This window comes from Anabrus simplex, chromosome 3, assembly GCF_040414725.1.
Source record: "Anabrus simplex isolate iqAnaSimp1 chromosome 3, ASM4041472v1, whole genome shotgun sequence".
Taxonomy (NCBI): Eukaryota; Metazoa; Arthropoda; class Insecta; order Orthoptera; family Tettigoniidae; genus Anabrus; species Anabrus simplex.
In genome coordinates this window covers 220,693,476-220,765,564 of record NC_090267.1, presented here as the reverse complement: position 1 = coordinate 220,765,564, position 72,089 = coordinate 220,693,476, and positions in this window count along the sequence as shown.

Genomic DNA, 72,089 nt, shown 5'->3' with positions numbered 1-72,089 from the left:
ACCAAAAACTGCAACATTGTAGAATTTATATGTGAGTGTCCAAATTATCCATATTTTATTTCTTAGTTTCAGTAACCAGATCAGTTGTATTTTCTAATGGATATTTATATATGATCCAGTTATATGAGGATAGAGTTGAAACAACACAAAGTAGAGGCTAAAGCATGGCAGAATGACTGATGGTATGAAGATGAGGAGGTTATGTTCACATGAATCTGGGCCTGACTGAATGTAAAAGACTTGAGTGCTTCAAAACCATATCTGAAGTGGAAAGAAAACGTGTAATTAAAGAGTTTAATGAAATGGCGTCCTATGATGAATAAAACGCCTATTTTTTGGACTAATAACATTTCAGCCAGTTAAGAATCGCAGGTCCAGGAAAGACGAAAAGATGCGAAATTTCATGATTTGTCGTATTATTACAATGTATGAGCAGCTCCTGTAAATAGTGATACTTCTGTTGTTGATGTTCCCATCTGTACAAAGGCATTTCTTGCAATATATGGTGTAACTGGTAGGAGATTGCAAACATTGCAGAATTCATTCAAATGTCACCGTCAGGCAACAAAGGATAAGCGTGAAAATATATACACGAACACAATAAGAAATCTGTACATGTTGTACAAGCTGCAGAAGATCATGTAGCATCTTTGAAGGGACGGCCTAGTCACTATAGCAAGGATAAAATTAACAAAATGTACCTTCCAGAATATTTGAACGTGCATAAGATGTACAAAGATAAAAATTTACATGAAGAATCTTTACGAATTTTATAGGAAGATATTTAACGAGAAATTTAAGATATCATTTGGATACACTTGTAGTGATACCTGTAGCACTTGCGACAAATATCTTGCTGTTAAAAAGGCAATATAAGAAAGCGTATTGGTGAGTTCATTGAATCATGATGAAAAAGCTGATTTCGAATCACAACTACGAAAGATTGAAATAGATCAGAATGTTCACAAACTAACAGCTGACATAATCTATGCAAGGAAAAGAGATACGAGAAAATCAAGCATGAAAATGAAGATTATTATTCAATCACAATGGATTTTCAGAAAAACCAACACATGCTAAATATCTCTACTAATGATGTTTATTAGAGGAGAGGGCTGTCATTGTATTCCTTCAACATCCACGTTTTTTCAACATCTGAATCGTTTTCTACTGCTACCCTGAGACTGTAGGAGGGAAGGGTTCTGATGAGGTCATGTCAATGTTCCATAACTTCATTTTTACAAAACTTGATACTAATGTTAAACACCTGGAAATTTTTGTGACTCATGCGGTGGGCAGAATAAGAGCTACACAGTGTTCAGATTTTTACATTATGTGGTACCAGTTGCATACATGTAAATTATATGCTGGAAACAATCAAAGTCACTTTCCCAGTACGGGTACATTCTTACCTTGAATGTGATCGTAACATGGCTCTAATAAACACAAAATCATACGCAGAATTGCCAGAAGACTGGATTCACGTGTTTCAATCTGACCGAGTGAAGCCATCGCCTTTTCAAGTTATCGATGTAGACCAGTCACTCCTGCGAAAATGGACCTTATTTTTGCAGCATATGTTCAAAAAGGAATGTCCCTTTCCCTCAAGACCTGTCAGACAGATACTGTTTGAAGCAGGTCACACTCGTCTAGTATGGCACAGATCTACCTTCAACGCTGCCTGGGAATCACGTGTCATAAGGTCTGTTTCTCCTTCCAGGTCTCCATTAGAACAGCGACAAATTTATCAGGAGAAATACGGAGACCTGTTACATTTAGCTCAGTTCTGTGGTCCAAAAGGCAGAGATTTCCTCATCTCGCTTCCGCATAACTCAGTTCAAAAATAATTTATACCTTGTGATTTTTATTTTCATTGTACAGGAATAGAACATAGCCTATAAAAGCTAATTCATTTATTGTTAAATTGACAACTACTATAACACCTTTAAATTACTCGTGAAAATGTGATCAGAGTGCGAATGGACATACTTCTTTAATGAGATGTGGCACATAGCGTTTTTGTGCTTTTCATTCTGCACTTAATCTAAAAATATCACTCTAGGTAAGGTTCATTTTACTGGATTCATTGTGCACTCTGTTTATATACTCAGTATTAGTTTATGAATAAGATGGGTTAAGTAGTTAACCATTAAAATACCTATGATTGGAATTATGAGTCTTTGCTTTTACATTTTCATTTTCTGGGTAAGTGCATCCAAATGATATCCATCATTTTTCAGTGGGCTGTTCATATGCTTTATCCGTGGGGGCGTAATGTCGGAAGGTTATTTCAGAGGTTTAGAGCTGATCTAGGAACAAGAAGGTGGCTGCACATGGGGCTAGGGAGATTGTGTAAGGCTTAATACACGTAATTTATTCATAGGGGGCGTAAACTTTGGGAAGCATCTACGGGGCTCGAAGCTGAACCTAACCGCCTAGGCTAACCGCAAAAGACTGTAAGCTTAACTTAACAGAGTTTAAGTTCGATACCCAGACTGACCGCATAAAAATACAGGCTTAACCGTACGCTGATCATGCGTTAACCTAACCGGGTGCCCTTCCCTACACTAGCTTAGCGGCTACGCGTTGTATTGATAGGACGAGGGAGATGGTGTAAGGCATAATACATGTGCTTTATTCATAGGGAACGTAACGTTGGAAGGCACCCTCTTGGGGTTTGGGCTGAGCTTGGAACATGATAGCGGCCACACATGGGACTAGGGAGATGGTGTAAGGCTTAATAGATGTGCTTTATTCATAGGGGCGGAACGTTGCAAGGTACCTTCAGGGACTTAGAGCTGAACTTGGAAAATGATGGCGGCTACACATGAGACCAGGAAGATGGCGTAAGGCTTAATACGCGTGCTTTGTTCATAGCGGCGTAACGCTGAAAGGCGACCTTTGACCTTGGAGCTGAGTGGCCACATAAAGGCAAAAGTGCTAAATGCAAAAAGGGCAAAGGGACAAAATGTCAAAAGAACAAAAGGGTAAAAGGGATAAATAACTAAAGGGCAAAAGGGCTAATAGCTACAGGGCAAAAGGGATGAAGGGCGAAAAGGGCTAAATGGTCACAGGTTTAAAGGCCAAAAGGGCAAAATGACAAAAGGCTGAATTGGTAAAAGGGCAAAGAGTAAAAGAATTATCTATAGCTAGGGCTCAGAAAGGGACAAATTGCTAAGGGGCAAAAGAGCTAAAGGGCAAAATATTTAAATGGCTAAATGGCTAAAAAGCGAAAGTGGAAAAGGGCCAAATGGCTTAAGGGCAATAGAGGTAAAGGGAATGACCTACGGTCTAGCGCTCAGAGCTGAACTTGTAACAAGATGGGGGTACGGGACTAGGAAGGTAGTGTAAGACTTAATGCACGTGCTTTATTAATAGGGATATACCTTTAGAAAGCTGCTTCAAGGTCTTGAAGCAGTGTGGCTGCAGAGGTAAAGACGCTAGCGAGTGGGCTGATGCGTAATGCGCTGTTGGTTTTTAGTGTTTGGAGCACTGTATTTTTCATTTTAAAATTTCGAGCTTATATATTTGAACTTCAGAAACTTATAGTAGCTAACAGTATTTTTACGTCACTTAGAGATTAATACTTTGTGTTCAGAGCCTAAAACAGTTCGCACTACTCAGTAGCGGAGTTGAGACGCAATAATTTAGTTTTGAGAACAATGTTTGTGGGCTCGGTTCACTCAGAAGTACATGGGTTCCAGTACTTGTCAGGAAGTCGGATAGCGAAATTTGCTAGATGCACTAAAATAATGATATATGAACTTGTATTGGAATTTGGATGTATCCCCTCCCTTATCCAGGCTTTAGACTGACTCTACAGCTAGAGGCTGAGTTAAAACCCAGAATGGGTTACTAAATTGTTTGTAAGATTATAGCATGGTATGTTACAGAAGGAAGGCTTAGATTAGGGGAAATACGAGTAATATATAGGGAGGTGTTTAGGCGTTGTACTGTAAAGAGAGATAACTTACAGGTGACGTCATCGCTTTGAAGGTCTTTGATCCTTCATTAGCAGATCGCAGATAAGCTAGTTGCTTCTTTTAGTCGGAATCAGCGCACTTTTCTCTTTATAGAGAGCGAGTTAGCTACTTACATTCTAGATCCTGTGGTCCGTGAATGTGTACAAGAAATACAGTAAGTGCTAACCCCCAGTCTGAGGATTGTTTTACGTGAGTTCACATTTTCACATCGTGTCGTCATATATATACAACTCTAGCACGAAAAGTATATTCTGTTCAAAAAAATTCGCAATTCAGCAAAAGTCTAAATTTATTATTATCTCTCTTTTTATATCATTTTCAGACAAAATGATTTGAAATGTAACTGTATACAGCATTTTTGTGTATTTTCCGACAGAACAGCCACTAACGCTATTATACGAAATGTATTATCGAGTGGTGCCCTGGAAATATGCATATCTCAGTAAAAAACTGACTTTACGAGCTCTAAGCCCGGTTGTTTTAATTAAACGCAAGCTTTAAATGCACAATCATTTAGTTCGTATGATAGTCTGCAGTCCAATAGAAGGAGCCCCAGGCGGAGGATCATCTTTTGACTAATGTGAGAGTTGTGTTATTAGAAATTTATCTATCATGGAACAACCGATTCCTATCTACAGTTGCAAAGAGTGTGGAAAAAACGATTCTCCGGAGCTATCACAAGAGACGTCATGAGATGTTGTGTAAGACTATATTTAAGTGCGAACACTGTAGAAGACAATTCGACAACGCTTACAACGGGCAACGTCATGGAAACGCGTGGTGTGTACTTACATCAAGAAACAAAGTTATAGAGTTCAAACGTATTCATGCAGATACCGGTTTATTTAAAAAAAGTATACCTCTGCGAGAGATTTTTAATTCTTCCTCTACGCTTGCTACAAGTTCTGTTACTATGCACACATTCAACATGAAAAGAATCATGATGATGATGATGATGATGATGATGATGATGATGATGATGATGATAAAGAAGACCTCAACGTTTCTTTACCATCAAACCTTTAATTATACTTCATTTTTAACCTTATTACACGTTCTGTCCCCGTGCATACGTATCAGGAAGAACACAAGTATGATGACCTAGAAGAAGAAATCGAAAAAGGATAAGAATAAAAAGAGAAGCAATATGATAATGATAATAATGAAAAACTAAAAGATGATTTAAACGCATCTTTGTCTTCAAACGATGTTCAGTTTTACCTACAAACGCCATCGCAGAATTAGGTCCTACTTCAAAAGAAGTTCTACCGTTGCCTACAGATCAAATGTCTGCATGTAAATTAAATGTCAACAAGTGTTTTTTACAATATATACATGTAAGATACTGTAAACTCTCCAAACTTCTCGTAAAACGTTTACAGCTGCTAAGAGTCTATCACGATGCTGGTTACACACATTATAACGTAGACATTTTAGAAATAGAGAAATAATTGCGTCGTGTGGTTATTATTAAGTAATAGACCTTGAAAGCGATTACACCTATAAGTTATCATTCTTTACAGTATAGTACCTAAACACCTCCCTATATATTACTCGTACTTCCACTAATCCTAAGCCTTCCTTCTGTAACATACATTACAATAATCTTACAAAATATTTAGTAACCCCTTCAGGGTGTTACCTCCGCTTCTAGATTTAGAGCCAGTCTCAAGCCTAGATAAAGGAGGAGAGGCATACTAATTTTAAGACAAGTTCACATATAAAGACTTTAGAGCCTCTAGTAAATTTTGCTATCAGAATTCCTGATAAGTACTGGAACCCATGTACTTCTGCGTGAACCGAGCCCTCATTGTTCTCAAAAACTAAATTACTGCGTCTCAACGACGCTACTGAGTAGCGCGAAATGTTTTAGGTTCTGAACACGAAGTTTTAATATCTAAGTGATATAAAAAAGTAGTGTTAGCTAATATAAGTTTCAAAAGTTCAAATATATAAGCTCGAAATATTAGAATAAAAAATTCAGTGTTCCAAACATTAAAAAACCAACAGCGCATTACGCATCAGCCCACACGCTAACGTCTTTAACTCTACAGCCACTCAGCTTCAAGACCTTGAAGTAGCTTTCTAAAGGTATATCTCTTTAAATAGAGAACATGCTTTGAGCCATACACTATCTTCCTAGTCCCATACGACCATCTTGTTTCAAGTTCACCTCTGAGCCCTAGAACATATCTCATGCCCTTTATCCCTTTGTCTCCAATGCCGTTGTCTTCTCTTTGCCGTATTGACCTTTAGCCCGTTTGCCATTTTCCCTTTCGCCCTTTATCCCTTTAGCCCTTTTTGTATTTTTTCCCTTTTGCCCCTTTGCCATTTAGACCTTTTGCCCTTCTGCCTTTTTGCCCTTTAGCAATTCAGCCTTTTTTCCGGTTTGCTCTTTTGACATTTAGCCCTATTGCCATTTATCCCATTTGACTTTATGCGGTAGCTCAGTTTGAAGACCTAACGTCACTTTCAGGTACTATGGATACAGCATATGTATGTAGCCTTAAATCATCTTCCTATTCCATGTGTAGCCACCATCTTGTTCCGAGTTCACCATCCTACGTTATGATCCTATGAACAAAGCATACGTATTAAGCCTTACAATATCTTCCCAGTCCGATATATGGCCACAATCTTGTTCCTAGTTCAGCTTGCAAGGTTAAGACACCTTTGAATAAAGCACATGTATTAAGATTTACGCCTTCTCTCTAGTCCCTTGTGTAGGCGCCATCTTGTTCCTAGTTCAGCTCCAAGCCCCTGCGGGTGCTTCCCATCGTTACGCCCCTATGAATGAAGCACATGTATTAAGCCTTACACCATCTCCCTAGTCCTATTAGTATAACGTGTAGCCACTAAGCTCGTGTAGGGAAAGGCAACCGGTTAGGTTAACACAAGGATAGCGTGTGATTAAGCCTAAACTTTTATGTGGTTAGTCCGGTTATGGAACTTAAATTCTGTTAAGTTAAGCTTACACTCAAATGCGGGTAGGCAGGGAGGGTAGGTTCAGCTTCGAGCCCCAAAGATGCTCCCCAAATTTTACGCCTGAAAGAATAATGTATATGTATTAAGCCTTATACTTTCCCCCTAGCCCAATGTGCAACTGCCATCTTATTCCCAGTATAGCTCTAAGCCTCAGAAGTCACCTTCCGACATTATGCCCCTATGAATTAAGCATACATATTAAGCCTTATAGACGCCTCTTGTTCCAAATTCAGCTCCAAGCTCTCTTAAGTAGCTTAAGCCTTACACCATCTCCCTAGTCCCATGTGCAGCCACCATCTTTTTCTCAGTTCAGCTATGAGCCCCCAAGGGCTCCTTCCGACATTACGCGCCTATGAAAATGTGAACGTGTTAAATTTTATAACGGCTATCTTATTTCAAGTTCAGCTCCAAGCTCCCTTAAGTCGCTCTCCAATGTTACGCCCCTATGAATTATAGCCGCCATCTTGTTCCATTTCAGCTCCAAGTCCGGGGAGGTTAAGTTAGGTTAACGCGTGGTCAGTGGAAGATTAAGCCTGCACCTTTAGCCAGGGTGTAGGGAAGGGCAACCGGTTAAGTTAACGTCTGGTCAGCGAGAGGTTAAGCCTACACTCATAGCTATTAATATCATGTAAGGTCAATCCAACACTATTATGCGATTAGCGTCGGCATCGAACTTAGGTCTGTGAGGTTAACGCCCTTAAGCCTTGTGTCGAATCCGTGATCTGTGAGTTTATGCCTAGACACGTCATGGCTGATAGGTTCAGATTGCACTCTTACCGAAAATCACGTTGGCTCTTAGATTAAGCTTACGCTCTTGGACATCGAACTTGGATTAACAGACCATACACACATACATACATACATACATACATACATACATACATACATACATACATACATACATACATACATGCAAGCATACATATTAATTTTGTATATATTGATGAATATTTGTACAAGGCATTATTTGGTGCACATATATGAATTCAATAATGATGATGATGATGATGATATTTTGGCGATTATGTCTTCCGTATCTGAAAAGATGTTAAGACATCGGTAATATTCATGAACGAGCAGACGTATTAATTAATGAGATTAAAGTTTGAATGAATGAATGAATGCTAGTTGTTTTACGTCGCACCGACACAGATAGGTCTTACGGCGACGATGGGAATGGAAAGGGCTAGGAGTGGGAAGGAAGCGGCCGTGGCCTTAATTAAGGTAAGCCCCAGCATTTGACTGGTGTGAAAATGGGAAACCATGGAAAACCATATTCAGGGCTGCCGACAGTGGTGTTCGAACATACCATCTCCCGAATACTGGATACTGGCCACATTAAAGTTTAACCAAAGGTAAATTTGAATGCTATTAAATGTTACGTATATTGAGAATATCATTATACAGTTTTGAGAGGTTAATGAACATTAACATTTAAATATTTGTTGATCATGTACCCAAATTTGATTATAATCAATTCATTATTTATTGGTATATTTTTTAATTGGTTGACATTTAATTTAATTGAACCACTTCTTCTTAATGTGTTGACAACTGATCATTTTCAGCAGTGAGTTGTGGTAGATTTGTTATAGTTGTTTTTGTTGCTTCAATATAGGTAAATAATGTAAAAGAAATTTATTATTGCTGTTGTTGGTTTCTCGATTCGTCCTAATCGTTGTATAATATATAGACATTTGCCATTGTCTTTCCTCAAGTAATGGAAAACAAATTCTTTATTTAATTTATGTATAATTAATTTAAGTATTCATTTCTTCCTTTCCACATATATTTAGTATAATCCTTAGTGATACCAGGAAAAGGGATTTCAGTCACCTGAAAAATTTTGACGATACTAAATTGGAATTATAATGTTTAACCATGGATTTAGTTGAATACTGATATTAATATAATGTGTTAATTTATTGTTCACGGATTATTTTCGGCATTTCAGTTATTATTTGACTAATGTCGCTATACTTTCAGGGCATCAAACGAGGAAGCTTTAGGAACTAACACAGTAATATTATTTGAGTCTCAAAATTATTTACAAATGACAGTCATTCTTTTGAAATTATGATTCACGTTAAAAGTTAATTCTTATGAATTTAGGAATGTAAGCTTAATCATTACCTTTAAATAAATATTTTATCCAAGTATATGCATGTGTTGGTAATTTTTTAAATGCCATAATCATAAAACATAATTAATCCCTAAATAGGGTTACCTAAAAACCTGTTCGCAGTTAGGAGAAATTTTCAAAAACCGATATGAAATACAATAGCCCTGGGATGAGTCTTGTGCGACTTTTCTTCTGAACTAGCATGGAGATGGAATCTACGAACTTTGGATATGCAACCGACGAGGTATAAGACAATAATATAGTAATATTAATATATTCAACAATATATGAAATATTATTGTTGTTCTTATTGTAATACAAGTTACTAACATTTTCTATGAATTTCGGAGAGACAGATGAGCAGGAACTACATCCCACAGGAGTTCTTTTACTGCCCGTAAGTCTAATGACACGACGCTGACGTATTTGAGCACCTTCAAATACCACCGGAATGATCCGGGTTCGAACCCACAACTTGAGATCAGGAAGCCAGTGCTGTACAGTCTGGGGCCCGCAGTTCAGCATATCTACTACTACTACTTCTACTTCTCTTATTGAAGTTTCTTCGTTCTCACTAGAAACATCAGTGCCGCTCATCTCCTCAGCTAGAGACTTAGAAAGGTTTGCCGAAATTCTCGAATGGTAATTCCACTGCTGTTTCTCATATGCAAACCTCGGTCATCAGGGTGGAGTTGAACGTGAGTAGTCAAGCAGTATTCTCCTCACACTGCTAGAATTACTACTTGGTAATAAGAAATATTTGCCCCCGCAAGGAAATACTGTTGTCGACTGCTCCGTTACATTGGAGATATTTCTCTCCCGAGAACAGAACATGGAAAAAGTTTCAGGCACTAATAACTCACGAAGGTGAGATCTTTGTGAACTGATATGCTGCTGGAACTTTTTTCCGTAGTTCCCTTGTCCTAAGTCAACACGGCCAGGTCGTGTTATCGCGCCATCAAAGCGCCCAGTACTTCAAAGGAGCATGCTGGCCCGTGGTCTCTACGGTTGCTCGCTACACTGCTTTCAAAAGACACAGCAGAGTCTACACTTCGTGAGAAGGAAACATTTTCATTTTCGACCTGGAGGCCACATGGGGTGATAGTTTCCGTGCTCATGTTTCTCTTGCGTACCTTATTACATGCAGATGCTGTGTCATAAAACAAATACCTAAATAACTAAAAATGACACCATTTCATATATATGGGAACGGTTTCGACCCTTGTATACGGTCATCTTCAGCCATGTAATTTAAAATCGGCAAATTAATAAAAGTATACAAAACATGTAAAATCTACAGAAAACACATCCAAAGACATTAAAAAACTTTAAAATACTACATACACAGAGCTTGAAAGCATTTCAAATCATTATGTGTCAGCCGATAAAAACTTCGTCAAATCGTTTATGTTAACTTATTTGAAAGTCCCTTACGAATCGTTGTCATAAAAGCACATTTCGTACCACATTTAATCACTGCGTATATTTCCAGCTTGATATGACTCTACTAAAATGCTCATTGATTACACTTTTACATTTCTTTCATTTTGGAGTGTCCTTAGTAAAGTGATCATATTCGAAACGGTCAGGAGGATACATTTGTACCTCCCAATCTAATTGCATCATCTTTCATTTTAACCAAAATCCCTGGATACATGTTACTGCTATATATGGGATATATTTTTTACAATCCAAAGCATCAACAGTCATTTTATCAATATCAATTTAAGAAGACAAATCATGGTAGAGCTAAGCTCTGTACCTTAAGGCTGTACCTTAATTAAGGCCACGGACGCTTCCTTCCAACTCCTAGGGCGTTCCTATCCCATCGTCGCTATAAGACTTATCTGTGTCGGTGCGAAGTAAAGCCAGTAGCAAAAAAAGTACACACACACACACATCTATATCCTATGTCTAAGAGGGGTTATGGGTTTAGATCCGGAAACAAAATTATTCAACCTTCCAAAACCGTTTGACGTACGAAGTTGTAATTTTACAAGAAGATTGTTGTTTTATTCCCTAGGTGTCGTATATCATATACATGAAAATATTTCTCTCGCAAGGTTTTTAGATTCTGTTGACTCTGAAAGTCACAATATGTATATTGTTACGAATATAAAACTCCAACTGTTTCATTACTCTAATTTATTTCAGGATGGCCTAATAAATGCACACACACATATGTAACAATTGTACCCAGTTACGAATGGCCACATACTAATTACCAGTCTAATTACAAATCTCTCTTCTGTACACACACCCGGGAGTCCTGGCCGGTTGCTACCTGGGAATGTCTATAATCCTTACTTTCTCTCCCCCAAAGTCCAGTCATCTCCTACAGCCACTGTGCGTAGACAGCTGGATTTGAACCCAGCGCCCCTGGCTATACAATACACGACGACTGTTCGACTCCAATGATAGTCCGGTACTTCACACAGTCACATGAAGTGAACTACAATCAGCAACTGTTCAACAGTATCCAACAGCAGGGCGATACTCACAACAGCGAATATTAACACACGTCCAGTTACCCTCACACTCACGACGACTGCTTCAATCGCTGATTCACGGCGGTCCTCAATCCACAGAAGTACACACACAGTACTCCTAAGGCAGTACACAGTCTTTCGTTCTGTCGCCTCCAGTTACATACTCACTGGCTTCTCCGACACTACAACCACAGCTCCTAGTTCAGACCTCGGTGGGACACTAGCCACAGCCAACACCTCTCTCGCCCTCAGCCCAGCCACCGAAGCCCAACTCACTGAGTGTCACAATGGCTCCACCTCGGAGCCCAACTGTCGCTCACTCTAACACTGATTCCCACACGGAGTCCAACTCTGACTGACTCTCCGGTTTTTTTTTATACGGGGGCCCCCGTAGCCCGCTCCCCCGCCGTGACCATCGACTCAATCTACATGGCCTCCGACATGCTATTAATTTCTAAGTAGAAAAGAGATAGCTGGGTAGAGTGGGAAGTGATACAAGGAGTATCTGCCTGTTTCTCCGGGGCTCGTCTCCCTATTTTTATAGCTCGCGTAATTTGACTCATAAATTTCACTATGTCACTGGAGGCAGAACATTCCCGTTGAATCTCCAAGGAACTTGCAGCTAAGCCGGCCGCCGAGGTCAACACACGGAAAGGCCGACCCCACGTCGTCTTAGTCACCAGCCCCTTCCTGAAAATACTGAAAGGAGCAACCATGGGATTGGCACGTAACAATATAAATAAAATAAGAGTTCTGTCTGTACATTGATCAGAATTTGAAAAGAATGGTATTTCTGTATCGGCCATACCACAGTAACAGGGAAATGCACTTTTCTTACTTTCCCGTAATATCTATGTCTGTCTGTCTGTACACGCGTCACGAGAAAACGGCTGAAGAGAATTTAATGAAAATCGGTACGTAAAGTTGGGGGGATGAGCCACTACAATCTAGGCTGTAAATCATTTTATTCACGCTGAGTAAATGTTAGTTTAGGGGTAGTTGTAAAATATATTTCTCATATATTTACATTATTAGTGTTCCTATCGATAAATACCACATAGCCAAAGCTCTATAGAATTAAATTCCCGATCATTTATGTCTTATACATTTTTACCGTACCGGCTATAATAATACAGATATTCATGAAGCTGTATTTTTGTTGCTAAGTCCATATTATTGCCAGTCACGAGAAAATGGTTCAACAGAATTTAATGAAAATCGGTATACAGAGTCGAGGAATAAGAAACTACAGTATAAGCTGTAAACCATTATACTCATCCTGGATGAAATAGTAGTTTAGGGGAAGGCGCCTAAAATTCATTTTTTAATACCTATATTATTGGTCCTACCGAAAAGTACTACATAACGAAAGTTATAGAGAATACAATTTCCGATCATTTGTGTTTTATTCAGTTTTACCGTACCGAATATAAGAGTGGTATTTCAGAGTCGGAAAGAAAGTCAATGTGAAGGCCTACAATATCGAAAGCGCATAAAGCATTGATCAAAAATAACTTTATATTGACCAGTGTTTGTTGTGATGTTTTTTGTCCCTTATGGAGCCACTCAACTCCGATAGATGGGATTACTACTGCGTAACGAGTATAACAGCCTGACTGACTATTGGTGGGAAATGCCCGGGAAGTTAGGAGGGGTTTCTCCTCTGGCTTGGAGGAAAAAATTGCCTCCATGTCAGATAGATTTTTACGCCGCCAGTGTACTGAATTGAGATCTTCCGACTCATCGGGTACTCCTATTAAAATATGAGTAAATGGGCATAGTTGTTGCCCTGGGACTCTACACTATTCGTCCCTCCCTCCTTCACCTTCACGCCCCCTGCCCCCGAAATTAAAGTGTTCACGACTCACGGCTGTCTGCGGCCTGGTCATTCCAGCTTTGGAACTTTGGACTGTTAGATCAGAATCGTATTACTGTTCGTTTGAGAAAAAGTGTGGTTTTTAATTTGATCGAGTATTTCATATGATAGCATTGCTTTTAATCGCGACATTACTACTGGCGTCATTGTACTGATCTATGTTGATTTCAGTTGGGAAAACCACTAAGGCAGTCTTTCTGAGGATGTAAAATGGCAGGTGGGGAGTGAGTGTGTGCCATTATAATGAAAACTCCCCAACTTAATTGTGATTGATGGTAGGCAAGAGGGCCTACCTTTACAATGAAAATTCCCTAACCCAGTCTTCACATAAGATAAGATGTTTGGTGACTTCCTCATCGCATTTTTAGGGCAACGTTAAGAGCTATGTAATGTAATACAGTCTAGCTCACAACTTGTACACTACCTAATCTAGAACTCTGTATACAATGTAGAATTCAGTAGCGAAGCACGGGTACATCAGCTACTTAATTATAAAACCGTTTCACGTAAGAACTTAAAATGTTACATGAAGTATGGTCTACAATGTCCTAGTTCAATGAAAAATATATATTAAAACATTTTACTCCTCCAACAGGACATTAATTCTTCCATTACTGTTCGACGTACGAAGTGAAAAGTTCACAGGTTGGTCATTTCTACGCCCTAGATGATAAATAAGATGACGTTTTTAAGTATTCCAATTCCATATCGTTCAAATGAGTGTTAGGTCCGAAAATCATTTCTCCAAAACCGCTTCACGAACGAACTGAGGTTGTGTAACAGTCTCAATAAACAAAGGACTCTCCAAAATTTCGCACTTTGAAATTTAAATTTCTGTTTACAACTGAAGCAAAGCACGGATATCTTGCTACTAGCAGTTACCCGCGGCTTCGCTCGCGTGGATTTCGTAATTTGTTAAATGTAATTCTTCCACGGTACTGTACTAAGACATTATACGAAAATCCCTAAAGTTTATAAACTCACCGAAAAAATTTCACTTGCTCCAGAAACTCTTTGTACGCCACGTTCGTGGTTTTTGCCTTTTAGGGCTAAGATGACCATGCGACATAGAACTGTACATGTGAAAAATAGTATTCTCTCATGTCGAAATCATCCCCAGCACGTATCTTTATTTTTGAAAGAGATTCCAAATACCTATTTCCAAGTCTGTAACATCTTCAGTTTTTGAGATATAAGTATTCCCATAAAAATAATTCAACCTATTTATCAGTCCTTCTCCCACCCCTACCCCCACCTAAGTGGATTTTCCGAAAGCTAAGAAATACATGTTTCTTTATTTTCAAAGGAGATTCCAAACACCAGTTTCCACTTCTGTAACATCACCAGTTTTAGAGATATAAGTATCCTCATAAAAAGAATTCAACTTCTTCTTCTTCACTTCTAACCATCCCTCTCCGCTTTTAAGTTCGTATTCCTAAAACAATAAATACGTGTTTGTTTGTTTTTAATGGAGATTAAAAATACCAACTTTCACGATTGTAAATCTTTTTATGTGATTTAAGTGTCCTCATAAACAAAATCCAACTCCTTCTTTACTTATTTGCAACCCCAGCCCCACCTTAAGTCGATTTTTCGAAAACAAAAAAATACGCGTTCCTTTATTTTTAAATGAGATTACAAATACCAATTTTCACGTCTGTAATATTAGTTTTTTAGATAAAAGTATCTTCATACAAATAGTTCAACTAAATTTTCTATTTTTCAACCACCTTCCTTAAGTAATTTCCCGCAAAAAAGAGTACATTTTCTTTATTTCTAAAGGAGATTCCACATACCAACTTTTACGTTTATAATATATATAGTGTTTGAGGTATAAGTACCCTCATACAAAGAATTTAACGAATTTTTCAGTTCATTCTCCCCTCTTAAGTGGGTTTTACGAAAAAAAAAAGAATACGTGCTTCTCTACTATGATAGAAGATTCCAAATACCAATTACCATGACTGTAACATCTTCAGTTATTGAGATATATGTATCCTCATAAAGAGAATTCAACTCGTTCTTTCACCCCCACCCCCAAGCTGACTTTCCCCCCAAAATCTGTGTTTCTCTATATTTAAAGGAGATTCCACGTCTGCAGGATCTTTAGGGTTTGAGATAAAAGCATCCTAGTACAGAGAATTCAACTAATTTTTCTAATTCTTCGCACCCCTCCTTAAGAGGATTTTCCGAAAACAAAGAAATATGTATTTTTATTTTTAAAGGAGACTGCAGATACCAATTTTCACCTCTAAACAAAAAATACGTGTTTCTTTATTTTTAAAGGAGATTCCAAATACCTATTTTCATGTCTGTAACATCTTTAGTCCCTGTTAAGAATGTGTGAAATATCGCTCACAGGGTCGATTGGTGCATGAATTTCAGTGGGCTTGGCGGACTAATATGTAATATCAACTTCTGGTCCAATGAGGAAAGCAACGGGAAACTAACTCACTCCTCATTTTCCTAGTATGCCTCTTCAGTGACATCTAGGCTATCTACGACAGCCGTTGGTGGACCTGAGGAGGATCAAACCAGCCTTCGGGCTGAATACTCAACATACATACAAAAAATAAATTTTCATGAACGTAATCGTAAAATCGTACATATGAGGAACTTAAGTTTTCCCAAGTGATACAAAGTGAGAAACAATTGTACATCTACAGTAAATGTGTAGAATGTACCGACTATTGTATTTCTAGAGCTACTAGTAAGTTACCATTTACTTGCCCAGGAGCCTCTTATCGGTACACTCTGAGTTTGACCGGGTCAGAGGTTTTTATCTTGATCTGAGGTCTGGTTCGAGGTGCACTCAGCAGTCCACGTGAGAACAATTGAGGAGCTCTATGAAGGGGAGTTAGCGGCCCCTGTCTAGAAAGCTAAGGATAACGGCTGAGAGTGTTCGTTAGGTTGACCAACCGTCGTTTCGTAACATGCAGGCATTCCGACCGAGCAGCTGTCGCTTGGAAGATCACGGCTCATCAGGGTTGTAGTGCCATGGAGTTTGTTTTACCAGTAACATATATTTTTCACTCATTAATGAAACCTTTGAAGCTGTGTGGCATCTTTGAATGAACACTCAATTTAATGAAGTATTTCAGCACCTTATAATAGACTATCTACCAGAAAGTACGTAGGCACCTGTCCACAATGTTTGTCCGGTGGTTAGCACCTCGTAGTGCCACCTCTTACGGCAATGACAGCAGGCACCCTGTACGGCGTGCTCTCCACTAGTGTGTGCAGGACATCAACTGGGATCCGTCCTCTTGCAGCAATTCCGAAAGTTGGACAATGGATTTTGACCGCTCTGCCTGAGACTTGACCTGACGGTCCAATTCGTCCTGGAGATGTGCTATTGGATTGAAGTCGGGACTCTGGGTGGGCCCGTGCAATCGGCGAACACTGTTGTCGGCTATCCACTGTATAGTAGTCCCCAAAACATGGCAATCTAGCACTGTCATCCTCGAAGTCCATTCGGTGAAAAGAGCATTTCATTATTTAGAATGTTACAATATGCCTGTATATTCATGCTGCCACGGACAATCTCCAGCGGTCTCACGCTGAAGTACGAGAAACAGCCCCACTCCATCATCATATTGCACTGACTCGTCAACTTTTACCTTTTCCGTTAAAATCAAACGCACGAATTAAGTAACTGTCCTAAATGCCGTCCCATGAGTAAACATATGAACTTGGTAACCAAGCATTCAAACATGGCGCGGCTCATACGATGTCACAGCGCGCTACACCAGGTTGCCAACTTAGACACTTAGGTCCGACTAGTGCCTGCATGGGTTAGGTCCGGCTAGTGACAATAACATTATTATTATTAAAAGAAAAGCGCACAACGTGCAAAAACAGTTTTTGTACAGATGGTCGACTATGCTAATGCCATTCTTATTATTGAGGTTGTCCTCATTTTGCAGTTTTGTGCATGGTATCTTTCACAACGGTCGTTGCACAGGTTACATATACAGTCTTTGTTCGGCTGGTGGAAGTTTTTGTTCGGCAGAATCTGTGGTGAAATCCATGAGTGGCGTAACGTATAATTACGTGCCGCAGCTCGTAATTTGCTTGCTTCCACTCTTCCGTCATTATGGCGTCCGTGGAATAGAAGTCGCACCAAATAGCATTTTGTTTCTCGTTTAAAGTTTGGCGTGCATTCTCGTAGGGTTTGGTGTTTGGTAGACAAAACTGTGTTTTGATATCGACAATGAAGTAGTCCTCTTGGGTTAGAACATATGTTAACCTTGAAGGGGCTGACTTCCCAATGCCTAGAATTCTCTTGAGATATCGGGCCTTGGCTTTTTCTATTGTCATCAGATCCCTGATTGTGAGTTTTTCCCAGATGATGCTAATCCCATAGGTTGCTATTGGTAATATGGCTGTCCTGAACAGTACCATTGCTGTACCCAATGATATTTCTTGAGGTTGTTGAATGTTGTAGATGGCTTTTATTGCTGCGGCTGCTCTTTCTTTGACGTGGATATTGTAGGATGATAGAGTAGTTTGGAGGGTGACTCCAAGGTACTTGAATTTCGGCACTACGTCTAGAGGTTTGTTGTGCATGGTTATTGTATTTTTAGGTGCATGTTTTACTCCTTTCCTAAAGGTCATTTGTTTGGTTGTGTTATGGTTTATTTGCTAACCGTTCCTTTCTGCCCATGATGTGAGCCTATTGGGGACCTCTTGGAGCTTTTCTATGTTTTCTTAGCCTATTGCCATATCATCTGCGTAAAGTATAAGCAATGCTGAAGTATCTGTGATTATTTCTGTGATCTCTGCTGTCATGATGTTGAATAAAATTGGGCTTATTGGGTTACCTTGTAGGACTCCGTTTGTTTGGGTTACGTTTTTGGATAGGGTTATGTTGTCTGATATTTGGACATAGTTATATTTGAGGATATTCGAGATTATGATTGCTATCGGATGTTTAACTCCTATTAGGTAAATGAGTTTCCGGACGAGTGTTGCTCTATCAACAAGGTCAAAAGCCAAGGTGGGTGGTGGGCGCGGCCCACAGGCCTCTAGTATGCCCTGGAACAGTATGGTCTCCTGCGTGCAGTGCGATGACTTACGGTCACATCAGAAAATCACCCACCCTGCCAATTCTGCTACCTGAGGAGAGAGTTGCTGACCCTTTACGCCAAACTTAGCTTTTTCTTAGACTGATGCTTTCACGGTCCGTATTTCTAGACATAATAGATTTTGGTATTTTTCCGTGTTAAGAAAACAAGGTGAAAGAGAGTCTCACACATGTGTTCTTATGCTGAGCCCCAATTTTAGAACGCCACCCAGCCTGCCTCTCCCCCCCCCCCACCCGCCTGCTCCGGGAATTCTGGGGATGTTTTATATTCTAGGAATCCTAAGAGTATCAAGTTCTCCGGTACCAAGTTTTAATTTTTAGGAAGGCCGGAAGTGCAAATCATGTCTATTTTTATTTTTTATTTTTGTGCAGATCGCTTCTGATCTGAGTTCCATTTAATAGTATCCTTAATATCTCGAACATTCCCTTTAACATTTTCTCGGGGTTTGATGATGAAACTTAATTCGGACTTTCAAAGTTTTACACTCATGAAAACCATAGGTCATCGCTTTGGAAAATGTATGGGACTGGGAGAAAGAAATGCTTACACGTGCATTTTTACACTGACAACCAAATTTGAAAAGCTTCCATTCTGTCTCCTCGGGGAATTTTGGGAGTGTTCAATTTTTCTAGGGATCGTGAGGTCATCAGCTTCTCTAGTACCAAGTTTCCTGCAAGTGCCTCATTAATTCACGTCTATTTTGAGCTTTATACCTGCACCGTATATATACGATATATTATTAGGCCTATACACACAGATCTCTCCAACCCGACTTCCGTACGCCCCAGTTTCGCACGGGAGCAGTTACGAATTTAAGGCAAAAGGTTACTTTTTTACAGAGGACGTAAAAGATTTACTTGTATACAACATTATACGTTCTTCGTCCAGTAATGAACACGAAAAAGATTATGATTCGATGTAACATGTGGAAGAGACACGTAAAGCTGTCCATGAGAAAACATTCACCACTGAGGTCAATTCCAGCTACGCTTTACCCTGTGCCAAATCCGACTCATGTCGGGAATTGGATTTGTTTCAAATCAAAAGGCAAACGTGGAGGAATCATAAGGATTGTCGGTATTAAGACCGTTTCTCCCGTATAATAGAATGCTGAATTAGTAGCTCCAATAAACCGTTTTTTTAAATTTTCACTATCAGTCGCCGTCGACGGGTTAGGTTTAGTACAATTGTAGCAGTACCGTCATATAGTGGAGATGCGCATCGGCAGAAAAAACAAAGCACACCTTACTTAATGAGGGTCAATCATAGTAATGTTATTGCATATCGGTTTTATGGGCTTAGGACATTTTGGACCATCTAATTTTATTTAAAAAATGATATGTTAAGCAAACATTTGAGGTCTAAGGACAAAATTAGAATGTTACTTATATATAGTTGAAATCCCCTACGAAAAGTGACATAGAAGACGCATTAAATATTTATCCTTCTGTTAAACTTCACTCCTCTGCAACAATGCTCAGATCAAAAAAGTATAATCTACAATCCACAAATATCTACATAAATTACAACGAATGCCACAAAATATGACAAACGCTATTTGCAAGTCAATTTAATAATAATAATAACAATCATAATGTTATTTGCTTTACGTTCCACTAACTACTCTTACGGTTTTCGGAGACGCCGAGGTGCCGGAAGAGTTTTTTATGTGCCAGTAAATCTACCGACACGAGGCTGGCGTATTTGAGCACCTTCAAATACCACCGGACTAAGCCGGGATCGAACCTGGCAAATTGGGGTCTGAAGGCCAACGCCTCAACCGTCTGAACAACTCAGCCCGGCTACTAAGTTCAACACTAATCATTAGTGATTATTATTTTATTTTGAGTTGGAGGTAACGTAATAGAATGTTCATGAACGTGAGGGTTTCCTTCGAAGATCATCCTAAAATTTTATTACCATGACCCAATCACGTGTGACTGAAGCTTTGGAATAATCGCTTGTAAAATTCATGTAATTTTATCTAGAATTAATGGTTGAAAAATCCATAATTGTAGAAGTGTTATCCGAAAGTCAATTAAGAAAATCATCCAAATGATCGTAAAATATGTACACGACTCAACATGTATAAATATTACGTTTAAATGAATTCAATTAACGCGAGGTCTTTGATTTTTAAGTATGATTTTTATTATTACAACGCTGGCTTCTGAAAATGTTACAATGAGCTTCGATAATGTTGCACAGCTCTACTGTCGTGTACATCACCAGATAATTACAATACCATAATCACACTACAAGGACATTTGAAATGGAAAGTTATCTGAATATTTAATAGAATTACTTCCATTACCACTACAAAAAACATTTATAGAGATAGTAACTCTTACAGAATTGTACATATTTCTGCCTCGTTCCTCCTGGTTTCCTTATCGTTCCATTTTGCAGTTCCCGGGCGTCTCCATTGAAGTCAGGACTTCGAATACATGACAAGCAACTCTCTATTTCGAATACGATGGTAGCAGAAGCACTGTATGGTCCGAATCTTGTTGATTAGGAACTTATCCTGACCACGGTGATAAGTCTTGTAGAATTTTAAGTTTCCACCTGCAACTAAAATAATCTTCTAAGCACTTGTGTTGATTATGTGTTCCAACGTCGGCCGTCTGTTGGGAAGGGTTCTTAACTTTCTGCCCGAAGAACGACAAAATAAAGAGAACGTGAACTGTGTGGCAAAGACACTCATCAATATATATATACATTTTTACAATTTGTTCAACGTCGCACCGACACAGATAAGTCTTATGGCGACGATGGGATAGGAAAGGTTTAGGAGTTGGAAGAAAGCGGCTTAGACCTTAATTAAACTACAGCCTCAGAATTTGCCTGATGTGAAAATGGGAAAGCAAGGAAAACCATCTTCAGGGCTGCCAGCAGTGGGGCTCGAACCTATTAATCTCCCGGATGCAAGCTCATGGCTGCCCGCCCCTAACCGAATGGCCAACTCACCCGGTACAGTCATTAATTCCGCTTAAGATGACATAGAAGGGAATCGAAAGAGTATTGATTATTATTAATGACACCATTTCGAAGCTTCCGGACTATTATCTCGTAATTCCACTTATCTTCTTTATTAATCACTGACAATAGTTCTGTCACAATTTCAGAAGGAATACACATTTCCTTCCTGTTCGTAATACCTGTTGACCATGATCTTCCCCAGAGCTCGTATTCGTAGCAGTTCCAAAGCACTGACAAGGCAAGTATGACACTCGCACCTTCTCACACGTACAGTATATTGAATTTGTGCCAGACTCAGTACTGCTGTGCATGGCACCTGGCATATATCTTCAGGGTTGGCGCTCTATAGGCGGCCTGCGAGTCCATGAGAAAGTGGCTCTACAGAATATGAAGACGATGACAAATATACAGCTCCCGAATCTGATGAACTAACCAATGAATGTTAAAATCCCCGACTCGGCCGCGTATAGAACCTGGGACCCCGTAGACCAAAGACCAGCATGCTAAACATTCAGCCGTGGATTCGGATGTTTGACATGTAATTTAATTCTAAACCCTGCACTTATTTTCCTTTTCTGATAAGATTGATAGTTTTCCCGTTATTTTGCATTATATTTGGTAAAACATGCACCAAACAGTGTAAAAGCTTTTCTGAAAATTTGTTAAATTTGAAGTGATAATGAACTTCAACTAAGCTGTAGGAAATTAATTCGCAGGATCAATTTTGAATAGGATAAACCTTTCAGGCAGAGTAGACATTTGTGTGTTTTCCAGTCGTATATTTTCCTCTGACTTGCTTCTCATTTTCTTCCTCTACCTGGTCCCCTTAAAAAACAGTGTAATAGTAAGTAGCCGATATGCTATTCCAGGTCATTCCTATGTGTGAAATTCAATTAGGGTGCATTAAGTCGTTCACACGTAATAGTTCCACAACATCTAAACTCATTTACGCATTCATTACATCAGTAGGGATTTACTGGTAGTGCTCCTTCCTCGTTGTCATTTGAAGTTAATTAATAATTTTAATTTCGTGAGGCTATTTATAGCCGAGTGCAGCCCTTGTAAGGCAGACCCTCCGATGAGGGTGGGCGGCATCTGCCATGTGTAGGTAACTGCATGTTATTGTGGTGGAGGATAGTGTTATGTGTGGTGTGTGAGTTCTAGGGATGTTGGGGACAGCACAAACAATTAAGGTTAAAATCCCCGACCCGGCCGGGAATCGAACCCGGGACCCTCTGAACCGAAGGCCAGTACGCTGACCATTCAGCCAACGAGTCGGACATTTGATGTTAAATCACCAGATGAATTAAGGTTAGAAATAGTGTCTGTTGATATTCACAAACACCCAGTAATCGAAATATGCACATTTGCTACTGAAACTTTGCAAGATAAATGTCGATTGCATTTCTATCGCCGTCCGTTTCTCACAAACATGATTTAATTGGGAAAGTTTTCTCTAACAGTGACACATAACTACGAAGCTCGGCAAATTCACCAAATTTCTAACAGTGTGTACTTCATTTCATTGAGAGTGACAGTTATTGAGTTCCTTTGGTATATGACTCGCTTTGAACTCCATGACACCCTCCACCTCAACCTCCCGTGCTCGAATATCATTTATCACACATTCAATACATCTGGAGGTTCTCAGGCTAACTTTGTTCGCTAAATTAGAAATGACATTCCAGTGCACGTCTTATCGATCACTGTCCGTTACTTTCCTCATAGAGGACCTTCTTTATCCTCAACGATATTAGTTGAGCGTCGTGCCTCTATCGTACTCTGTATGGCCCAATTGTTTATAACTCGCCTTCTGAAATCAAAGATAAGAAATCGAGACCTTCTACTTAAGAAATTAGAGGAGCTTGAATACAAGACAGCCACCTGGATAATTTGAAGGTCGCGACTGAAACCCCTGGTGATCCGTATGTGCACCTGTCTCCGAAGAGATAACTGGTATGTGTGGTACAGATGCCGGAGTGTCCTTAGCGCTTGTCTGTCTGTCTTTTTGTGTGTGTTTTCAGTTTAAGATTGTGTAGTAGTTTAGATGTAGTTCGTTGTTATGTTCTTATAGTTTATGTGGTGTAATGTGCTTGAGGTGTGTTTTCGAAATATGTGCATGTGGCCAGGGGAGCCGTTATTCTATTGTGTGGCAGACACAGTAAAATTCGTGTAACGGTGTGGTAGTACCGGACGATGACCAGTCCAGGTACTGACCACGCCTGATGTTGCTTTAGAGAACGCAACGGCCTCACCGTAGTATTCATCGCAATTTATTACTTGTGTATGAAAATTAACCTTTCTAAGAATAAATGTATGTCAGTACGTAAGAAATCCAAGAGAACTGAATGTCAGATTGGAAATACAAAGCAAGAACAGGTAGATAATTTTAAATATTTAGGATTCGAGTTCTTCCAGGATGGTTGTGTAGTAAGTGAGATTGATTCGAGGTGCAGTAATGAAATGGTGCCGGAACTGTCCGTGGACATGTTCGGCTTGCCAGGTGCAGGTCTTTTGATTTGACTCCCGTAAGCGAACTGCGCGTCGTGATGAGTATGAAATGATGATGAAGACGATACCTACACCCAGTCCACGTGCCAGCGAAATTAGCCAATTATGGTTAAAATTCTCGATCCTGCCCGGAATCGAACCCGCGTTCCCTGTGACCAAACGAGAGAACGCTAACCATTTAGCCATGGAGCCGGACCGAGGTGCAGTAAAGCTAACGTAGTGAACTCGCAGTTGCGATCAACAGTATTCTGTAAGAAAGAAGTCAGTTCCCGGACGAAACTATAGGACTGTTTTCAGACCAACTGTACTTCACGGGAGTGAAATCAGGGTGGATTCAGGATATCTTATTCATAAGCTAGAAGTAACATACATGAAAGGTGCGAGAATGATGGCTGGTAAAAACAGGTGGGAATAATGGCAGGAGGGTACTCAGAATGAGGAAATAAAGGCTAAGTTAGGAATGAATGGATGAAGCTGTTCGCATAAACCGACTTCGGGGGTGGAGTCACGTGAGGCAAATTGAGGAGGATAGGTTACGTAGGAGAATAATGGACTCTCTTATGGAGGGTAAGAGGGGTAGAGGGAGACCATGACCACGATTAGACTCAGTTTCCATCGATTCAAAGATAAGATATATAGAATTAAATGAGGCCAAAGAACTAGTTACAAATAGAGGATTGTGGCCGCGATTAGTAAATTCACGGAGGCTTGCAGACTGAACTATGAAAGGTATAGCAGTTTATAATGAAGATGTATGTATGTATTTGTTGTGTGTGTCCTCCGCGCCTACAAGCTCCGCAGCCCGCCCGACATCGACGTTTCAAGAGACCACGAGGTGGACTGCACTGCTCTGACGTAATCGTATGTGACGTCAGCCAGCACTATAAATTGAGCAACGTTTCCGTCTCTCCAGGCACTCCCACAGTGTCCAACGACCAGACTACACCGCACGTCAGACACGGAGGTACCCCCTTAAATAAGTGTTCTGAACAGGTGGACTAATTCTGGCCGGGAGGTTTCACCTCAGGACATTGCCTCATGCATCCTGCCTCCCGTAGCGCCGTCGAGCCTCCTACCCTAGCATTCTGCTATTCTCACAAGTCCCCTTAAAGTTCTCCGGCTTCAATCGAAGCATTCTGCTATTTATGGACCTTAACGCAAGTTTCTTGCGAGTTCTACGCCTCCTACTAGCATTCTGCTAATGCGGAGTTTCTACAAGTTCCACTTGTCATTATACTAACTACGGATAGTTTTCAACTATCAAGGACATTCCTTCATCTGAGCAGACTATCTTATCAAGATAAGAACTGAATACGAACTGAATGTACATAGGAATATTAACTTCTATAAATGTAAATAGTTTTCAGACCCTCAGTCTACTACTTTATGTTAGCATTGAACGTGTGCAGCTCATTAAACTTCAAGACAAGTTTCGTTCTTCTTTGTGTACATATTGTATAAACATTTCCAAGCAATAAACTTTTTATGTTGTACCTTGTATATCAAGTTCCTTGTATACAACAGTATTAATTGTGTGTTTATTAAGTATTTGCGGATGGAATTTAGAAAAAGCAGCGTTTTGTTTGGCAGTTTTTGTAGCGTTTCTCCTCGGCTATGCCCGATGTCCCAATGCTTTGGTGAATTTAAGCAGTTGAGGAAGTGAGAACTTATTCCGTGATGTCTTAGTGTGGACGTGGATGGTCCTACTTTTACACGGTGGGATGGGGTGTCTGGTTAGGCCTGTTGAACGGGGTATTGGTATGTTAGGGGTCAATAGAAGATTTTTTTTTTTTGCTAGGGGCTTTACGTCGCACCGACACAGATAGGTCTTATGGCGACGATGGGATAGGATAGGCCTAGGAGTTGGAAGGAAGCGGCCGTGGCCTAAATTAAGGTACAGCCCCAGCATTTGCCTGGTGTGAAAATGGGAAACCACGGTAAACCATCTTCAGGGCTGCTGACAGTGGGATTCGAACCCCCTATCTCCCGGATGCAAGCTCACAGCCGCACGCCTCTACGCTCACGGCCAACTCGCCCGGTCAATAGAAGGTTTAGTGTTAGTATTGTGTGGAGGAGGGTAGTAGTATTTTGATTGGGTGGGAAGGAATAGTTCGGCGATTTTTTTTTTTTTTGCTGTTAGCTTTACGTCGCGCCGACTCAGATATAGCGACGATGGGAGAGGAAATGGCTAGGACTGGGAAGGAAGTGGCCGTGGTAATTAAGGTACATCCCCAGCATTTTGCTGGTGTGAAAATGGGAAACCACGAAAAACCATCTTGAGGGCTGCCGACAGTGGGGTTCGAACGCACTATCTCCCGAATACTGAATACTGGCCGCACTTAAGTGACTGCAGCTATCGAGCTCGGTGTTTTGCGAATAAACACCATTCTGGCTCTCATATGGTAAGTAAGTAAGTAAGTAATTCGTCTTTATTCGTGGCGAAGTTAGGGCTCAAGGCCCTCTCTTACACTTAACCACAATATTTAAAATGAGTAACGTACATATAATATTTAAATAAACAGATCTTTTAAAATAATATGGTACTAATAGAACATTTTGAGATTGTAATAAAAAAACTATTATAGAATGGACAACACTACAATCTAAGTGTACATGATAATAAATATAAAACTAACACTAGTGATAATAAGAGACGGAAACACAGAAGAAAAAAAAACCTATAACTAGCAAATATATTTCTAATTTTTATGAATATATGCTCATTCACGCACTCATTCACACTACACACATCGAAAGTCAGCTAGAGGTATTCAGAAAGTGATTTCGGCAATCCATCTTAAATCTCCTACGAGAACGCAAATCCCTAATGGTAGCAGGTAGGGTATTCCACAGCCTCGCGGCAGTGACTACAAAGGAGCAGTTGTAGGTCCTGGAGTGACTGAGAGATATTGTTAAACAGGAGCCAGATCGTGTATCGTGGTTATGATAGGAGGAGAGGTAATTAAATTTTGAAGAGAGATAATTCGGTACACCTGTGTTTAGAACTCCATGCAGAAGAGACAACATGTGGAGACTGCGACGCTCATGAACACGAAGCCATGACAACTCCCTGTAATAAGGTGAAATGTGAGAACCATATCGCAGCTTAAATATGAATCGAATACAGGTGTTTAAACTCCGTTCAAGCATCTTGTTACTGTCTTGAGATATGTCCGTAAGTACAGTGTCGCAGTAGTCTAGAATTGGTAAGATTAGGGATTTTACCAGTTGTATTTTAAGATTTTTTGGAAATATAGTAGAGTAGCGTTTGAGAGGAAAAAGGGATTTCTGCACTTTACGGCATGTATTTGTCACTTGTTCATTCCAGTTGAGGGTCTCAGTCATTATAACGCCTAAGTTTCTCACTGACGTACAATAGGGCACAATGGTCGTTAGAAGTAAATGTAAACCTCATGATGAGAAGTGTCGTTAAGAGGTATTACAATCTTTCTGCACATAATACCTTTCCTTTTTCCTAGTTTTTACTAGTTTGGTGGATGGTCATTCTGCCAGTCAGTTATACGCTCACATCCCAAAAGTCGTGGCATAGTAGTATTTGAGGGTAATAGTGGGTGGCGCCACCGTACCGTGCGTCTTGAAAATACCCAGACCTGTATCAGATGTGATCTGACATCTCGAGAGTGAACGTAAACTCCGTCTATGCTGGTCGTAGCAAGGCGACGTGAATTACCGTCTTTAGAACGGAGCTCGATAGTTGGGGCCAGATGAATGGAATATCCCATTGTTGAAGTCAAGCGGTCATTTAACATTCCTCGATCGACAGTGTCGTGTGTGTATCGGAAATACCTTATGGGGGCATTACCAGCCACAGTGGCTGAGCACGGATGCTTAATGATCACAAGTAGCGGTGTCTACCTAGAATTGTCCGTGGTAATTGGCAAGCTGTCCACATCTGTGGTGTAGCGGTTGGTGTGATAAGCTGCCACACTCCGAGGCCCGAGGTTCGTTTTCCGGCTGTGCCACGAAATTCAAAAAGTGGTAAGACGGCTGTTACTGGGTCCATTCAGCCTCGGGAGGTAAGCTGAGTAGAGGGGGTTCGATTCCCTCTTCAGCCATCCTCGAAGTGGTTTTCCGTGGTTTCCCACTTCACGCGAATGTCCAGGTGGTACCCAACTTAAGGGCACAGCCGCTTCCTTCCCTCTTCCCTGTCTATCCTTTCCAATTTTTCCACCCCCTCCCCCTCAAGACCCCTGTTCCAAGTAGCAGGTGAGGTCGCCTGGGCGAGGTACTGGTCATCCTCCCCAGTTGTATGCGCCGACCCAAAATCTCCCGCTCCTGGACACTACCCTTGAGGCGGTAGAGGTAGGATCCCTCGCTGAGTCCAATAGAAAAACCAACCCTGGAGGGTAAATGGATTAAGAAAGAGAGAAAGGAAGAAAGAAAGAACGAAAGAAAGAAAAAGAAAATAGGCAAGCTACACTGGCTGAAATCACATTCTACATTCCATACAGGAATTTCAACACGTATATCCTGCAGGCCAGTACCGTGTATTTTAATGTCAGCAGAAGAAAATCCACCAGAGTGCCCTTGTTAACATCACGACTCCGGCCCATCGTCACATGTGACATACTATCTGGAAAAAGTACCGTGGAGGTAAGATATCCCTCGCACCCCTAGGGGAGGGGTTGGCATATAGAACATAATCGAAAACGACCGATATTATTAGTGAGATGAATTGTTACAATCTGGATGCCATTTAAGTCCAAGTTCAGCCTACAATTGCATCGGGGTTGAGAAGTGGTGTAATAGAAAATGTCCAAATTGAACGAGATTACTGTTTAATCCGCAGTTTTTGGTGTCCTTACGCTGATTGATGACAGTCCCAGTGACAATTGTAATCCTGTACTGTACCGGTAACGGCGGTAGAAAACTAAGTCCCCGTAATAGAAATTTTAAAACTTACGCGTTACGCTCCGGACCGTCTACGAAAGACTGACTGGACGGCGAGCAACAGCTGTGTGCGTGTGACGTAGAGAGCGGGTGACGTCACAGCATGTCTCGCCGCGATACAGAGCCTAGACTGATGTGGAATGTTCTTCGAGTTTCTATGGGTAATAACTTTCCCCACAATAATAATTAAACAAATTTAACAACATCACCATGTAACCCGATCCCTTATCTATGTTCCTGCCGTGTCTCACGTAAATCTGGCATGAGGCGATGAAGTTATGGAACGAGATGTGAAGGCCCAGATCAGATATAAATACAGTACTGCTTCGCTCAGCAGGGCAGTGTGTGGCCAGAGTGTGTATGTGCACGCTAGGCAGTGGAGTTCATACAGTCGGTTCGCGAGGACCGTGATCTAGCGTGAAGCGGCTATCAATCTTCGAGTCCGTGGACTTTAACCCAATCGCGTCGAATATGGACTTGTACGGATTTCTTTATACTGTGAGTGACAAACTTTTACTCCGACGGGACGTGATATAAATTGTGCTTCGTCTGAACATTATCAAGTGACTGTTATTCTACACGAGTGTCTAAGACTTGAAAATGTTTTCGAGTGCTCGTAATTTGAAGTTTCATGTTATGGACAGGACTTAGAACAATTTGCTCCTTACAGAGTACTAAATACTTCAAGTTTATGAGACTGTGTTTTAATCCAGATTTACTCGATTGCAAGCATGACTACGTCAATAATTTGCCATTTCATGAACTGTGTAAATATTTGTTGGTCATGAACTGTAAACTGTGCATGTGTGAACTGTGCATTTCAATTCTACTAAACAGCACCTTTCAATTGTACGAACATTCAGTTTTACGAACAGTCGAACCGAGGACTGTCAATACTCGATTAATTTCGTCTTTTGATTTCATGTTATTATCAATACGTGAATGAGTTCGAATTCACGAGTGAAACATCTTTATTTTCGAATCCAGTTAAATTACGTTGAACAGTGCTTCAAAGAACTAAGTCGTGCGGCATTACTTTACATTATACCAAGTGCCACAAACTTCAAGTGACTCTGTTAAAATTCGACAATAAGTTTCGTGTGGACTTTTATTTTTATGAATATTAAACTTACATACCCATTCGAGTTTAGTGGCCTTCTTTTCATTTAACACGGGACAAAATTTAGTGACATTTCACCGTATGATAAACTTTCAAAAATACATTTTTTTTGTGTTTGAACATTGTCAAAGCCATTGATAAACTTTCCTCTCATCTGTGCAGAAGCAATCTTTGCATTAACTCGCCCCAAGGCTTAACGATGTTCATTCACGTTCATCATTCACGAGGACAACCTCAACGCCCTTCATCAGCACCGTATGGATCTTCAAGACGTCGATGGATCTTCTAGAACTTCCATCGGGGGAGGAATGGTGGTTCACTGGTATGAGAAGAGGAGGAGCTGCCGGAATCCAAGGACATTGCCAGCCTTAGGACGAGGAACATTTTCTACTGTATCTGCTGTACAGAGGTGACATGACTTTGAATTTACTAATAAACTCAGAGGAAAAATTTTAAGATTTATTTCTAAACAAACCCTCTCCCTCTGTACGCACTTCAACGAATGGTACACGCCCTGCGTCTCATGTCTACCGAAGTACCACATTTACTGTTACAGTACATCATATCTATAACGCGACGCATAAAAACATATGCCTAAATGTATTATTTGTATAAAAGGATCAGCTACTTCCAGGACAATCTGGGCTGCCACGGGTGAATAGTTGAACGTGAAAATAAATAATCTAACCCTAAAACTTAAAACTGAACACACAACAACAACTCTAAATCTACGAAGGAGTTCGTTAACTGTCTATCAACGTACGGAAATCTACAAAATTTCACTTCAAACACGTAATACAAATCCGAAATATAAACCTTTAAAAATGTACCTGAACAGAGCCGAGTACTAGAGCTAGTAAATAAACATGGAAATAAAATGGCGTGTGGCTTTTAGTGCCGGGATTGTCCGAGGACAAGTCCGGCTCGCCAGATGCAGGTCTTTTGATCTGATGCCCGTAGGCGACATGCGCTTCGTGATGAGGATGAAATGATGATGATGATGATGATGAAACATACACCCATACCCGTGCTAGCGGAATTAACAAATTGTAGTTAAAATTCCCAACCCTGCCGGGAATCGAACCCGGGACACCTGTGACAAAAGGCCTGCACGCTAACAATTCAGCCATGGAGCCAGACAATAAATGTGGAATATACTCCGTAACATAGCGTAGTTGGGTTTGAAAATGAATAAAACTTCAGATACATTATGGAAGATTTGTCTACTATAAAATGGTAAAGCAAGATGATTTGTGGAAGATATCTGTGTATCTTCATTGGGAAAACGGAACGTGTAACGTAGTTCATAACATGAAACGTTCCAGCACATCTGATGATCAAATGTTTGTTGTTTGCACTTATGAACAAAAGCAAAGTTCACTGAATGGCTGTGCTGTATGCATGGCAATTTATTCCAAACCAAGCTTTATTTCTTATTTTATGTTGGCAGAAGTGGACTTGCAAATCATCGACGTAATAGTACTTACAGGGTTAAGTGTAGCACACAGCAGATACATTTTCTGGTTTGCTCGCCGTCCACCTCATCATACAACACAGGCACGAAGTTGCCGCTGGATGTGTAACGTACCTTCTTCAGAACAGGCGGACCTGGAACAAAAATACTAATTTCATGAAGACTAGAAAGAAATAATTATTTTGTTGTTGAAAGTAACCAATGTTCCTTATGATAAATATTCAGGAGAAAATACAGTTTTCGGGACGCCGACGGATTTATCTGAGATATTAGTACCGAATATTTTCAACATAACTCTTCCAAATCGCTAGTAACAGGTCTGAAATCGCCATAATGACACCTAATATCCGGAACGGATAAAAACAACGAGGAGGAAAAGAAGAAGAAGATGAAGAAGAAGGAGAAGAAGAAGCATAAGCACCGGGCTGAGTGGCTTGGACAGTAGAGCACTGGCTGTCTTAGCCGAAGTTGGATGATTATATCTAGACTCAGTCCGATTGTATTTGGAGGTGCTATGATACGCTAGTCTCCTATCGGTAGATTTATTACCACGTAAAGGAAACACGTTCAGGATAAAACGGTTAGATGTTGGCGTCTTTGAAAATCAGTAAAGTAGTTAGTAGGACGAAGAATGATGATGATGATGATGATGATGATGATGATGATGACGATGATGACGATGATGATGATGATGATTATTATTATTATTTACGAAGTGCACCAAAAATGCCTCTAGCAATTTTAGTGCATGATGCAAGGTGATCAGGACAATTAAAATGGAAATAGGCGGCAAACCTTTAAACTCGCAATATTTCATCCAGTCAACTAGTCAATTATCCATTCATTCATTGTTCGAAACTAGACGTGGAACTATGACCTAGCAGAACGATCTCCCAGTTGGCTTCCAATGAAATTGCGAGGTAGAGGATTCATTCATATTCTCAGTTTATTTGCCCCGGTCCCCTGCGATTATTGAACACAATTTTTCTTATAACCTGTATGTTTACATACGTAGGTCGAGTCATAAGTCATGGCAACTATTTTTTTTTCTCTCGCGAACACGAGACAACACGGAAAATCTAAGATATGCATTTGGAAACGTACGGTATGTACTTGCGTATGGTGCCACTAGATGGTCTATGTAAACAACAGTGTGGGCCTAAGCATGCCCTCAAGTTCAGTGTGTGAGTGAGAGCGTCACAAAATGGAAGTCAACAAGCAGGAGCAACGATCGTATAGTAAAATAGCAGTTCTCCGCGATAAAAATGCACGCCAATGCCATGCAGAGCTGCGGGAAGCATTAGGTGTGCATGCCATGCCCTATAGAACAGTGGCGAGGTGGGTGGACAGCGTTTTGCTAACAAAGAGGACATCATAACAGCATTTCGGAGAGAGGTGTCACACGTCAGCGATACACATGCAAAAACCAAACCAAACCCCATGGCACTACAGCCCTGGAAGGGCCTTGGCCTACCAAGCGACCGCTGCTCAGCCCGAAGGCCTGCAGATTACGAGGTGTCGTGTGGTCAGCACGACGAATCCTCTCGGCCGTTATTCTTGGCTTTCTAGACCGGGGCCGCTATCTCACCGTCAGATAGCTCCTCAATTCTAATCACGTAGGCTGAGAGCGATACAGATGCAGCGAATAGTATTCAGCACCTGCCCCACCGCTGGCAACGCACAGTGGACACCTTGGGTGATTATTTTGAAGGTCTGTAACCAGTGGAGACCTGTCTTTTGTACGTAGTCTTGTGTATTTGCAGTCTATACCATACTAAAACAATGTTTACCAATGACCTGTGTTCTGTCACTTTTCTACCAGAATCTCCTGAAGTCAGAATTTTCTTCAGGCACTATGCATAAATACATGCTCAATATTTCGAAATTTCCAGATTTTTCGTGTTGTCTCCTGTTCACGAGAAAAAAAAATAGATGCCATGACTTATGACTCGTCCCTCGTATTACATTGAGGTACATTCTGTGGTCTGCAGTTCACTCCTCCCATCCTGTCATTCTCTTGTGTACTGCCGTTATGCCTTCAAGTTTTGCCTTTTATTTCCAATAGATGTATGATCCAAATATCTGTAGTGGAAAGTGAAATTCATACCGGCACCAATGTTTATTTTTCTCCAGTTGTGTCTTCAAGAACGAGTAAATACGAGTTAAATTATCCTCAAAGTCAAGTAGAGGAATAACTCTACAGGACCATTGGTTTTCACTTGAATAACAGAGGTATGGAACGATCACTTACACACTTGAATTACCTCCATGCTCGTTACCCGCTTGGAATGACTTTTGTACGACGGAGTAGCTGTTGTTCGCTCGATTAGACCTGAATGGGTCGGCCGTTATCCTGAGAATAGTATATAAAATCGCTTTCTGAGAGAATTGTTTTCGTATCGATCAGATTTTCCCTCTCGGAAAAGGTTTCAGGCACGTACATATTATATTTAAATTCATAACTTTTTTGCTAGTGGCTTTACGTCGCATCGACACAGATAGGTCTTATGGCGACGATGGATAGGAAAGGCCTAGGAGTTGGAAGGAAGCGACCATGGCCTTAATTAAAGTACATCCCCATCAATTGCCTGGTGTGAAAATTGGAAACCACGGAAAACCATATTCAGGGCTACGAACAGTGCGATTCGAACCCAATATCTCCCGGATGCAAGCTCATAGCCGCGCGCCTCGAACCGCTCAGCCAACTCGCCCGGTAATACATAACTTCAGAAGATTTATATGGTTAGTTATTTACTCACTAAATAAGTGAATGGCCTTTATTGCCGAAAGTGTCCGGGGACCTGTAAGAATTTTTTTTATTTAACGCCATGGGCGATCTGCGCGTCTCTGTATGATATTATCATGATAATTAGATAGGGAAATGGGTGCAACGCGACGTCCACATATAGTCTACTCCTGTCGCAAAACACAAAGGGGTTTGCTCAAGGCTTAACGTTCCCATCCGACGGACGAATCACCATCAACAGCTGCATATGCCCTCACTTCAAATTAACACTGTGGAGAGCTTTAGAATTGAATCCAGGCCTCTGACGCGGAATCTAGTCATTATAAGGTATACCTCCATCTCTCGTAACCTGACTACCAACGTTTATTTCCTCCAAAGGGACTCGAACTGGCTAACCACGGTATCAGACCATGGAGACCTGGCGCTTTAACGATTATCGTCACCAGGCGCACTGTTTCTACGGTAAACATGTCAAGTGAATTCTTAATCAAATATCACCCGTGCTCATAGTAGTGTGTGTTAATGCACATTTCTAAATATCATTTTCCCCACTCACTTAAGAAAAAAATACAGTAGCATTTAATTCCAAGTATTTTTGTGTAGTTGAAAAATTCTAAATCTAACAGTAGCAGGTGAGAACGCCTGGGCGAGGTACTGATCATTCTCCCCAGTTGTATCCCCCGACCCAAAGTCTGTGGAAGCTATCAAGAATGCAACCTTACCACATTCCAGGCAACTGACCGCAAAATAAAAAATTAAAAAGTACCGTTTGCATGGCACTCGAACCTTCGAGCACCAACTCCCGCCACGCCTGTATCAGGTGAGCTATTGCGAAGCTCTGCACACAAAGCGCCGTTTCCAGTGTATACAATACCTGTCCTTGGTCTGTGTGTGTGCATCTCCTGTTGTGAGGTGCATACTCTTCGTATCCGTGATCGGTTTACTGGTTCATTCGGCTTACTCACAATGAATAATAGTGGTGCTCATAATTCCTGCTTCTTTTTAGTCCGTAACGACACATCTCGTTATATTACCACGGTTTATGTGGAAGGACCGATGCATTTCTGAATAGTAGTTAACGCGACGGTGTGCATGAAACTAAATCGCAAGGGGCTGGTGAACCACTCGGTATTCATGGTCTACTCAGAGTCAGTTTATAAGAGAGCTTTCGCACATGTCATGTGGCACACGACGTCTGGCAACTCATGGATAGCCTCTATGTTCACTTCCGCCTTGGCATACACATTCTCCTGATTTGCCACTTATTGTACACGTTTTCTCCATGATCGTACAACCACTAGTACTCGACAGATCGCAGGTGGCTACAGCATTTGGCCATGGACATAGGACATTCATGGAATTATATACTGTATGGACACATTCAACTCAGCCTCGGGAGGTCAACTGAGTAGAGGTGGGTTCGATTCCCACCTCAGCCATCCTCGAAGTGGTTTTCCGTGGTTTCCCACTTCTCCTCCAGGCAAATGCCGGGATGGTACCTAACTTAAGGCCACGGCCGTTTCCTTCGATCTTCCTTGCCTGTCCCATCCAAACTTCCCCATCCCTGCACAAGGCCCCTGTTCAGCATAGCAGGTGAGAACGCCTGGGCGAGGTACTGATCATTCTCCCAAGTTGTATCCCCCGACCCAAAGTCTGAAGCTCCAGGACACTGCCATTGAGGCGGTAGAGGTGGGATCCCTCGCTAAGTCCGAGGAAAAAACCGACCCTGGAGGATAAACAGATTAAGAAGGAGAAGAAGAAGGACACATTCAGCGTCTCTTTATTTCTGTTTCGCGCCGTGAAGCAACTTCTATTACAGTCGATGGTATCTTCACGAGATACTGATCTTTGTTGGCAACCATCGCCAAACTGAGCGGTAAATGTAAATACTTTATACATAATTTGGCACCTATACTGGTACGAAGGCCCGTGGAGGAATGTAAGGTAAAAACTTCTACTTCTCGAAACCTCAGCACTAGGTGAAATAGAACGGTTAACCGCCTTTGTTCCGAACCTGGGCCTCATTTCTTGGTGTAGACTGAATGAAACCCAGGATGATGTTCCTGTCTAGAAGTGGAATGCTCGATTTTGAATTTCTAGACTTCTGTCGGGGAATCGAATTAACGTTCGTCTGGATAAAACCGAACACGCTTTTAAAGCCAGGATAATACAGCCTCCCTTAACCGCAAGGACTTTGCATACTAAATCCGTTCCTGTGTTAGCTCTAGTCTTTGCGTTACAATTTTAGTTAACAGTATAGTCCATATTTCACAATGAATTAATGTCCGACTCGTTGGCTGAACGGTCAGCGTACTGGCCGTCGGTTCAGAGGGTCCCGAGTTCGATTCTCGGCCGGGTCGGGGATTTTAACCTTAATTGGTTAATTCCAATGACACGGGGGCTGGGTGTATGTGTTGTCTTCATCATTATTTCATCCTCATCACGACGCGTAGGTCGCCTACGGGGGTCAATTAGAAAGACCTGCACCTGGCTAGCCGAACCCGTCCTGGGATATCCCGGCACTAAAAGTCATACGACATTCCATTTTTCAATGAATTAATGGTCTAATTTCAACGTTATCTCCGATAAATTTTGAATTTTGTGTAATTCTGGAGAACACCCTTTCGCTGTGCCTTGATACAACGCTTGGATTTTATATTCCAGAAGATCATAGTTATCCAGAAGATAATTTTTGTGAAACTTTTGATACCAGCTGCTAACGGACACAATCTGAATGTTTACCCTGCGGTCGAATTTCCTCAGACACTACATGCAAATAATTTCTTACGTTCTTCCCACAGAATATTAGAGAGCTTTACTTGGCTAAAAACATAAATTGTGTGGAATCCCTCTGTGATGTTCGGATCGAAACACATTCTCATTAAAACAGAGGGACGGGAAGAATCTTTCTATACACCGCGAAAGAAGTCTGGAATACCTAGGATGCATTGCAATAATAAAGTTACAGATTTTAAAATTGTATCAGAGAGTCACACGACGTGGAAATCTTAACTTTAAAAAAATGTTTTTCTTCCATTACCTATCGCAAATAAACACGTATTTTTTTTTTATTTGTGAAGATTGTCCCTTGCTCATCCTTCCTTATTGCCAGGTATGGCTTTGTATGGTAATGTTTAGATCTCTGAAATGCTGTTGCATGCTTGCGATCAGTACATTGACATACACTGATGTCCATAGCAGATTCCATAAACTTAAAAATGGCTTGCCACAGGGATCAGTCTTGTCTCCCATTCTTTTCAAATTACATCCATGATCTCCCAGAAACCGTATCTCGTAGGTTAATCTATGCAGATGATATCAACTTCACCATACAAACAACAGACTTCAATGAGGTAGAAGGCATTCTATCCCAAGACCTTGACAAGATGGGTGATTATTTCAAAAAATGGCGCCTGAAACCTAGTCCACTAAAGACGGAGGTAGCTGCGTTCCACCAAAATAACAGGCTGGCAAACTATCAACCCACGGTCAGGTTCAGTAACCACACACTGCAGAGTAATACCAACCCAAAATATCTTGGTATAACTTTAGACAGGTCCTTAACCTATCAACACAATCTTGAGAAACTGGCTGCTAAGCTTAAAAGCCGTAACAACTTGCTGGGTAGACTAGCTGGTACTGCATGGGGCGCAGATGCATGCACACCACGAACAACTGCTCTAGCAATAGTATATTCACCAGCTGAATATTGCTCCTCTGTATGGCTCAATAGCTTCCACACGACTCTGGTTGATGTCCAACTGCACCACACAATGAGATTTATATCTGGCACATTGCGCTCTACTCCTATTCAATGGTTACCATTACTGAGCAACATTCAGCCTCCTCATATCAGGCGGAAAAGCACCCTTGTTAGACTGTGGACCAGGATAGCGAAGAATAGTTATCTCCCAGTACATCAGGATACAGATGAAAATGCCGTAATGAGAAATCACGGAAACCTGCCTGGAAGACGGCAAAGGAATTAGTTAATTCACATTTCAAGCCTGATGAAATATGGAAACGCGAATGGTCTCAATCACACCCTCATGGCATTGTCAACATCAGGGATCCAACTACAAAGTTGCCTGGGTTCAACCTTCCTCGCTCCACCTGGACCACACTCAACAGGATACTCTGCGGAGTAGGTAGAAGTGCTTCTGCTCTGCATCACTGGGGCTGGAAAGACTCTCCAGCTTTTGACTGTGGTGCTGAACTGAAAACCATCCTGCACATTCTGAAGGACTGCCCCCTGCTAGCTTTTGCTGGTTCAATCGAGGACACTCACCGAGTGACTTCTGAGGCATTCTCTTGGCTGGAGTTTTTAATGTGGAGTTTGTATGCATATATATACTGAATGTATATAAAGCCACTTTGTTGTTGTTGTTGTTAAGAACTTGTACATGGTCGATTTTCAACTGTAGCATCATACGCTTAAATAATAATAATTGACATCATCTTGAGGAAGAAGGTCCTATTCCATTTGGAAAATTCTAATGGGGTCTGCGAGTGTCCGTGGAGGTTGCGAACGATGAGTAACAGCCGCTTTCAAGCTGTCCCATGCACATCAATACAGTTCATGTCCGGTTAATGGGCTGGCCTATCTCAGATCCTCACTGATACACCTCGACGAAAGCGATCATTGTCGTCGAAGAAATTTAATTCAGCACCATATTCATCTCCAAAACGTGGTATAGCTGGTCAAAGAATTTCCTCTGAATGCCGATGGGCAGTTAACATACCTGAAATTGGTATCAAAGGTATACGACGGCCATGAACTATCCCCGCCCAATACATTTCACCACAACCTCTAAATGCGTGTATCTCTTGAACATTACGGTACTTTCCATCGCGTGCCTTATGTCTCAACGGTCTTTGTCGTCGGGTATCTGGCCCAAGTGATCTCCGTGCTTCATTTTCAAACATAACATTACTCCATTCGTTCAATCCCCAAATTTGATGCTGGATGGCCAATCTTCTCCTCTCAACACAATAGCGATTCTCTAATGAAACACGTATAATTGGTAGAAATGACCTTACTTGGGTACTATACAGCCGAATGCGTATAGATTGTGCGGATATACGGACTCTGGCTGTCCCCATGAATTCATCTCGTAATTGTTGAGCAGTTGAAATTGGTCTCCTCTGATTTGTTACGCGGCTATACGCGTTTCCATTTTCTGTCGACCTTCCCTCGGTCTATCAGTCATATCATTGGATTCATGGTACCTTTTCTATGTTTCTGACATCACGCTTTGGGTGAGCCCTGCGATTTGTGATACACTTCTGGCGTGTGTCCACCCCGAATTGATGCCACGATTCTTGTTCGGTCAAACTGGAAAATACGCATTGCAAACACTACCTGAAACTCGCACTGCACTGGATACAACTACTATCGGTCTTCACCTGAAATTGCATAGTTCCCTCCAGGCTGAACACACACCGTAGGCAGCGATGTCTGCTGTATTGTAAAAAAAAAAGGCAATTGAACTACCTGTGTGTTCACTACCACTTAGAACAGGACTATACTCTCCCTAAGATGTAGCGTACCGAATCCCACAATTTCCGAACTGTTTTGGAGGTCGTCAGTAAACAAAATAGAGAGGTCAGTATCACATCTATTCGACAGCACTGTGCATCCCGGATGAATATGCTGTTGCTGAACCGCAGGTATTCAAAGGTCTTGATTTTGTTACGTATGGTCCTTCTAACTTTGGAAATTAAATTTTAATTAAAGAGGTTGTTATCCTACGAAAGGTGAGTCAATTCAAAATGGTTCTAATTAACTAGTGTTGTTATTGCTGCCGTCGTAAATGGAATTTCACGGACGATCATGATACCCAGTTACTATTGATATTTTACCTTTTAGTGACTGATAAACAAATGTACCATTAAAACAGGAAAGACCCATTTCATGAGAGACCTATATTACTGGGCGAGTTGGCCGTGCGGTTAGGGGCGCGCAGCTGTGACGTTGCATCCGGGAGGTAGTGGGTTAAAAACCCGTTGTCGGCAGCCCTGAATATAGTTTTCCATGGTTTCCTATTTTCACACCAGGCAAATGCTGGGGCTGTACCTTAATTAATGTCCACGCCTGCTTACTTCCAAATCCTAGGCCTTTCCTATCCCATCGTCACCATAAGACCTATCTGTGTCGGTGCAACGTAAAAAAAGTTGTAAAAAAGTAACCTCTATTAATTCAGATCCCATCCCAACTTAAACTACCAAATTTAACTCTCTTCCTTTGCCTCTTTCCAAATACCTGGGGTGTTTCAGCGCAGTTTTACGATGGTGTGCCCTTCCTCTCGCCAATCATAGGCCTATATGAAGGAATATATTCACTTTTGTTTGTTACTGTGATAGTTCATAGCGTGATGTGTTGTAAGTAAATGAAGATGTGCTTTATGACAAAATACCCAATCCCCGAGATACTGTATTTGATCAAACACAGTTAAAATCCTCGGTTTGCCCGGGAATTGAACCCGGGTATTTCTGAACCGAAGTCTACTTTGCTAACCATTCAGCCAGAAGACGGTATGCATACCAAATTTATTATAAACCTTAAATACTGATATTCGCATTGATGAAACTTGAGGAACCTTGGGTGTACTAGTCAGCTAGTATGTCAGGTCTTCAATTGTGTGCCGTTGCGCTGTATATAAAGGGATGAATAAGAGAGGGGATCCGTCTTTGTGGTGTAGTGGTTAGTATGATTAGCTGCCACCCCCGGAAGCCCGGCTTCGATTCCCGGCTCTGCCACGAAATTTGAAAAGTGGTACGAGGGCTGGAACGGGGTCCACTCAGCCTCGGGAGTTCAACTGAGTAGAGGTGGGTTCGATTCCCACCTCAGCCATCCTGGAATTTGATTTCCGTGGTTTCCCACTTCTTCTCTAGGCAAATGCCGGGATGGTACTAACTTAAGGCCACGGCCGCTCTTCCTTCCCTCTTCCTTGTCTATCCCTTCTAATCTTCCCATCCCCCAACAAGGCCCCTGTTCAGCATAGCAGGTGAGGCCGCCAGGCGAGGTACTGGCCATCTTTCCCAGTTGTATCTGCGACCAAGAGTCTGAAGCTCCAGGACACTGCCCTTGAGGTGGTAGAGGTGGGATCCCTCCCTGAGTCCGAGGGAAAAGCCAACCCTGGATGGTAAACAGATAAAGGAGAAGAAGAAGAGAGGGGAAATTATTACAGATATGCCTAATTACTGACAAACGAAGATGAGGTAAATTGGCAAATATGAAGATTATATGCCGACAGAGCATGATAGCCGAGTATCATCATAACTGGCAGTAGTTAAAATCCCGCCAAACTTCGGTGGATTTTAGAAATGGAAAGTAACGTGCCCCTAGTTTGGATTCAACGGAAAACAATCAACAATCAACGGAAAATAGATGATATCAACTTCGATCACTGGCATAGGAAAAGTAACTCATAGGTTCGCTGGTACGTGAAGGTGAAGCTATATCTATATTATTCATGGAGTAAATCATTTTTGACTCCACCTTCTTATGAATTTGAAGTCCGGGACCATCCATGTTCAGTCTGGGACTTGGCTCCGTGTTTAAGTTCGGATACTGTTCCTGTTGTCATACGTCCTAACCTGTCACTGGTCTTTAAACTCGAGACATTCGGATCGGAAAATGAAATCGTCTACGCACACCTGTGAGTAGGTGTGGAAAATCAGGTTAAAGACATCTCGGATAGAATGCCACAGTACGCATTACAGTTATGCGGGCGCACATATAGGATAGAAAGTTGCATCTAACAGTATTCACGATAAGTTTTTTTTTTTTTTGGCAGAATATTGAGAGAGTATCTCACCAGTAATGAAAAGTGGATACGAAGAATATTCCCTTCTAAAGTAGCTGTGTCATCCTGCTAGCTGTACCATAAGAGAGCGCAGCCTCCATAGTATGCCACGTTATTGCTAATACAAGGGATAAATATTTACTGTGCAGGAATCAGGTTGCGTATGTTTATCTACGCCGGCAGGTTGTGCAGTGTGGAGTGGTGATGTGATTAGAGGCGCCGGAAAATACACAGCACTTGATCCATTCAAACGACACAATCACAATGTAATGAAGTCATTATTCGTACTGTGGAAGATCGATATGCAATGCTCTTGGTCACGATCCAGAAACTAATTGTTCGTTTTTGGTACAGTGCGCACTGGGCGCTGACCGAGCCACCATCAACACATTTCACGCGGGGTTGTTGACCACGATATTTGAAACCTATAACAGTTCACTCTTTTCTCAATAATCATATAGTGTTACTCTGTATACATTTTATACACAAAGTAGTATATGCTTTGTGTAACAAAAATACGCGACAAAATTTAAGAGTAGGTTTATAATAATTATGTAAACAGTAGAAATGAACCATATCAATATGGGCCCGGAAATGCCTAATTCATGATTTTGTCTGATATGAACAGTGGCTGGAACTAAATCCGAGATAGTGATTCATTATACTGTGTGTGTATCTTGGCGGAAATAAACAACACTACATCAGCCCTCTGGTAGCAAAATGTGAAGCCCGTCAGTGCTCGTTCAGACGTCGTTAATGGGATCAACAGAGGCCAGTATACAGACAGAGAGTAGGCATTTTGCATAATGGATTTAAATGACAACGAAGTGTATCATAAAAATAAAAATCGACCACCTGTTTCCAGTCATTTGACCGAGTTAGGAATGGAATGAATGAAGCCCCCATATAACGGCGAGGATAGGAATTATGCCGGAGTCCGCCGCACTCCTCTGGGGCAATGATTAATGACTGGCAGATACAATTAATGGGGAGAGTGTTGCTGGAATGAAAGATGACAGGGCGAAACCATGGTACCCGGAGAAAATCCTGCCCCGCCTCCATGTGTTCCAGCACAAATCTCGCGTGGAGTGACCGGGAAACAAAGCGTATCATAATATTCTAGAAAATAATATTTAAATACATTACGATTGTGTTATGTTACAATTTGTTTTACGACGCACCGACACAGATAGGTTTTATATCGACCATGGGATGCGAAAGGAACGGTAATGGGAAGGAAGTGATCCTGGTCTTAAGAAAGGTACAGCCTGGTGTAAAAATGGGACACCATGGAAAGCCATCTTCAAGGCTGCCGACAGTGCGGTTCTAACCCACTATCTCCCGAACGCAAGCTCAATTTGTATTTTCTTTTCCTTAGTCACTACTGATCTGCATTTAGGGCAGTCGTCCAGGTGGCAGATTCCCGATCTGTTGTTTTCCTAGCTTTTTCTTGAATTATTTCAAAGAAATTGTAAAGCTCACTGCTACGCGATCCTAACCGCGTAAGCACTCGCTCGATCACTAAGATCATATTTAAAAGTCAGATAGCTCAGGAACCCAAGTGGATGTAACCTAGTTTTATTCCCTGCATATGAATAATTTACTTTTGAAATTTTGTTACACATGTCCGCCTCTATGGTGTAGTGGTTAGTGATTAGCTGTGATTAGCTGCCAATACCCAAGACCTGGGTTCGATTCCCAGCTCAGACACAAAATTTGAAAACTCGTAGCAGAGCTGGAACGAAGTTCGCCCAGCCTCGGGAGATCAAACTGAGTAGAGGGGGGTTTTGATTCCAACCTCAGCCATCCTCGAAGTGGTTTTCCATGGTTTCCCACTTTTGCTCCAGGCAAATGCCGGAATGGCACCCAACTTAAAACCACTGCCGCTTCCTTCCCTCTTCACTTTATATCCTTGCCATTCCATGCCCCACAAGGCTCCTATTCAGCATAGGAGGTGAGGCCGCCTGGGCAAGATATTGGTCATTTTCGCCAGTTGTACCCCCTGACCCAAAGTCTCACGCTCCAGGACACTGCCCTTGAGGCGGTAGAAGTGGGATGCTTCGCTGAGTCCGAAAGGGAAACCAAACATGGAGGGCAAACAGATTAAGAAAGAAAGAAAAAAATTTTGTTACACCGTGCAGAAAGAGATAGGAACATGAATAGGAATATTGAAGAAGGTAAACACAATGACAGGTCAGCGTGGGAAGAGGGAGCAATAGAAAGAGGAAACAAGGACAAATATGAGCATACTGAAGGACGACAATCACCATATCTTCGTACGTTGCCGTCTTCAAGTAGATGAGTTTTCTGCTCATGAATCGCATGTATTCCCCATCCAATCTCCGACGAACACCTTTATGCTCCCAGGCTTTCTCGGGAGTGCGGATATCAACGCTCGCTGATCTTGGCAGATACTTTGTTTTGATGCTGGACGTGTAGGGTAAAAAGAAAATCCGATAAACAAAGGAAAAGGGAAGGGATATAAGATTTACGTCTTATGAAAACTTAGTATCTGTCAGTATAGCTCCTTAATGAGTATTTACCGGGCGAGTTGGCCGTGCGTGTAGAGGCGCGCGGCTGTGAGGTTGCATCCGGGAGATAGTAGGTTCGAATCCCACTATCGGCAGCCCTGAAAATGGTTTTCCGTGGTTTCCCATTTTCACTCCAGGCAAATGCTGGGGCTGTACCTTAATTAAGGCCACGGCCGCTTCCTTCCAACTCCTACCCCTTCCCTGTCCCATCGTCACCATAAGACCTATCTGTGTCGGTGCGACGTAAAGCAAATAGCAAATAAAAAAAAAATAAAAAAAAAGAAATACCTGTGCACGCGAGCGCAAGTCGGCTTGTACTTCCCCATGTTGCTGACTCAGGGCTGTGTAGTGTGAACAACTACCGACGACAGGTTCTGTTACCTTGTCTGGTCTACAGGTAACTGTTAAAACCTCTCGAGTGGAAGCATACATTGTAAACGGAAGACGTCTTTCAAATACAAGGAGGAATGGTTATTCCACCCCCCTGTGGGTGGGGGACGCAAATGACGAATACACCCACAGTATCCCCTGCGTGTCGTAAGAGGTGACTAAAAGCGCCGATCAAGGGATGATGGAATTAGAACCATGACACTAGTTGTGATTAGCACCATAAAGTGGGTCGATGTTACTTGCAATTCGTACCACCACGTGAGGAACACCATGGGTCTACTTACCTAGGATCAGTACCATTAAGTGAGGCACACCATGGGTCTGGGCGTTGACTGTGGTTAGTACCCCGGTTTTCATCCTACCGAGGCGGAGGTGCGGGCGCTCGGCTGCGTCTAGCATCTAGCAGCAAAAGGTCCCGAGCGCTGCGCTCGAATTGATTGGTTCCACTGTATTCGGAATAGGATTGCGTTGCATATGAGTAATACCATTATGTGAGAAACACCATGGGTCTGTGTGGGTAGGACATTGCCTATGATTAGTACCACTATGTGAGCAACACCATGCGTAAACGTAGCCTGAGATTAGTACCACTATGTGAGGAACACCACGTATGTAGCCGGCGCCTGTGATTAGTACCACTATGTGAGGAACACCACGTATGTAGCCGGCGCCTGAGATTAGTACCACTATGTGAGGAACACCACGTATGTAGCCGGCGCCTGTGATTAGTACCACTATGTGAGGAACACCACGTATGTAGCCGGCGCCTGTGATTAGTACCACTATGTGAGGAACACCACGTATGTAGCCGGCGCCCGTGATTAGTCACACTACGTGACGAACACCATGGGTCTGCGTTGTTTGAGAGTCGTACCCTAATGTGAGGAACTCCATAGGTCTGTGCTGCCAGTGAGTGGTGCCATTATGCGTGGCATACCATGCATTAACTGTGTTTAGCATCACCATGCGAGGAACACCTTGGTTCTGCTTTACCAGTGATTAGTACTGTTATGAGGGGGCCGCGATCTGAATATTGGACCCCCTTTGGAATACAAGCATCATCCCGGAGGCCCGAGTTCGATGCCCGGTTCTGATACGAAATTTGAAAAGTGATACGAGGGCTGGAACGAGGTCCACTTAGCCTCGGGAGGTCAACTGAGTGGGGGTGGAGGTTCGAATCGCAACTCAGCCATCCTCGATGTGGTTTTCCGTGGTTGCTACTTCTCCTCAAGGCAAATGCCAGGATGATACCTAATTTAAAGAATCCACGATACGAGGGTAATCTGCCCCACCTCCACTTAATATAGCAGCGATTTGTCATAAGATAACGGAGATGTGAATCCGTGATGCAGCTGTGAAAGTGTAACGTTTAGCCGTCTCCACAACAGATTCAGTAAGTGAAACGAACGTGGTGACATTTAACATGTTGTCATTAACAAGTAGCAGGAGTCCAGCTCCTTGGCTGAATGATCAGCGCATTGGCCTTCGGTCTACAGGGTCCCCAGTATGATTTCCGGCCGGGCCGAGGATTTTAACTGCTTATGGTTATTTCCTTTGGCTCGAAGACTCGGTGTTAGTGTTAATTTGAATTCAATTCTCTTCATCTACATACAACACAGCCGCAGAAACACGCAACAGTGAAAACATCCCTCCCCATAGGTTGGCGTCAGGAAGGCCACCTAGTCGTAAAACTGGGCCAAACCGCCGTCAAGTGTCACCTCAACAAATTGGAAGAAGGCCAACAATAAGAAGAGAAAGGTTACCCGGTAAAATGACTCGGATGGGTAACTGAGGTACCGGCTTTGACTCGAGCTCGCTTCAATTACATTTGAAATGATCTATGTATTCGTCATAAAAAAAAAAAAAATCCCCATGGCGCAACAGACCCGAAGGTCCATGGCTTACCAAGCGACCGTTGCTCAGGCCGAAGACCTGCAAGTTATGAGGTGTCGTATGGTCGGCACAATGAATCACCTCGGCCGTTATTCTTGGGTTTCTAGTTCGAGGCCATTAAATCACCGTCAAATTACTCCTGAACCAACCCTCAGTTCTAGGTAAAAATTCCTGACGTGACCGAGAATCTAATCCGGCGCCGCGGGGCCTGCTTTTATTATCTTCTTCTTCTTTACTTGTTTACCCTCCACGGTCGGTTTTTTCCGGGACTCAGTGAGGGATCCCACCTCTACCGCTTCAAGGGCAGAGTTCTGGAGCTTCAGACTCTTGGTCGGGGTATACAACTGGGGAGGATGACCAGTACCTCGTCCAGGCGGCCTCACCCGCTATTCTGACCAGGGGCCTTGCGGGGGGATGGGAAGTTTGGAAGGGATAGACCAGGAAGAGGGAAGGAAGCGGCCGTGGCCTAAAATTAGGTACCATCCCGGCATTTGCCTGGAGGAGAAGTGGGAAACCACGGAAAACCACTTCCAGGATGGCTGAGGTGGGAATCGAACCCACCTCTACTCAGTTGACCTCCCGACCCCGTACCAGCACTCTTACCACTTTTTAAATTTTGGCAGAGCCGGGAATTGAACCCGGGCCTCCGGGGGTGGCAGCTAATCACGCTAACCACTACACCACAGAGGCGGACGCTTTTATTATCACTACGAAATAATATTAAACCGGTATTCTTTCACCTAATGTTCTTACGAGAGATGTGTTTTTTCTTTGCAGTTTGACATCACTTACTTGGCTCTTCTCAAAAGCTCTCTCTCTCTCTCTCTCTCTCTCTCTCTCTCTCTAATTTCAAATGGAGAGAAGGAAGTGCTTCATAATTCTTCGTTTGGTGACTCAGGTACGGTACTCTCTTTGTTTGAGAGGTTGAATATAACTCTCTTTCAGGTGACCTGGAGGTAAAGTTTCATATTCATAATCTAGGAACTGAAAACAATATTTCTGTTAGAAACATATATCAATTGCTTTATTGTTCCATACTTCGGTGAATACATACCGTAATATATCAGCCAAACCTGTATATTAAAGCAACGAAATTATACTTCAAACGAAAACGTCTGCTTAGTTTGTGCCTATCAGGGAATAATATTTGTCAGCGGAGAAGCTTTGTAGTGGACAAAGGATCAAATTGAAACAAACAGTATGTGCATATACTTGCATACCCTTGTATATTTGACCTTTCTGACCGAGGAGCAGTGAGTAGATTGCGATGTGGGAGTAAACCTCTCTCTCATATCGCAGAGCTGTTGAATTATTATTTGTGATGAATACTAACTGAAGCATTTCTTTTGCAGGTGAGGATCTATCCGTTAAAAATCGGAGCTCCTGCTTCTTAAACTTTCTTCGTAGTTTTTGAATACTACGGGTGAGAGGTAAGTACTTTATTGATAAAATAATAAATCTTGCTTTACGCTTTTGCTGTTAAACATAATGTAAATTATTTCAAACACTAATAGTATAAAAGCATAGTACCTATATAGAAAGAGATCCAACTGTTATGTATTTTACAGTTAAGCAAAGCAAAGTCACCTCCGTACAGGCCATGAAGGTCCTTGGAGGAGTGGAAGGTAAAGGCTTCCACCATTGTTAACCTCGGCACGTTTATGGGGTAGAGTGGTTAGCTCTACGCCCGGCCGCCTTTGCCCCCATGAATTAACGAATTAACCTGGTACTCATTTTTTGTGTAGGCTGAGTGAACCTCAGGGCCATATGCACCTCCGGAAGTGGAAACGTCGTTTCTTAAATTTTACGACTTCCTGACGGGGATTCGAACCTACGTCCTTCAGGCGAACCGAGCACGCCTTCACCTTCTCGGCCAGGCAGCCCCTGTTTTACAGTTAACCATCTAGTAATCTTTTAATCGCATATAAAGTATTGACTAACTACAGAAGAGCTTCATAAGGTTGTAAATGATAACTTCTACTTACTTGAATAGAATGCATTAATTTTATACTTACACTAGCAAGATACCCGTGCTTCGCTACGGTATTATACTGAAATTTATAATTGAATGCTTATTTAGATATATAATCCGCCGAAATTCGCGATCTGACTCGTTCTCTGCGAGAATCCACCAAAATTCCCGATCTATTATTTTACGGCACGTTTCCTCCCATTTTAAAATCTTTCTTTCCAGCAATCGATTTCGTACTTCCCGGGTTAGACTCAGGTATTCCTCCATGTCAGTTGGGTCCGTAAATCTTTGCCATCTTTTCCTATAATATTTTTAATACGGATATAATCCTTCAGGAGGTCCGGCGTGCTGTCATACTGGGTGCCTTGGCGGCACTGAACCCGCGACCGGACTGCATTCTTAGTCATTACCCGTCCAGGAGCCGTTTCCATCGCGGTCCGCAATTTGACGACGGTCCGGAATATTATTATTATTATTATTATTATTATTATTATTATTACTATTATGTGTTGCTGGAATGGCTGATGACAGGGAAAACCGGAGTATCCGGAGAAAAACCTGTCCCGCCTCCGTTTTGTCCAGCACGAATGCCACATGGAGTGACCGGGATTTGAACCACGGAACCCAGCTGTGAGAGGCCGGCGCGCTGCCGCCTGAGCAACGGAGGATCCTTATAAGTACATTAATAACAGTAAAATCAATTGGTCTCACCTCCTTCTACACCCAACCGCCGATAAGTTTATTTACAGCCACCCCCCCACCCCTGAAAAAGAATTAAAAGGATGCTTGTTTCTTTATGTTTAAGGGAGATTCCAAACACCAATGTTCACGTCTATTACCTTCAGTTTTGAGATATAAGTATCCACATAAAAATAATTTACTTTTTTTCATTTCATTTCACAATAATCTCTCCTCCCCCTAAATGAATTTTCCCGCTAAAAAGTACTTGTTTCTTTAATAGCAAAGGATCTTCTAAATACAAATTATCACGACTCTAACTTCTTCAGTTTTTGATTTATGTGTCCTCATGAAAGGAATTCAACTCCTTTACACTCCCGCCCTCCAAGATGGTTTCCCCACCAAAACGCCTTTTTCTTTGTTTTTAAAGGAGAACCAAATACGAATTTTCACGTCTGTAACAACTTTAGTATTAGATTTATGTATTCTCATACAATTAAGTCAACTAATGTTTCAATTCTTTCCCCCCCCCCCCTTCATTGGATTTTCCGAGAATACGTGTTTCTTTACTTTTAAAGCAGATTGCAAATATCAAATTTCACGTCTGTAACATCTTCATTTTTGAGATATCAGTAGCCTAATTAAAAGAATTCATCACCATTTTCAGTCACTTTTACCCCCCCCCCCGCCCTCCACCCAAGTGGTATTTCCGAAAACTAAAAATACACTTTTCTTTATGTTTAATAGAGATTAAAAAAATGCCATTTTTCACTTCTGTAACATGTTAAGTTTTTTAGATATCCGTAAAAATTCTCATTTTAAAATTTCACCCCTTTTGGGTTCCCCTTAAGTAGAGTTTCCAAAAACAAATAACCTATATTTCTTTACATTTACAGGAGATTTACACCCACTTTTTACGTCTGTAACATTTTACGATTCCAAGATATTCTGTAGATATAGTCTTTCAAAAAATTCACCCCAATTTGTCACTCCTGTTTAACCGCCATTAATTGGCTTTTCCTAAAACTAAAAAATACGTGTTTCTTTATTTTTAAAGGAAATCCCATATGCGAATTATCAGTTCTGTAATATCTTTCGTTTCTGAGATATGTGTATCCTCATTAAAGGCATTCAACCCATTTTCACCCTTTTACACCCCTCCTATTAGGACTTACTGGAAACAAAAAATACGTGTTCCTATATTTTTAGAGGATATTCTAACCACCAATTGTTACATCTGTAAATTTTAAAGTTTTAAGATGTAGACACACTCATTTTAAAAAATTCACCCCCGTTTTCACCCCCCAATATTTAGATTTTCCAAAAACGAAAAAATACCTGTTTCTTTACTTTTAAAGTAGATCCAAAATACCAATTTTCAGGTCTGTAATATCTTCAGGTTCTGAAATATAAGTATCCTCATGAAAGGCATTCAACCCATTATTCACCCTTTTACACCCTTCCTATTGGGATATTCCGAAAACAAAAGAATACGTGTTTCTTTATTTTTAAAGGAGATTCTAAATACCAATTTTTACATCTATAAACTTTAAAAGTTTTGAGATATAGATACACTCATTTTAAAAAAATCACCCCCTTTTCAACCCCCCCCCCATTAATTGTATTTTCCACAAACAAAAAATACGTGTTTATTTATTTTTAAAGGAGATCCCAAACACCAATTTTCAGGTCTGTAATATCTTCAGGTTCTGAAATATAAGTAGACTTATGAAATGTATTCGACCCCTTTTTCAACCTTTTCCACCCTTCCTATTAGGATTTTCCGAAAACAAAATATACGTGTTTCTTTATCTTTAATGGAGATTCTAAATACCTATTTTTACACCTATAACCTTTAAAAGTTTTGAGATATAGATACACTCATTTTAAAATATTACCCCTTTTTTACCACCCTTAATTGGGTTTTGCAGAAACAAAAAAATACGTGTTTCTTTATTTTTAAAGGAGATCCCAAACACCAATTTTCAGGTCTATAATATCTTCAGTTTCTGAGATATAAGTAGCCTCATTAAAGGCATTCAACCCCTTTTTCACCCCTTTTCACACCTCCTATTGCGATTTTCCGAAAACAAAAAAATACGTGTTTCTTTATTTTTAATGAAGATTCTAAATACCAATTTTTACATCTGCAAAATTTAAAAGTTTGGAGATATAGATTCACTAATTTTAAAAATTCACCCCCTTTTCACCCTCCCATTAATTAGATTTTCCAAAAACAAAAAAATACGTGTTTCTTTATTTTTAAAAGAGATCAAAAGTACCAATATTCAGGTCTGTAATATCTTCAGTTTCTTAGATATAACTACCGGTATCCTGATTAAAGGCATTGAACACATTTTCCCCCATTTTCACCCTTTTTCACCCCTCCTATTGGGATTTTCTGAAAACAAAAAAATACGTATTTCCTTATTTTCAAAGAAGATTCTAAATACCAATTTTTACATTTGTAAACTTTTAAAGTTTTGAGATATAGGTGCACTCATTTTAAAACTTCACCCCCCCTTTTCACCCCCTTAGCAAACGAATATCCAAAAATCCTCTCTTAGCGAGCACCTACATCTTAATATGAATGTATCCCCAAAATTTCATTTCATTATGTCCAGTAGTTTTGGCTCGGCGATGATGAATCAGTCAGTCAGTCAGTCAGGACAAGCTATTTTATATATATATAGATTATGTCTGCTACCTATATCATAATCGACATACCATTGCGTCTACATGAATCTTTCAGAAAATGTACGTTGACGGTTATGTGAAAATAAGTAATCAAAGGAAACACTTATTTACTACTGTATTGTTCTATACGAGGTTTTCAGCCATTGTAAATTTTCCATAAATCTTCTTCAATAATGTGCTGGATCCAAATATTCTAACCCTTCTTTCACAGTTTGCTTAAATCAAAAAACTTATTTTCCTTAGAATATGGATTAGTAAATTTATTGCAACGTTATAGAAATTTCCAGCGATGTATTGTCTTATAGAAATTTTTAGGGCCTGACAACTACAGGGATACAAAACATTTCTTATAATAATAAAAGGTGTTCGTATGCGACATTATTCGAGATAATGCAGCTCTCCTCATTTTTAAATGCTGTTTGTTCGGGGCGTCGACCTATAGAGATCTTTCGCCCCTACTTGCCCCATGTGATATGAACCTACGTGTAAGTGGAATGGAGGAAGTGTCGAGTGTTGAATGTGAGGAAAGGAACGTTAAGAACGACACAAACACCCAGTCTCCAGGCCAGGAATATTAATTTTGCAACTAAAAACTCCTGAACCAGCCGGGAATCTAACTCGGGGCCGCCGGGTGACAGGCGGACGCGTTGCCCCCTACACCGCGGGGCCGGACTGCAGCTCTCCTCAGGCCCAACTCCAAATAAGTGGTGTAGGAGTAGCGTGCCTGCCATTTATCCGGAGGTCCCGCGTTCGATTCCCCGCCAGGTCAATATTACATGGTTCTGAGAGGTGCTTCGAGGTCCACTCAGACTATGTGATGGCAGTTGAGGAGCTATCTCACGGTGAGAGGGCGACCCCGATCTAGAAGTTAAGAATATGACCGATAGGATTCGTCATGCCGACTATACGACACCTCCAAATCTGTAGGCCTTTGGGATGAGCAGGGGTCGCGTGGTAGTCCAAGACCCTTTGTAATTGTTATTATTGTTACATACATTTAGAAAGACTCGGCTTGCGCCGGTAACATAATGGGCTGACTCGGCCTAAGCAAGGAATCACCCTCTTGTCATGGCAACTATTTTTTTTTTTCTTGAAGATACCAGTCCAGTTGGAAAATGGGACATATACAGAAGAAAGGACAAGGTGTTAACTACATGTGTGGGCAATGAATAGCACTGAAATATCGTAACACACTAATTTATTATGATAGTATACACGGTAATATGGCCTTCCCGGTGAAAAAGAATGACAACACAGTACACATAAAGTTGACATGACAAACCTGAGCCTAAAGACCCTCAAAGTAGTCCTCTGCTACTGACACCACACGCTGCCAACGATGTGGGGGGCGCCGAATACCATCTGCCTCAGCATTTGCTGCACCATGTGTGAATCGGGTCACCTGTTGGCGCACAGCATTAGCAATGCCCTCTCGTGTTGCAAACCACCTACCACGTAGTGGTTCCTTAATCTTTCGAATGAGATCAAAGTCACAGGGCGAAATGTCGGGAGAGTACGGTGGGTGCTCCAATTCTTCCCATCCCCAACGTCCTAGTAGCTGCCCTACACACTCTGCTTTATGTGGTTTTGCATTGTTGTGCAGGATTATTGCACTGTCCACAAGATCCGGACGTTTCTCCCGAACGCCACGTCGTACATGTCGCACCAGGAAGTCCCTGTAGTACTGTGCGTTCACTGTTCTGCCATTTGGAACAAAGTGGCAAACAATGACACCCCTGTCGTCATACGCGACGATCACCATCAATTTGACTGTTGAAGAATTCTGACGGATCTTCTGCCTCCTTGGTGATCCAGCATGTCGCCACTCCGCGGACTGACGTTTCAGTTCTAGTTCGTCTGCTATCGGCCCAAAATTCATCGATGGCGATTATTCGTGACAAGAATTGATCGCCGTCCTGTTGTCAGCGTGCAAGGTGGTCGGAGCATATTGCATAGCGCACCAAACTTTGAACTTCCGTCAGTGCATGCGGTACCCACCGCGATGCGATTTTGCGCAGTTGGAGCTCAATGTGCAATATCCTGTGGGCGGTGCGTTTCTCGATGCCACTTACCCTCTCTAACTCCAGTAGCGTCCATCGTCTGTCTTTATCCAGGAGCTGCTCGATGACGGGACGTGCCACGTCGGTCCGCACACTGACAGGTCCCCCCGAACGTTGCTCATCACTGATTGACACACGTCCTTGCTGAAACTTTCCTACCCATCATGCTACTGTACGGTATGGTAGGGCATTATTCCCAAGGGCTTCCACTAATTCACTGTGATATTCCATTGCATTTCCTCCTTGGAGAACGACTACTTTGATGTAAGCGCGCTGCTCAACACGGGTTAGTTCCATCTCGTACGACACTCACCAACTGACTGATTTCACAGCCCTCGCTGGGGTACTACCAGCTATCGCAGAGCCATCTGTTGTTCTGCATACACACTTTACCTGCAAAACTTCCACACGACACATATACGTTTGTGATCCGTTCACACGTATACAAGAAAAAAAATAGTTGCTATGACTTTTGCCCCAATTCTCGAATAATCCACCCAAATTCGCGATCTGACTCGATTCTTGAGAGAATCGCCGAAATTCGCGATCTGACTCGTTTTCTGAGAGATTACGTCAAAGTTCCTCCCAAGTTTCAATCTTTCTTTCCAGCAATCGATTTCGTAATAGCTCCAGGTATTCCTCCTGGTCAGTTGGGTCCCTAAACTTTTGGCATCTTTTCCTATAAGCATTTTAAGTATGGATGAAATCCTAGAGGAGATCCGGCATGGTGTCGTCTTGGGTGCCTTGGCGGTACTGAACCTGCGGCCGGACTGCATTCGTAGTCATTACCCGGCCAGGACCCGTTTCCAGCGCGGTCCGCACATTTTGACGACGGTCCAGAACATTATTATTATTATTATTATTATTATTATTATTATTATTATTATTATTATTATTATTATTATTTCCGGCTCCATGGCTAAATGGTTAGCGCGCTGGCCTTTGGCCACAGGGGTGGCGGGTTCGATTCCCGGCAGGGTCGGGAATTTTAACCATCATTGGTTACTTTCCTTGGCACGGGAGCTGGGTGTATGTGTTGTCTTCATCATCATTTCATCCTCATCACAACGCGCAGGTCGCTTACGGGTGTCAAATCAAAAGTCCTGCACCTGGCGCGCCGAACCCGTCCTAGGATATCCCGGCACTAAATGCCATACGCCATTTCATTTTTCATTATTATTATTATTATTATTATTATTATTATTATTATTATTATTATTATTATTATTATTATTATTAGTGTCGGTGATATTAGTTGGTGTCGGGCTGAGTGGCTCAAACGGTTGAGACGCTGGCCTTCTGACCCCAACTTGGCACGTTCGATCCTGGCTCAGTCCGGTGGTATTTGAAGGTGCTCAAATACGTCAGCCTCGTGTCGATAAATTTACTGGCACGTAAAAGAACTCCGGCGGGACTAAATTCTGGCACCTCGGCGTTTCCGAAAACCGTAAAAAGTAGTTAGTGGGACGTAAAACAAATAACATTATTATTAATATTAGTTGAATTTAAGCTATTATTATTATTATTATTATTATTATTATTATTATTATTATTATTATTATTATTATTATTATTGTTACGGAGTTTTCCGTGGTAGGTAGAGGTGAAAGAAGGTGCGGGTGTGAATAGGTCTCCAGCTACGAAAGCAAAATTAATTTAAAATTTAACAAGGTTATATTTTCTTTTCAAAAACAAAGAAATAACAAGCATGGCAGGTACAAAGTAGTAAATCAAAAAGGGGGTGGTTACAATATTTACAGGAATTGGGCTTCGCGCCCTGATTTTACACTGCTTGGGCAATCAGCTCAGTTTTACCCCAAACACGAGTTTTAACAGAGGGGCAGAAGACCCCATTCATACCTAGGAGCCCTTGCTCCAAATTACACAGAAAAGCCTCCACGAGGCATACAACACTCAAAAAGAGCCACTCGCTCTCAAAATTTAAGCCTCTCCCAGGCCACACCAAACTCCACCTTCAAGTTGTCCTCACTGGTCATAGACACAGGGGTAAAATACCCAACCTACTGAGGTCTATTAAATAAAAATGGGCAATTACATGACCTCTAAAATTACAATTTGAGAGGAGGCGATCTGGCACTCCTAATACACTTGTTTTTAAAAACCTAATCTGGCTCTAGCCCACTAATGCAAGGGCTAATCCCATACTACCGAGGTGACTTTAGAAAAGAGCAATTGTTTTACATTAACGAAGAATAGGTTGAGAAAATAAGTTCACCTCAAGACAATGTGAGTGGGAGCTCGAGAGGGTTAGCACTCTCTATCCCAATATGCAGCTTAAAAGAGAATAGAAGAAAAGATCGTTACATTTTAGGAAAAGGTTACATGGAGGAACGCTTCGCACCCGCCCCGAGAGTTAAACTGCTGAGCTAGTAAAGAAAGAATTTATTAATCGGCCATTACCTTATTGATGACCGCTGCCGAGGAAAGAGGCGCTTCCCGCCTCCTGCTATGTACTTCATACACAGAAAGATGGAACAGAAGTGGCCCGGAGACCCTAAAATCAGCAGTTTATATCCTCTCGCGGAAGGTTCTAGGCATTAGGGGAATGAAAACACCCTCCCGCACACTTTTTATTGGCTCGGGTACAGAAACATATCCAAGTTGGGGGAAGATACATCGGATTGGTCGAGAAAAAACTCAAAGAAATTCGGGATTGGATAAATCTAAAACAAGGGGAAAAAGAGGGGTATACAGCCAACTTAAACAATAACAGAAGGAAATTTAGCAAAGAACAAACATTTGAAATAAAAATTTCTCCAACAAAATAGTTCTTTGACTGCGCACTAGGTTGCACTATTGGTGATCTTCAGTAGTGTCCTCTAGAAGAGAAAGTTCACACTTCTTACTTCAAGTAAAACAAAACCACATCAAAAATGACACAGTTCAAAAACTCAAAATTTTCCACGTGGTGACATCTTCTGAGAAAGTAGAGAATTAATAGCGTAGACAAAGTTCAGACTTCCTCCAGCAGAGGAGTTTCAACTGGCGCACATTTTAAATTAGCGGAGTGGAGGTGTACCGCCCGGTACAGACCTCCCCCCCCAAAAGTTCCTCCCGGGGTGACACATGAAATTGTTTGAAAACAAGGTCCATGTTTTGATGTAGATATGGAGATTAATTGCCAAAAAAATTTATAAGATTTTCTTAATTTGGTTTGATTTAGTTTCAAAATTTTGTTGTTGCAGATGAAGAATAGTTTTTAAGTTTGTAGAAGTAGAATTCTGAGGATAAACTTTTAATACTTAAAAGTGATGAAAAATTTTGCAATGTCCACCAAATATTGCTGTTGAATTCCCAAGTGTAGTCATTGCTTATCGTAACTGTCCATGTAGTTGATGTTGATGAAGTTGGATGGCCAGACCGGCCGTTGCAGCTTGCGTCCAAAGGAGGCCGCTCGGACCCCTCAAGTACCCTGAGATACCGCTCGCCCGCACTATGAGGGGAGCAGTGGTGCTGAAACACGCCGCGCCCGCGGTGAAGATATACCGGCTGCGGGCAAGTAGCAGGTCGTGCGCCGCACATCAGCCTTGGCCGGGAGGAGAGCTCCGGCTCGCCGTGCGCATGTCGTCCTCGCTGGGGCCAAGGGGGCCCGTCCTCGAACCCAGACGTGGCACCGCGCCGCGCGGCTGCGGGGGCACTGAAACATTAAAGCTAGGCGGCAGAATTGTGTTGGACCATCATGTTTCTTTTGAGGGCACAGGCATGTAGAGAGATTGAGGGGCCAGCGGCGTGCAGATATCCATGGCATTTCATCTAAGGCAGCCACTGTGTGTAGTGGAGCAGGAGACGGGAGCGTGGTAATGGCCGTGGCAAGGACAGGATGGCAGTTTAACAAATCGGGGGAGGTTTCACAGAAATGCTTACATATAAAATAAAATAGAAGGAGCAGAATGCCTTAAGAGTGGAACTCAAAAAAAAAAAATATAACCTTCATATTCTATCAAATTATATGAAGCAAGTTGACACAAAATTTACACCGGTTTCACCTGGGACAGGTGAACCCTAAATATCCTCTCGGTGGCTGGATTGCTTACTAACAATGTAACCGGAGTAAGAAAATCGAGAATGATGCATGGCCCATGAAATCTGGGGGCAAGCTTGCCCGCGGGAACAAAATTCTTGACCATCACCTGGTCACCTACCTTCAAAGTGGTGGGTCTCCGTCCACGATCATACTTTTCTCTAACCTTTTCATGAGATACCTTAAGATTGGCTTTAGCCTTCTTCCAAAGATCTTTAATATTATCCGGATCTATTGTCTCGGGTAGAATGTCACTCAGAGACCAAAGGTTAGAGAGCGGCGTGTTGGGAACAAACTTGAACATCAAGGAAGCTGGAGTGAACTTATGAGATTCATGAACCGCCGAATTCAAAGCAAAAGCTAACCAATGCAGGGACGTGTCCCACCTGGAATGATCTTCATGATGATAGGCAATAAGTGCGGACCTGAGATTACGATTAACCCGTTCAGCCAGAGATGGTTGAGGGTAATAAGCAGAAGTAGTTACATGAGAGATGGATAAGTCAAAACAGAATTTACGAAATACGTTAGATGTAAAAGCCTTAGCATTATCAGATACAATATATTGGCACGGACCAAAAGAAGCAAAAATAGAATTTAAGCAAGTAATGGTAGACTGAGCGGTAGCCAGCTTAGTCGGAAATAACCAAGAAAATCTGGTAAAACCATCTACACACACAAGGATGAACTTGTTGGCATTACCCTTTGACTGGGGGAATGGTCCTACATAATCAATATACAGGCGTTCCATGGGGCGCGACGCTTGCTGAGAAGACAAAAGGCCTACCTTGGTGGACATGGTGGGTTTACTAAGCAAACAAGATTTACAAGCTTTTACAAGTTCACGGATTTCACCGTCCATACCTTTCCAGATGAACATTTCACGAATCTTTTCACGGGTTTTAAAGATACCCACATGCCCTCCTAATGGGGTCTCATGATAATACTTGAAGATCATAGGTACAAGAACCGCTGGAACAACAACCTTCATCATCTTGTCATGCCTCGAAGGGCTACATAAAACACCATTCCTCAGAACATAAGGGACAACATGTTCCCCAGAAGAAAGGGTTTCCATTATCGGAGCCAGCGTTGGATCTTCACGTTGGTATTTCTCGATATCCCTAAAAAGCATGGGAGCATCTGTTAAGATGGCATTAACACCAGATAGTATGGACTCGGGAGGTGATGAACTGTCGACCGGTTCATGGGTCTCGACGTCGTTAGAAAACATACGACTGAGTCCATCAGCAACAACATTTTCAGTACCTCTGATATGCCTGACATCGAATTGGAAGGCAGAAATACGGATGGCCCAACGGGCTATACGACCAGTACGACGCGGCCTACCTAAGACCCAGCTTAAGGCTTGATTATCTGTCTCTAGGTCGAATTTAACATGTTCCAGATAGAGACGGAACTTCTCTAAGGCGAATAAGACTGCCAAACCTTCGAGCTCATAGATGGAATACTTGGCTTCTTGAGCCGACAATGTCCTAGACGCATAGGCGATGGGGCGCCTCCCTAGTTCAGTCTCTTGAAGAAGGACTGCAGCTACCGCTGACGACGACGCGTCGGTTTGGACGATGAATTTCTTCGAGAAATCAGGCATAGCAAGTACAGGGGCATTACAAAGTGCTAATTTAAGGTCTTCAAAAGCGGCTTGTTGAGAAGGTCCCCACTCGAATTTGATGCCCTTCCTACGAAGAAGGTTTAAGGGCGCCGCTCTATTAGCGAAGTTAGGAATAAACTTCCTGAAGAAATTCACCATACCAATGAACCTGGCGATACCTATGTCCTTGGGAGGTTTGAAATCACGGATGGCCTGTGTTCTAGAATGATCGACTGCTACACCATCAGGTGACACAATATGCCCTAGGAAAGACATAGAGGGCTTAGCAAAGGCAACCTTGGACAACTTAACAGTTAACCCAGCCTTACGAAGGCGATCGAGAACCTCTCGCAGATGATCTAGATGTTCTTCAAAAGTCTCTGAAAATACGACGACATCATCCAAGTAGTGATATAAGTACTCAAATTTGATGTCGGAGAAGACCCTATCTAGTAGCCTAGTGAGTACAGCTGCTCCGGTGGGGAGCCCGAAAGGCACGCGGTTGTATTCGTATAAATTCCAGTCCGTGGCAAACGCTGTAAGATGTTTAGACTCTTCGGCAAGGGGAATTTGATTATAGGCCTGATTCAAGTCCAAGATAGTAAAGAACTTGGCCTTACGAAACCATGAAAAACAAGAATGAAGGTCGGGAAGGGGCACAGATTGTAACACCACCTTCCGATTGAGAGCCCTGTAATCAATGACAGGCCTGAAGCCTCCTTGGGGTTTCGGAACTAGAAAAATAGGCGAAGAATACGCCGACTTAGAGGGCCTAATAATACCATCCTTCAACATCTGATCGATGATTTCTTTTAGAGCCTTCATTTTAGGTGGAGATAGTCTATAAGGTGGAAAACGGACAGGAATCGAATCCGTGACCTCAATTTTGTATTCAATAAGGTCAGTAACACCAAGAGTATCAGAGAACACCTCGGGAAACGACTGACACAATTTGCGAATACTATCAGCCTGCTCCTCAGGTAGATGTCTAAGGTCTAACAACATCTCATCCTGGGTAGGCGAAATAGAAGAACATGATGCAGAATTACACTTTAATAGAGGGATATTACAATTAGAGGCAAATTTGAAAGTGCAAGACCTACTCTGAAGATCGAGCACCAGACCAGTGTGGGAAATAAAGTCCGCTCCCAATATAATGGGGCAAGACAAATGCTTGGCCACAAACAATTTAACTTTCCATGTGAATTGAAAAATACGAATTTTGACATATAAGGAACCGAGAATTTCTAATGGAGAGGAATTAGCCGCAACGTATTGGATCGCCGACAAACAATAGTTAGGAAGCTTGCAAACAGATTTTAATTTTGAATACCAATCAGCCGAAATAATAGAACAAACACTACCTGAATCTAAGAGAGCTGTTATAGGCTCGTTATTTAACTCAATTTTGAGAAAGGGGACCGGTGCGGGGGAATCCGCCGCAATCCTAAGACACTCTTTGGGACCTTCAAAAGATGAATTTGAAAATTGCTCGTTCCCTGAATTTACAACCTGTTTACCCGGGGCTGAGTCTCGGGGAGATGGATTAGTCGACTCAGCCGAAGCCACTAGTCACTTTTTATTATTGGCATAGGTGGAATTTGCACCAGAAGTTGAGCAGGAGGGGGTGCTATTCGAATTGGGACAATTCTTGGCGATATGTGAGAAAGCCCCACATTTAAAACAGCCTTGTGATGACCCGGCTCCATTCCTTGTCCCACTTGACTTGATCAGTGGACACTTGTTGCGCAGATGGTCAGGCGACCCGCAAGCATACCATTTACGGGGATTGACTGCTCGGCGAGGTGGAGGCCGAGTATTACTAAAGGAAGGCGGGGGTTCTTTCGCGACACGCAAAGAATCGGCGTATCTAACTCCTTCCGCTGAGACGGCCAATGCTTCAAGTTCAGAGAAAGTTTGCGGGCACGCCGCGAAACACAAATATGACCTGTAGGGTGGTGAAATCCCTTCCACAATAGCTTGTACAATCTGATCCTCAGGGAAATGAAGAGCAAACACCCTAGTATAAAACTTAATGTCCTGAATGAAATCAGCCAAGTTTTCATCCAAGCGTTGTACACGGTAATAGTACTTCTGAATAAGGGAGGACCTGGCCCTAGCCGGGATGAAGTTAGCTAGCAAATGGGCATGGAAATCCTCAATAGATGATTGCTCGGCAATGGCTCTTACGATTTTATCTGAGAGAATACCAATAGCATACGGATAGATAATTTGCAAAATTTGACATGGAGAAAGAGAAAACACAAGGGCATGATCCTGAAATTCAACTAGAAATCTTAAAAAAGAAATTACATCACTGGTGGTATTAACGGAAAACTTAGAGATACCTCTGAGCAACATTGCCAATGGATGAGGCAAGCTGCTAAACCCGGGTGACATAGTAGGTAAAGGTTTCAAAGGCAAGGAAGTTAATTCAGAACGGATGTTACTCAATGATGCACGACGTTCAGATTCGTTGTCCAATGGGGCAGGGATAGTTTGAGCAGCAACGGTTACCCTATTAACTTCTCCCTTGGGAGGCGCTTCCTCACTACCTGCATTCACTGTGGTGGGTAGATCGCTTTTGGGAGGAACCTCCCCTGTTAACAATTGAGTGACCTTGCTAGATAATTCAGACATATTTTCAAGCAGCGTACTAGCTTCCTTCTTCTGAACGTCATTCAACTTTAGAGACAACAGATCGTTAACCCTATTCGAAAAGTGATATAGCCTAGCTTGCACACGCTTAATTTGATTAGGAGAAGGATCATTTTCATCAAAAAAACTAACTACAGAAGCTAGCCCAGTAATATTCTCCGTGATCGTGGAAAGAGAGTCGTCAATTTCTTTCTCTCCCAAATTGGGGATGGAAATGGGCAAATCTAGGGACTCTCTAAGCTTGTTTGTGTCTACTGCAACCGTGCCTCCAGATTGTACATTTCTAATAGTCAATTCATAGATCAACTCCTCCTTGCGCAAATAGTTAAGATGGAGAACATCGCGAGGGCCGGGCATGGTGACAGAACAATTTTGAAAAACTCAAAAAATTCCAGCAACTGGGAAAATAGTTAGAGTTTGGAACAAACAATATTTAGCCGTCAAAAGGGGCTAAATTGAGACCCATTCAACCACACTCTGCTACCACTTGTTACGGAGTTTTCCGTGGTAGGTAGAGGTGAAAGAAGGTGCGGGTGTGAATAGGTCTCCAGCTACGAAAGCAAAATTAATTTAAAATTTAACAAGGTTAGATTTTCTTTTCAAAAACAAAGATATAACAAGCATGGCAGGTACAAAGTAGTAAATCAAAAAAGGGGTGGTTACAATATTTACAGGAATTGGGCTTCGCGCCCTGATTTTACACTGCTTGGGCAATCAGCTCAGTTTTACCCCAAACACGAGTTTTAACAGAGGGGCAGAAGACCCCATTCATACCTAGGAGCCCTTGCTCCAAATTACACAGAAAAGCCTCCACGAGGCATACAACACTCAAAAAGAGCCACTCGCTCTCAAAATTTAAGCCTCTCCCAGGCCACACCAAACTCCACCTTCAAGTTGTCCTCACTGGACATAGACACAGGGGTAAAATACCCAACCTACTGAGGTCTATTAAATAAAAATGGGCAATTACATGACCTCTAAAATTACAATTTGAGAGGAGGCGATCTGGCACTCCTAATACACTTGTTTTTAAAAACCTAATCTGGCTCTAGCCCACTAATGCAAGGGCTAATCCCATACTACCGAGGTGACTTTAGAAAAGAGCAATTGTTTTACATTAACGAAGAATAGGTTGAGAAAATAAGTTCACCTCAAAACAATGTGAGTGGGAGCTCGAGAGGGTTAGCACTCTCTATCCCAATATGCAGCTTAAAAGAGAATAGAAGAAAAGATCGTTACATTTTAGGAAAAGGTTACATGGAGGAACGCTTCGCACCCGCCCCGAGAGTTAAACTGCTGAGCTAGTAAAGAAAGAATTTATTAATCGGCCATTACCTTATTGATGACCGCTGCCGAGGAAAGAGGCGCTTCCCGCCTCCTGCTATGTACTTCATACACAGAAAGATGGAACAGAAGTGGCCCGGAGACCCTAAAATCAGCAGTTTATATCCTCTCGCGGAAGGTTCTAGGCATTAGGGGAATGAAAACACCCTCCCGCACACTTTTTATTGGCTCGGGTACAGAAACATATCCAAGTTGGGGGAAGATACATCGGATTGGTCGAGAAAAAACTCAAAGAAATTCGGGATTGGATAAATCTAAAACAAGGGGAAAAAGAGGGGTATACAGCCAACTTAAACAATAACAGAAGGAAATTTAGCAAAGAACAAACATTTGAAATAAAAATTTCTCCAACAAAATAGTTCTTTGACTGCGCACTAGGTTGCACTATTGGTGATCTTCAGTAGTGTCCTCTAGAAGAGAAAGTTCACACTTCTTACTTCAAGTAAAACAAAACCACATCAAAAATGACACAGTTCAAAAACTCAAAATTTTCCACGTGGTGACATCTTCTGAGAAAGTAGAGAATTAATAGCGTAGACAAAGTTCAGACTTCCTCCAGCAGAGGAGTTTCAACTGGCGCACATTTTAAATTAGCGGAGTGGAGGTGTACCGCCCGGTACAATTATTATTGATGTTCTGAACGCCGCAGCAAGACGCAAGACCGCTACTTGGCGGTAAATTACATCTGCTGCCATTGTCATTGCTGACAATGTAACCAGCGCCATTGTCGCGCGTGGGCAAGTGTGCGGGTTTTCTGGCGATGCGAATGTTATACTTCCGTGCATTATTGACCTTATTATAGAGGTGAACAATTGCACGCTCAATATCATTCCTATCGTTTATTTCAAATGTGTTTAAATTTTTATTTAAATGCCAGGAGAATCTACTGTAATCAAACTTTAAGTTTTCCAAAGGAAAAGATGGCTCTTGTAAACGAACCCAGGAAAGATTAAAAATGATCGGTATATGACCAGAATGGAGTACATTTTGAACGGTAAGGCCAATTGGTCTCAACTCCTTTTTCACCCCACCATCGTTAAGTTGATTTACCCCACTCCCCAAAAAAGGAGGAGTGTTCCATTATGTTTAAAGGAGATTCCAAATACCAATGTTCACATCTGTTACGTTCAGTTTTGAGATATGAGTATCCCCATAAAAATAATTCATTTTTTCACTTCCTTTCATACTCCACTCCTTTAGTGATTTTTCCGGAAGAAAATACTTTTCTATTAGTAAAGGATCTTCTAAATACCAATTATCAAGAATGTACATCTTCAATTTTTGAGACATATGTTCTCATAAAAGGAATTAATTCCTTTTCACCCCCCACCCCCAATATGATTTTCCCAAAAAAATACGTTTTTCCTTGTTTTTAAAAAAGATCCAAATACCAATTTTCACGTCTGTAACAACTTAAGCTTTTATTAGGTGTAAGTATCCTCATATAAATAATTCAGTTAATTTTTCAATTCTTTCACCCCTCCCCCCTTCATTGGGTTCTCCGAAATCAAATGAATACCTACCAATTTTTACATCTGTAAACTTTTAAAGTTTTGAAATATATACACTCATTTTAAAAATTCACCCCGCGTTTCACCCCTTTAGCGACGGAATATCCAAAAATCCTCCCTTAGCGCTTACCTACATTGTAATATAAATGTACAGTATCCTTAAAATTTCTTTCCTTTATGTCCAGTACTTTTGGCTTGGTAATGATGAATGAGTCAGTCAGTCAGTCAGTCAGTCAGTCAGTCAGTCAGTCAGTCAGTCAGTCAGTCAGTCAGGACATGTTCTTTTATATAGAGAGATAAATGTGCACAGATGATGTCCATAACCAACTTTTTATCTCCCAGTTTGGGAATCTGTCCTTCAGTATCAGCAGAACTGCGGCCTGGAACTATATGCTGTTTAGTTTACGTCAGAGGAAAAGTTGTTCCAAGAAACTTTCTGACTACGTGACAGGTGCTCAGGAGGGTGGCTTTCTGTAGTTCAACGTAGGTGTGATAATGCAGGATTATTATTATTCTTATTATTATGATTCAATATATAATAGCCACATGACTTTGGATATACTGGCACGTAAAGGAAACCTTTTCAGAGGGCACGTACAGCCGTTTGAGGACCTTCGATTGCTGCCCATCCAGATGGCCTTCAGGTATTAGTGTGCTGCTGGGTTAGAGTGACGACGACCACAACCATATTCGTTTACTTCCGTGACCAGGTACGCTGCTTCTAGGAAGGGACAGCCCCTGAGTTGGGCTTTCGAGGCTGTGTCAACCCCTTTCCACCCTCACTCTGGAATTTAGAAACCAAACCTGGGGTCACTTACAGTTAGTAAGATACACCACCAAGTTAGCATACAGACATCGCCTAGGTCGAGATGAATTAATAGATAAGTAAACATGCAGCTCTATTACTATAATTGTGAATTTCCTTGATCAACCTGATTTTGACGGAGGATACATACCAAGGAGCAAGACAGAGGAAATATGATGTGGTTAATTTTTTAAATACGGTATGTAATTTTATAATATAATTATTTAGTATTTCCTTTTATCTTCGGCGTTATACATTATACACGTGATTACCTCTCACAAAATCGTAGAATTTGTTGCATATTAGCGCTGCTAATGCTTGTTAAATCTTCCATATCCAGGCACGTGCAGGTTTTATGTTGAAAGCTGAAAATATTTTACAGCTACACTCAGGACAATGTGCATTCATCTGATTATTTTAACTATATTTTAATAAAAATGTTATGAATACTGTTATTTTCTTTCACTTTTACGTGGCTTGGCTCAGACGGTTCAGGCGCTGGTCTTCTGATCCCAACTTGGCAGGTTATATCCTGGCTCAGATCGGTGGTATTTGAAGGTGCTCAAATGCGTCAGCCTTGTGTCGGTAGGTTTAGTGGCATGTAAAGAACTCCTCCGCGACAAAACTGTGGCACGTCGGCGTCTCCGAAAACCGACAAGAAGTAGTTAGTGGGACGTAAAAACATTACACTTTGACGTTGGTAGGCCCCACGCTCGATGTTGTTAAATCATGGTCTACAATAGGTGACTGAAGTACCGGTAACTAAAACGTTTACATCAGTAAGGTCGGACAACTCATGCTTTTACAAATACTGTACATATACTGCTTCTTAGTTGTTGACATCTAAGGCAATCCCTATTGATTTAAGAAAGAGGTTCGCAAAGTGTTTTGTGTGGAGTGTAGTGTCGTATGGGGCTGAAACATGGACATTAAGAAAGAAACAAAGAATTTGGAACGTTTTGAAATGTGGTTGTAGAGAAGAATGGAAAAAGTGAAGTGGACAGATGAAGTGAGAAATATTAAGTGCTGAGAAAAGTAGGAGAGAATAGACACCCGATAAAAACGATAAGGAAGAGGAAAATATCTTGGTTGGGCCACATACTACGTAGAAATTGTCGTCAACAGAGGGTGATGGAGGGAAAAATACATGGAAGAAAAGGAAGAGGAAGAATAAGGTTTGGAATGTTAACAGATATCAAACAAGGGAGATGCTATGAACAACTGAAGCAAGATATTCAGGATAGAGAATCATGGAGGCTGTCCAGCTGATACGTGTCTCAACACAGATTCACAGAAGAAGATGTTGATAATAACTGCTGATAGACACAATAATGTAGAATGTACAGTGGAGTGAACTGTATTTCTGAGAAGGAAAATTATTTCCACCACCAAAGTTAGAAGAACATTTCTGCAGGCATTTCTATGGCTCAGTATGCTTTCATGGAAGTTAAACATTGAGTACCTGGCTGACAGAGCTTTGCTCGGAATCATTGTGAACTTCTTTTTATACTTGATGAACAGCGATAAATGATCATGAAACATATAGTAATTTACAAATCACTTATTTATTATAAATTCTTAGCTTGCAGCCTTAATTATTAACATATTTTAATATAAGTTAAAAATCTTAATCTAACACCTCTTCCCACACTATATTGCGAGAATCACGTGGATTTCATACCAATTGTAACATACGGACTGGAAACGCTGGTAACTAATAAGAGACAAGATAGTAAGATCCAAGCAGTAGAAATGAAATTTTTAATAACATCGGTTAAAAATACAATAAGAGATAGAGTTCAAAATATTAAAATCAGAGAAGAGTTAAATATATAACCGTAAGTACAGAACATACAGAAAGCAAGACTGAGATGGTTCGGACATCTCAAAATAATGGGAAAAGAACGGGTAGCAAGAAGGGAATTGGAAAGGGAAGTTACGGGAAAGATACCAGTTGGAAGACCGAGGAGAAGGTGGATGGATCAGATTTGGAAGGACGTTAGAGAAGCTGGATTGGATGTGCCTGAAGTAATGGAGCAGGAAAAATGGAAGGACAGAAAAGAGTGGAGGAGGCTTGTTAACCACACCCGGGCGACTGGAGTGGGACATTGATGATGATGATGATGATGATGATGATGATGATGGTAGTAGTGCTCTTAATTTGCTTGGACTCGTGACACTAGAAAACGCCACGTACAGCGTACCATGATGTTTTGATGAGGTCCACGCCAACAAACTGAAAAGTTTGGCCCTACACTTTGTGTACCATAATAGCAAATGCAGGTCTTACTGGAAACTGATGTTGTTGCATGGTACATACTAGATGACCTTTTATGGGATCAAGGATGATTCTAGCATTATGCATTTCTTTGCCGGCTTGTTCACCAGCGATAAATTTTGCTTTAATTACGTAATTACAACAGCCTTGTTATATTAGTGTAGTTCCGTTGCAGAAACCTTATGATGCATACAAATTAGGTAATATTATTATTATTGCATTTGTTTTAATTTAAATTCATGTGGTGGAAATTCTGTAATGTTCACGGAATGAAGGAATTCAGTTGCAAATTCAAATGCTCCTTCCCCTTGATCTTTTACTGAGTCGTACTTATGGTAGATTTTGTACTCTCCGGGAAGTTCGGCAGTGATATCATTGTTAATTCTATTGACGTCTTTCTTGAGAAGCGAGAGTATTGCTCTATCTTTCATTCCTTTATAATTTCCAGCGGCAAAGGAGTTTCCGAAAATTTCATCAATAAGATTGTCACTCGAAATGATATCTTATGGTAATTCAATTTCTTCCGTTGTGTTCACCGGTAATTCCCCTTCACTAAGCTTTAAAAGATATTCAGCAAACTGGCGTTACTCCGAAACAACGCACATATTTTCTTCGAGTGTAAACATCTTGAATAGTGGCCATAGAGAACATATTTTAATGGAAAGATCCAGTAACTCATTTCGGTTTGCTCGTGGCTGTACAGGAATACGTGGGCGTTAGTCTCCTCCCAGTATCATCACTTTGCCACCAAAAGTGAGATTCGGACTTCCAACTCCAGGATTGATCCTCGATATTAATTCTGTATTTTGGAAGCATAGAAGCTTCATCCGTAAGAAAAATACCTATTCCTGCTAATTACCTGACTTTGAACGATCCTGGTTTGGTGCTTAAAACTGTTTCTGGTGTTAACAGTACTTTGAGTACAAAAGTTTTATCAGAAATATGACCATTAGGGAGTATTATGGATGTGATACCCGTAAATGCCATACATTTTACGTTAAGATGTCTCCCAATAAGCATGTAGTAGAGAGTTTTCTAGACAAACTTCTTACTAGTGCCACATGGACCATCAAGGAAGAAGCACTTTATTTGCTCCACGAAGTATGGTATTGACAATTTCTATTTGTTTCCCTCCGAGGAGGCGATACATTTGCTCTCCTAGTGCTGCTGATTGGTCGGCATTCAGAATATCCTAAATTATTTCATTGTAATAATCGTCAATGCACTCAGAGCCAAAAGTTTGTTCCTAGTACTGGAAAATTCTGCCCTCTGTTGCTTCAGTGTTTAATTTATTTATGTGGTAAGCGCGCAATAAATAAATTTATCAACGGATGATATGGGAGCGTGTAAAATGATGGTCCAAAGACTGAAAGACTGTAAGAAAACCAGAAAGAAGCGGATAGTCAAAATAGTAAATGAACCTGAACTTTACACTATTCTTAGTTGTTAAACAGAGAATGGAAGTCACCAGAGAGAACAGGAAAATTATGCAATAGCATAAGAGGAACGGGAGGAAAAGGAATTAAAAGAGGATGAAAACAAAGGAGATTTATGCTCCTAATAGTAAGGATATGCTGGTGGAGGTTTCCTACTCTCCATGACGTACCTCAAGTACTAAGTTTATATAATGATTAATTAATGATAGGTTTATGTACTATTTATGGGAAAGACTGTATTTTTAAACAATTTTGTAATATTTTCTTTCATATTGTAAAAACTAACTGCGTGTGTTATATTATACAACAAATGAGTACTCTCTCACCAGTTGGTCATTCGTGACTGGGAGATAAGGGTATTCTATTAATTCATTCATGAATTCAGTGATTATTGTACCAGCATTTAAAATGTTCCGCTCGCATGTCTTCCTGCTGGAACGATGGTGTATTAGAAGAGATTAAGAAGCTCTTGGCTTGGAGGCAGCAGATTGTTCATTTTTGTGGTCCAAGAAGTAAATAATTCCTCGACATCTAAGCTTCTACGGATTCACATGTAAGTCTAAATCCACTCTCATGTCAAATGTAAATAATGTTCATGTTTAAGTGCAGGGTTATGTGAAATGGTTTTACTCCGTTGTAAAATTGGGCCTTTGCTGGAAAGAAAATGGCGTGGCGTTAAATTGTAAAACTTAGCATTTTTATAATTTGTACCGGCACATTTTAAAGGAAATTTTAAAAATAACTATAGGGAGATATTTAGGCTTATACGAGTTTAATCGGCAAAATAGTAAATAATGAATTACGTAATTCTAATGTTGCCCGAACAGTGAAAGTGAGCTTTTTGAAATCAAATTCACGTAACTGTCAGCTTGCATTCGGGAGATGGTGGGTTCGAACTGCACCCACCCTTCTCCAAGTTTGTCTCCGCGATATATCTATAGGTTTGTCAACTGGGTTTTTAAATCAAGTGGGCATCAAATATATATATATATATATATAACTTAGCGGCTTATAGAGCAAGAGAATACGGCTGTCACATCACTAAAACACATCACTAGAACATGATTTAAAATCGGAAAATAAAGGGGTTTGTTATACTCCTGATGGTTATAGAACCCGATGCAAAATAACTATGTTGAATATACATGAATAATTACGAATTTCGCAGCAAACATGTTGAGAATTGTTTAAATCTGTTGAGGAGGAGACTAAGAACAACAGTTATATAATGTCTTTATTATGACCTCGCATATGCGGAATAATAATCAAATAAACTCACCCAAACTATCCCCACTGACAATGGGGTACACAACTTTCACAGAAGTCTGAGTGAAACCTAACCTTACCCAACGAAATAACGTACATCATCATATGTAAACAAACATAATCATAAAAAATGCCACGAGTCAAAAATAAATCCGTGACTCTGGACACATAACATAAATTGACTGTTGGGTCAGAACCAACGTCATTCCAGAACGCAATCAACAAATACAACACAAAACACAACCAGTACACTCAAAAAATAAAACACAATAAACCTGGTAGCCGCAGAAAACCCACCCGCCCTTAGCGGATGCCAACGAGATCGGAACTCATGTCCTACGCCTATTGAAGATCGGACTGAAATCCCTAAAAACAAATAATAATAATAATAATAATAATAATAATAATAATAATAATAATATATTATATATAATATTATTATTATTATAATGACGTATTTCTTCAAAGGGTTTACTGGCCTCTGTCGGTAATTAACTTCAGCTGAGACAGATGAAACAATTCTAAAATGTCGCCGTGTTACTCAATACATGGGACACTATGTCCTCGTCAGATGGGCTGACACAAAGCAACAACCACCGTCCCTCCTAGGGAGAAAAAAAATACGCGCGGGCCTCTCTCTCTCGTTTACAGGAGAAGTTCCCAGCCAAATAATTCACACTTTCTTGGGGAGTCTCTCCGCTCCTTCCTTAACATGCCGTCTCTTTAAATCTAAAATGAGACGTTCTAGACTTCATTCAACTCGCTCACTCATTTCAATGTGGCAGCACATAATTCATCAATCACTTCATCTCGTTAATAAGG